The following is a 72,089-nucleotide window of genomic DNA, read 5'->3' as shown; positions in this document are numbered from 1 at the left end:
ATTTTCGAATTATAAAACAAAACACACTAAAACACTCTAAAACAACTTAAAAACACCTTAAAACAGCAAGGAACAACATTTGAAGTTATGGGTGATAAAATCCCACGAATTTAAATTAACAACATTAGTTACCCCCCCCCACACTTAAATCAAACATTGTCCTCAATGTTTTAAGCATAGATTCACACAAAACATAAGTAAACACACAAAAAGCAATTTAAACATACTAAACATGGCAGAATGTAATTAACAAAGAGAAGAGTTTAGGGACGCAAATCTGGTTATGGAGTGTAAATTCCATCTTCTCCTTGGTGATTGTATTGAGGCATGATCTTGGTGATTCCACAGGCTTACTCTTGAACTGGTTTCCGCCCATCATTGATTTTCCTTTGTGCTACTCTTGAACTGGGCAGCAGGATTCCCTTTAGTGTCTCCCCCGAAGGTCTGAGCTTCCTCCTGTTATCTGTTTCTTTGTTCAATCTTTGCAGGAGTGGTCCCTTCTCTGGAAGTGTATCAACCGTTGAAGATGACTACTCGAGAGCAACGCTAGGTAAGCAATCAGGAATAGATTCCAGGCAGTTGGCTCCAGATCGGTAGACTGACTCCAAGTGCCGGCTGATTGCTTCTTTTACTTTGCCATGCAAGTAAGAACAAGGACAAAGAAAAAGACAGGGAAAAAGCATGATATGAGATATTTTTGCTTTTGACCTTGATGATATGAGATACCTTTGCTTTGAAGAAGCGGTGAATGAATCAGCACATGCTTTAATCCGCCGTTTCCTCCTGGGTCATATGTACTCCAGGCATCTGGTATCATCTTTGGGGAAGAAGAAAGAATTGAGTATTTCGAAAGGCTTTGCTGGGAGTGCGCCCTCAGAGGTGAGAGAGAGTTGGGCATTTTCTTCAGGTTTGCCCTGCCATAAAAGACGAAGGTCGACATATATAGAGATAATATCAAGTGGTGGTACCTTTTACCCTTGTCGACAAACGTTTTGATCCCGCAAATCCGACTTTTTGAAATAGTGGCGCCTCTTCGATCTTTGAATACGCCTCTTCGATTTCTGAGCAGGCGCCCCTTCGATTTCTGAACGACGCCCCTTCGCTTTCTGAACGACACGTGGTAGTGCAGATGCGGCTCCTTTTGACAAAGCTGCACACGTCTTCTGAAAAGCAGAGAAAGCGTCGCCGAACTTTGCGCTTTGTCGGCTAAAGATGTGTAGTTGCGATGATGGCCTCCACGTGTTTTCAGCTTTGTCAGAAATCTTTTGACAAAGTTGAACGCGTCTTCTGAAAAGCAGAGAACGCGTCGCCTAAATTACGCCGGAAATTCCGGCTTTTCGAATTGGTGGACGCGTCGCCTTGGCTTCTTATAGAGCTATCGATCACCACAACAAACACACTCTGAAGAATTCCCATTCTTGAAAATCGACTCCAGCACTTTGAGAATTAACTCCATCCACCCCATCTCTTTGAACACTTTTGAAAAATGGCAAACCCATCGAACCTTAGCTTAGAATTGAGTCTCAGCAGTGATACGGCCGCGCCGCGTCAAGGTAACGTATGGCGCCCTTCTTTCTTATCTTCTAACGGTCCTCTCACAAGTGAAGACTCTGTGATGCAGGACGCCACAACAGCTACAATAGTAGCTAGGAACCTCCTCACTCCAAAAGATAGTAGGCTGCTGTCAGGACGGTCCGATGAGTTGGCCGTTCAAGAGTCCCTCGCACTTAGTGTTCAGTGTGCGAGTTCTGTGTCCAACATGGGCCAACGCCTGCTTGCCCGCTCCCGTCAGGTGGAATCATTGATGGCAGAGGTGGAAAATCTTAAGCAGGAGATCAAACTGCTTAAGCATGAGAATAGAAGTTTGCACGTGCTTGCCAACAACTATTCGACGGGCATGAAGAGGAAGCTTGATGAACTGCAAGAGTCTGAAGGTCGGATTCAAAGTGACCGTCAAAGGTTTTCGTCTTTCCTTCAGAGGCACCTTTTTCCTGGATCATCCAGCGTTTGGCCAAGTATTGAGGCCTCGAATGCTCTATCTTCGATGCCTCTAGCTCCGATGCCTTCCGCTCCTATGTCTTCTGCACCGATGCCTTCCGTCTCGATGCCTTCCGCTTCAAGAGTTTTGCCACGTAGTGGGTCTTTAAGTAAACAACCTTTGTGAAGCCTCGCCACTTTTATTATTATTATTTTTTTTTTTTTTTTTTTTTTTTTCAAAATGCATTGGGTTGCCTCCCAAGTAGCGCTTTCTTTTACGTCTTGCAGCCGGACGAAGAACCCAATCACTCCAGGATATGTTTACAAATCGGATGAGAACTCCGAGTCATAAACTAGTACCTAGAACAAGAAACAAAACAACATTAAGAATCTGGAATAAAAACAAACGAAAATAAAACAATCTAAGGGATTAGCAAATTTTCTAGTCCCCGGCAACGGCGCCAAAATTTGATGCGTGATTTTATACGCACACAAATTAAACCCTCTTTTTGTCAATTTGTAGTATAAGTGCAAGTAGGGATCGTTCTAGACCGGGGATTAGGAGGGATTGTTAATCACTTGGATTTGACTCAAAAACATAAAAACACAATATAAAACACTAAACTAGACTCAAAGAATGTAAAACTAAAGTTTAAAACACTTGTGATAAGTGATATGTGATGTATGATATGTGATAGTGTGGAATGTTGGAATGTTATGCACGGCTAAGGATAAAGGAAAGGTTTAAATGTCCTAAAACTAAAGAGAACAAGGTTCCAACACTTTGGCTCCAATTAGGTCTTCAATTTCGTCCAACACTTTGGCTTCAAGCATAAGCTATCCGTCCTTAGCCCAAAAGTGCTCCAAAAGTCTCCAAAATGCATCTTTTTGCTCCTTTAGCCCTTTGGACCTACAAACACACGAAAATAGCTTAAAGTACTAAAATAACTAAAGAAACATAACGTAAATGTACGAGAACAAGCCATTTAAGTCGCATAAATATGCTCCTATCAAGTACTAAAATAACTAAAGAAACATAACGTAAATGTACGAGAACAAGCCATTTAAGTCGCATAAATATGCTCCTATCAGTCACCACATACTAGTTCACAATTAAGCAATTAAAACACATTTCAAATGTAGTAACATGCCTTTAGAGAATTCCCTCAATTTCTTACTAGATGTACTCACGTTTTTCACACAGATTTTCTGACTACACACCCTACACTAGGTATATGTGAGAAGATTGATGTAAACATGTAGACGAACACTCACATATGTTATAATAAGGAAAGCATTTTCTGGAGTTAATAAGCATGTTTAGATATGATCTCATGAATGGAATGCTACTACTTAGACGCGAGAACCAGTGACACCATAAGCCCATACCAAGTTCAAACTCCACAAATTGAAATACACAACACTCAAGATAGAAGTCAAGGGTTGTAACGGGGCTTGGGGTATGTGGATAACAAAGAAGGGATATGGAAAACAAAGGTTTTTAAAGAAATAGTGAGCAAAGCATTTGAATCAACTTAGAATTCACTTTTGAATGAAAACTCAACTTTTGAACAAAAAGGGAGAGTTTAGACAATTTACACCCAGAATTGGTGTTTTGGAACCTTTCTTCAATCACTTATTCTTTCATTTTTTTCTTTTCTCTTTTTTTTTTTTTTTTTTTTTTTTTTTTTCTTTTCTTTTGAATCTCAAAACATCAACACTTAAACATTCTCTCCCCCACACTTATTTTCTTTCATAATGTAACTCAAAAGGAATTCAATTAAGTCATGCTCACTATCTTTTAAGAACAAGGGTGGGGATTGTCCTAAACTAGGCTAGGTGAGGAAAATGTGGGTAAACAAAGAATAAAGGCTAAACAAGGCTCAACGGGGTTAAAACTTACAACATATACGAAGTATGGGAAGTAAGGCTATTTGGCTATGGTGGTGGTCACTACACAACTTCTTCTTGAATATGTGTTATGCAAATCAATAACATGCTTTGAATGAAATGGGCATGAGTTCTAGCATTTGGAACTATATGATGAAACGCCTTCTAAGTAGTAACCAAGCAAAGAATAATGAGATCATGCAACGACTTTAGAAAACAAGAAATCACAGATTAAACTCTCCAAAGAACGTTATAGGCTCAAGTCTCTCAGGGATGTAGCGTTTGTTTGAGTTTCTTCCTTCAAGCATGTTACAAAAACGAATTTTTCTTTTATGATTGCATGTGAAGTCATACATTATAACCATAACCAAGCATATACTGATAGGAGCATTTTTATGCGACTTAATTGGCTTGTTCTCATGCATTTATGTTGTTTTTCCTTAGTTAGTTTAGTGTTTAAAGTCATTTTCGTGCAATTTCAGGTTTTAGTGTCAAACTATGCAAAAAGAAGCAATTTGGAGCATTCTAGAGCATTTTTGGGCCAAGATTGGATAGTGCAAGCATGGAGGCATGAGGATGGACGAATTTGAAGGCTTGAATTCAGTTAGGGAGCTGCAAGGGGGCCTAAAAACCTTATTTCTAGAAGGCTTTATCTATTCACACATGGTGCCTAATTTCTGTATTGGAAGAACAAGCCGTCCTAGCTTGTCACTAGCCGTCCTAGCTTGTCACTAGCCGTCCTACCTTATCTCCTAGCCATCCTAGCTTGTCTCCTAGCCGTCCTACCTTGTCTCCTAGCTTGTCACTAGCCGTCCTAGCTTGTCACTAACCGTCCTACCTTGTCTCCTAGCCGTCCTAGCTTGTCTCCTAGCCGTCCTACCTTGTCTCCTAGCCGTCCTATCTTGTCTCCTACCTTGTCCAAGCTACACACATATATCCTTTAAGTGTTTCATGTATAGAATTTCTGGTACAAAAACCTTTTGGTTTCAACTAAGTTCTAAACCTTTCCTAGCCCTATAAATAAGGCTTTGCAGCAAGGCACTAAGGGGATCACTCATTCATTCAATTTTTGTCCATTCATCTATCCTTCATCCAATTCCATAATCCCTGATCCTAAAACACATCCCAACCATCCCATCCACCTTTGTGCCGTAGCAAGGAGAAAGAAGGAAAGACTCTTGGATGCTCAAGCTTCGTCGTTGGTGCATTCTAGGTGTAATTCGTTTTATGATTTCAATGTTTAATTTATTTTCCTTTCATTTTGCTATGAACATGAGTGGCTAAACCCCTATTGGTTAGGGGTGATTTCGAAGCCATAACTATGTGTGCAAGTTGATTTGATAAATTCCAGTTATGAGTTCTTGAATCGTGAATGCAATTGGCTTAACTGTGCGAGTAATAACGTATTTGTGTTTGTTAATTAGGGGTCGACACTTAATTGGCTTGCATGAATATGATGCTAGAATATAAGTTTGTTTCACATAATTGTCACACACTTATATTCACAAGTAGTGAAGGTTGCTAGTCACAATCGCGTTAAGTTCAATTCCTAGCATAAGTGTCATGATGTCATAGTCACAAGTGCTTTGTCAATGCTTATAGTTTTCATTGAACGTAATGATCTTTGATTGTATCTTTATTATGATGTCATGTAAGGAACTTTTGAAGAATGCTTTGGGTTGTTGTATGATGTCATCCAATTCAATAACACAAGGAAAACTTGAGAATTAACTAGTGATGTCACGGTTAATTTGGGGCATTGTCATTCATAATTCTATGAAGGAATAACTGGAAATCGAGTCATTTGCATACTTGTCATGTGTGGAGAAAGAACCCCTAACTAGTCCATGATCCATTAAAAACCCCAAAAACGTTTCAAAATCAGTTTTACTTTGCAATCTGTTTTCTCAACTTTAATTTCGTCCAAATCAAATCCCCCTTTACTTTGAAGTCTCAATTTAGTTAGAAATTGTTTTGGTTCATGTTTTTAAGTGTTTTGAGTCAAGTTTTCAACCAATTTCGTCCAAATTAGTGTAGGTGCTCAAAACTGCCCAGAAAGTGGTTTTTAGGCAGTTTTGAGTCTTCTAGTTGCTGTTTTGAGTTTTTGTTTTGTTTTAGTGTTTTAACTTTGGTTTTTCATTCTTTGTGTCCAAATTAGTGTTTTTAACTTTGTTTTGGAGTTCTTAGGTCAGTTTTCAAGAGTTTAGCAATCCCTCCTAATCCCCGGTTTTGAACGATCCCTACTTACATACTTTGCTACAATTGTCAGAAGAGGGTTTAATTTGTGTGCTTAATATATTTCGCATCATATACCAAGAGTAAATCAAACTTTTCTCTATGTTTATAACTCTTTCTAACCGTCATGCAATTATAAACCAAATCCTTATCATTGTGTTGGAAGGTACCCTAAGACACAAACACACAAAAACGACTTTTAAAACAACTCTTTTTGGGTTTTTCAAAACAATTTTTCAAATTTTTATGGGATTTTCGAATTATAAAACAAAACACACTAAAACACTCTAAAACAACTTAAAACACCTTAAAACAGCAAGGAACAACATTAGAAGTTATGGTGGATAAAACCTACGAATTTGCATCAAAACACTTTAGTTACCCCCCCACACTTAAATCAAACATTGTCCTCAATGTTTTAAGCATAGATTCACACAAAACATAAGTAAACACACAAAAAGCAACTAAACATATTAAACATGGCATAATGTAATTAACAAAGAGAAGAGTTTAGGGACGCAAATCTGGTTATGGAGTGTAAATTCCCTCTTCTCCTTGGTGATTGCATTGAGGCTTTGATCTTTGTGATTCCACAGGCTTACTCTTGAACTGGTTTCTGCCCATCGTTGATTTTCCTTTGTGCTACTTCTTGAACTGGGCAGCAGGATGGTTCTTTTGGTTTCCCCCGAAGGTCTGAGCTTCCTCCTGTTATCTGTTTCTTTGTTCAATCTTTGCAGGAGTGGTCCCTTCTCTGGAAGTGTAACAACCGTTGAAGATGACTACTCGAGAGCAACGCTAGGTAAGCAATCAGGAATAGATTCCAGGCAGTTGGCTCCAGATCGGAAGACTGACTCCAAGTGCCGGCTGATTGCTTCTTTTACTTTGCCATGCAAGTAAGAACAAGGACAAAGAAAAAGACAGGGAAAGAGCATGATATGAGATACTTTTGCTTTTGACCTTGATGATATGAGATACCTTTGCTTTGAAGAAGCGGTGAATGAATCAGCACATGCTTCAATCCGCCGTTTCCTCCTGGGTCATATGTACTCCAGGTATCTGGTATCATCTTTAGGGAAGAAGAAAGAATTAAGTATTTTGAAAGGCTTTGCTGGGAGTGCGCCCTCAGAGGTGAGGGAGAGTTGGGCATTTTCTTCAGGTTTGCCCTGCCATAAAAGACGAAGGTCGACATATATAGAGATAATATCAAGTGGTGGTACTTTTTACCCTTGTCGACAAACGTTTTGATCCCGCAAATCCGGCTCTTTGAAATAGTGGCGCCTCTTCGATCTTTGAATACGCCTCTTCGATTTCTGAGCAGGCGCCCCTTCGATTTCTGAACGACGCCCCTTCGCTTTCTGAACGACACGTGGTAGTGCAGATGCGGCTCCTTTTGGCAAAGCTGCACGCGTCTTCTGAAAAGCAGAGAAAGCGTCGCCGAACTTTGCGCTTGTCGGCTAAAGATGTGTAGATGCGATGATGGCCTCCACGTGTTTTCAACTTTGTTAGAAATCTTTTGACAAAGTTGAACGCGTTTTCTGAAAAGCCGAGGGAGCGTCGCCTAAATTACGCCGGAAAATCCGGCTCTTCGAATTGGTGGACGCGTCGCCTTGGCTTCTTATAGAGCTATCGATCACCACAACAAACACACTCTGAAGAATTCCCATTCTTGAAAATCGACTCCGGCCCTTTGAGAATTAACTCCATCCACCCCATCTCTTTGAACACTTTTGAAAAATGGCAAACCCATCGAACCTTAGCTTAGAATTGAGTCTCAGCAGTGATACGGCCGCGCCGCGTCAAGGTAACGTATGGCGCCCTTCTTTCTTATCTTCTAACGGTCCTCTTTCAGGTGAAGACTCTGTGATGCAGGACGCCACAACAGCTACAATAGTAGCTAGGAACCTCCTTACTCCAAAAGATAGTAGGCTGCTGTCAGGACGGTCCGATGAGTTGGCCGTTCAAGAATCCCTCGCACTTAGTGTTCAGTGTGCGAGTTCTGTGTCCAACATGGGCCAACGCCTGCTTGCCCGCTCCCGTCAGGTGGAATCTTTGATGGCAGAGGTGGAAAGTCTCAAGCAGGAGATCAAACTGCTTAAGTATGAGAATAGAAGTTTGCACGTGCTTGCCAACAACTATTCGACGGGTATGAAGAGGAAGCTTGATGAGCTACAAGAATCCAATGGTCGGATGCAAAGTGACTGATAGGAGCATATTTATGCGACTTAAATGGCTTGTTCTCGTACATTTACGTTATGTTTCTTTAGTTATTTTAGTACTTTAAGCTATTTTCGTGTGTTTGTAGGTCCAAAGGGCTAAAGGAGCAAAAAGATGCATTTTGGAGACTTTTGGAGCACTTTTGGGCTAAGGACGGATAGCTTATGCTTGAAGCCAAAGTGTTGGACGAAATTGAAGACCTAATTGGAGCCAAAGTGTTGGAACCTTGTTCTCTTTAGTTTTAGGACATTTAAACCTTTCCTAATCCCAATCATGCCATGCATAACACACATCCATTCTAACACATTGTCATTGCACATGCATTTCCTTCATTAGTTAACCCACATGCACTTATCACTTATCATCACCACATATCATATCACTTAATCACTTATCACTTATCATCACCACTTAACCACTTATCATATCATAACCACATATCATATCACTTATCACTTATCACTTAACATATCATCCACCTACTTCACCTACAACATCCACCTACTTCACCTACAACATCCACCTACTTCACCTACAACATCCACTTCACCTACAACATCCACCTACTTCACCTACAACATCCACTTCACCTACAACATCCACCTACTTCACCTACAACATCCACCTACTTCACCTACAAATGACATAGCCATATGTTCCCCCCACTACTCCTATAAATACCCTTGCATTCATTCATTCATGGACATCTCATTTCATACACAACACATTACAAACACATTCTCCCTTCCCTAGCCGTGAGCTTCCCATCTCTCCCCTTATAATCCAAACACCATTTTTCCATTCCCTTTCCACTTCTCCACCACTCCTCTTCCATTCCACACTTCCATCCCCCAAACCAATTATCCCTAGACCTTATGCTACAATAAAGAGGAAGAGAAGAGAGCCTAAACGTTCATACAATTCAAGTTTGAGTTGTTGGAATGTTTAGGCGTTTCTTTGATTTCAATGTTTAATTTCAATTCTCTTTGTTTTGTATGAGGAACTAAACCCCCCTTTAGCTAGGGGGTGATTCGAAATATATGTTTATGCTTGCATTTTGATTTGATTACTTCTAATTACGTTTCATAAGTTGTGAATTCAATTTGTTTAACTGTTTTATTGATAACCTATTTATGTATGTTTATTGAGAGTGCACACTTAATTTTCATGCATGAATTTGACGCTAGAATATAAGTGAATTTCACCTAATCGTTATGAACTTATATTCACAAGTAGTGGAGGTTGCTTATAAACAATCGCGTTAAACGAATTCTTGGCATAAGTTTCATGCAATCATAGTAACGAATGCCTCGTCAACACTTATAGTTTTCAAAGAACTTAATGATTCTTGCTTGTATCTCTATTATGCAATTCATGTAGGGAACTTGTGAGGAATGCTTTGGGTTGTCGTATGCAATCATCCAATTCATTAACTTAAGGAAAACTTGACGGTTAATTTAAGCGGACCTAATTAACTTGGAGTGTTGAGAATTAATGATTTATTGAAATGCAATTGGAAATCGTTTTATTATGCAAGTATAACATGTATGGAGATGAAACCCTTAGCTAGCATTCATCCATTCAATTCCATCACATTCATATTTACATTCTGTCTAGTTTATTAACTTGTTTCGTTATTTCAATTTTCGTAAAACCTAAACCCCCCTTTACTTTCTTGTTCTTTAATGCTTAGAATCTGTTTAGTTTATGTTTTAAAGTATTTTTGAATTCTTTGAGTCTAGTTTAGTGTTTTATATTGTGTTTTTATGTTTTTGAGTCAAATCCAAGTGATTAACAATCCCTCCTAATCCCCGGTCCAGAACGATCCCTACTTGCACCTATACTACAATTGATAAAAAGAGGGTTTAATTTGTGTGCGTATAAATCTCGCATCAAATTTTGGCGCCGTTGCCGGGGACTAGAAAATTTGCTAATCCCTTGGATTATTTGTTTCTGTATTGTCTTTTAGATTTAGTTTTTTTTATTTGTGTTTTGTTTGTTAAGAACAACATGGCACTTGATAACGCTTCTCTTTTGTCACAGCTCATGGAAAGGTCCCAAATGCAAAGAGTTGATATATTTAATCTTCAATCAAGGAATAACGTGTTTTCCAATACTTACAATTCGGATTGGAGTGATCATTCAAACTCTATGTGGTGGGAACCTCAAAATGCTCAACAAGGAGGATATTGGCAGCCACCACAACCTCATATTCAATATGCCCAACCAAATTTAAGTTCGTCAATAGATTATAATCAAAAGCTTAACGAATTAATTTGTTTGGTGCAGGGCTCACAAAATCAAGACAATGAGGCTCGACAAGAAGACAAAAGGTTGGATCACTTGGAAAAGCAAATTGGGCAGATAGCGGAGTTCGTAGGACAATTTTGCGACCAAGGCAAACTCCCTAGTTCAACCATTGTAAATCCGAAGGGAGGATTTGAAGCACCTTTGCCGGAAGCACTTATTGCTCCTACGCCATCTAATTCAAGTAAGGTTGTTCCAATTAGTTCTAACCCCATTCCACCTAATATCCCTATTCCTTGCAGGTTCATGAATTCCAAGGAAGAAGAAAGTGAAAAAGACATCTTGGAAGACCTTCCAAAGGTGCAAAGTAGGGAATTTCATGAATTCATCAAAGGGGATATACTTGAGACAACAATGCCCAAAAAAAGTTGAATTTGATGACATTGGACAAGTCATAACCATCACATGCAATCTGGCCAAGTCCAATATCCCTGAAACTTTCAAAGGAGTGGTGTTTGTCATTGAGTTCTTGTCAGACAAAACAAGTAAGTCATTTTTTTCAAATTCCATTACATTTTATACTAACTTGTTGTTTTTTATGAATCAGGCACCTACATTAGAATTCAAACCAATGCCGGTTCACTTCAAGTATCACCTTCCATTCAAGGACCAATTCCATGCCGTTTGATTTTATTTATGTTAATAAAAAAAAAAAAAAAAAAAAAAAAAAAAAAGAGAGAAAGAAAGATACTAAACATGGAGAAAGGTGGAGCTTCACAAAGGTTGTTTGCGTGAAGCCCCACTACGAGGCGCAGAAGCGGAAGGCATAGAAGCGGGAGGCATAGAAGTGGGAGGCATCGGAGCGGAAGCCATCGGAGCGGGAGGCATCGGAGCTAGAGCATTCCAGGCCTCAATACTTGGCCAAGCGCTGGATGACCCAGGAAAAAGGTGCCTCTGGAGATAAGACGCAAGCCTTTGACGGTCACTGTGAATTCGACCCTCAGATTCTTGCAGCTCATCAAGCTTCCTCTTCATCCCCGACGAATAGTTATTTGCAAGCACATGCAAACTTCTATTCTCGTACTTAAGCTGCTGGATCTCTTGCTTAAGTCTTTCCACCTCTGCCATCAACGATTCCACTTGGCGGGACCGAGCAAGCAGGCGTTGGCCCATGTTGGACACAGAACTCGCACACTGAACACTAAGTGCGAGGGACTCTTGAACGGCCAACTCATCGGACCGTCCTGACAGCAGCCTACTATCTTTTGGAGTGAGGAGGTTTTTAGCTACTATTGTAGCTGTTGTGGCGTCCTGCATCACAGAGTCTTCACCTGAAAGAGGACCGTTAGAAGATAAAAAAGAAGGGCGCCATACATTACCTTGACGGGGCGCAACCGGATCGCTGCTGAGACTCAAATCTAAGCTAAGGTTCGATGAGTTTGCCATTTTTTTTTCAAAAGTGTTCAAAGAGAAGGGGTGGATGGAGTTAAAATTTCACAAAGGGCCGGAGTCGAGTTTCAGGAATGGGAAATCTTCAGAGTGTGTGTGTTGGGGTGATTGATAGCTCTATAAAAAGCCAAGACGACGCGTCCACCGATTCAAAGAGCCGGATTTTCCGGTGTAATTTAGGCAACGCTTTCTCGGCTTTTCAGAAAACGCGTTCAACTTTGTCAAAAGATTTCTGACAAAGCTGAAAACACGTGGAGGCCATCATCGCATCTACACATCTTTAGCCGACAAGCGCAAAGTTCGGCGACGCTTTCTCTACTTTTCAGAAGACGCGTGCAGCTTTGTCAAAAGGAGCCGTATCTGCACTACCACGTGTCGTTCAGAAAGCGAAGGGGCGTCGTTCAGAAATCGAAGGGGCGCCTGCTCAGAAATCGAAGAGGTGTATTCAAAGATCGAAGAGGCGCCACTATTTCAAAGAACCGGATTTGCGGGATCAAAACGTTTGTCGACAAGGGTAAAAAGTACCACCACTTGATATTATCTCTATATATGTCGACCTTCGTCTTTTATGGCAGGGCAAACCTGAAGAAAATGCCCAACTCTCCCTCACCTCTGAGGGCGCACTCCCAACAAAGCCTTTCAAAATACTCAATTCTTTCTTCTTCCCCAAAGATGATACCAGATGCCTGGAGTACATATGACCCAGGAGGAAACGGCGGATTGAAGCATGTGCTGATTCATTCACCGCTTCTTCAAAGCAAAGGTATCTCATATCATCAAGGTCAAAAGCAAAAGTATCTCATATCATGCTCTTTCCCTGTCTTATTCTTTGTCCTTGTTCTTACTTGCATGGCAAAGTAAAAGAAGCAATCAGTCGGCACTTGGAGTCAGTCTTCCGATCTGGAGCCAACTGCCTGGAATCTATTCCTGATTGCTTACCTAGCGTTGCTCTCGAGTAGTCATCTTCAACGGTTGTTACACTTCCAGAGAAGGGACCACTCCTGCAAAGATTGAACAAAGAAACAGATAACAGGAGGAAGCTCAGACCTTCGGGGGAAACCAAAAGAACCATCCTGCTGCCCAGTTCAAGAAGTAGCATAAAGGAAAATCAACGATGGGCAGAAACCAGCTCAAGAGTAAGCCTGTGGAATCACAAAGATCAAAGCCTCAATGCAATCACCAAGGAGAAGAGGGAATTTACACTCCATAACCAGATTTGCGTCCCTAAACTCTTCTCTTTGTTAATTACATTATGCCATGTTCAATATGTTTTAGTTGCTTTTTATGTGTTTACTTATGTTTTGTGTGAATCTATGCTTAAAACATTGAGGACAATGTTTGATTTAAGTGTGGGGGGGTAACTAAAGTGTTTTGATGCAAATTTTTAGGGTTTTATCCACCATAACTTCTAATGTTGTTCCTTGCTGTTTTAAGGTGTTTTTAAGTTGTTTTAGAGTGTTTTAGTGTGTTTTGTTTTATAATTCGAAAATCCCATAAAAATTTGAAAAATTGTTTTGAAAAACCCAAAAAGAGTTGTTTTAAAAGTCGTTTTTGTGTGTTTGTGTCTTAGGGTACCTTCCAACACAATGATAAGGATTTGGTTTATAATTGCATGACGGTTAGAAAGAGTTATAAACATAGAGAAAAGTTTGATTTACTCTTGGTATATGCTTGGTTATGGTTATAATGTATGACTTCACATGCAATCATAAAAGAAAAATTCATTTTTGTAACATGCTTGAAGGAAGAAACTCAAACAAACGCTACATCCCTGTGAGACTCGAGCCATTACTTTCTTTGGAGAGTTATTTTCTGTGATTCTTTATTTTCTAAAGTTGTTGCATGATCTCATTATTCCTTGCTTGGTTGCTACTTAGAATGCAATTGTATCATGATAGAACTAAATGCTAGAACTCATGCCCATTTCATTCAAAGCATGTTATTGATTTGCATAACACATATTCAAGAAGAAGTTGTGTAGTGACCACCACCATAGCCAAATAGCCTTACTTCCCATACTTCGTATATGTTGTAAGTTTTAACCCCGTTGAGCCTTGTTTAGCCTTTATTCTTTGTTTACCCACATTTTCCTCACCTAGCCTAGTTTAGGACAATCCCCACCCTTGTTCTTAAAGTTTAGTGAGCATGACTTAAATGAATTCCTTTTGAGTTACATTATGCAAGAAAATGAGTGTGGGGGAGTAAAAGTTTGTTCTTACGTTTATATGTATGTTTTGAGATTTAAAAAAAAAAAAAAAAAAAAATAAGTAAGAATGAACTCACGAGCGTTGATGGTTGAAGAAAGGGTCCAAAAAGTTGAATATGGCCCTAAGTTTTGTGTGATTTTCCCTTGGGTGTTCAAAGTTGACTTCTGCATTCTTAAGGGAATTCTAAGTGCCTAATTCAATACTTTGCTCACTATTGCTTTAAGAATGTTTGTTTATCCTTCACCTTTCATTGTTAGCCAATACCCTAGCCCCGTTACTACCCTTTGACTTCTATATTGAGTGTTATGTATTTCAATTGTGGAGTTTGAACTTGGTATGAGCTTATGGTGTCACTGGTTCTCGCGTCTAAGTAGTAGCATTCCATTCATGAGATCATATCTAAACATGCTTATTAACTCCAGAAAATGCTTTCCTTATTATAACATATGTGAGTGTTCGTCTACATGTTTACATCAATCTTCTCACATATACCTAGTGTAGGGTGTGTAGTCAGAAAATCTGTGTGAAAAACGAGAGTACATCTAGTAAGAAATTGAGGGAATTCTCTAAAGGCATGTTACTACATTTGAAATGTGTTTTAATTGCTTAATTGTGAACTAGTATGTGGTGACTATGATTAAGAATGTACTTAAGTGTAAAGATGGCTCAAATCTGTGAGAATAATGATTTTTAACTTGTCATGTGCATTGGAAGTCCCTGATACGATTGTTGGAAGGTGTAGGTTGTGTTTTGTTCTTTTTGTTTTGTTTTTCTGTTTTGCTCGAGGACTAGCAAAAGCTAAGTGTGGGGGTATTTGATAGGAGCATATTTATGCGACTTAAATGGCTTGTTCTCGTACATTTACGTTATGTTTCTTTAGTTATTTTAGTACTTTAAGCTATTTTCGTGTGTTTGTAGGTCCAAAGGGCTAAAGGAGCAAAAAGATGCATTTTGGAGACTTTTGGAGCACTTTTGGGCTAAGGACGGATAGCTTATGCTTGAAGCCAAAGTGTTGGACGAAATTGAAGACCTAATTGGAGCCAAAGTGTTGGAACCTTGTTCTCTTTAGTTTTAGGACATTTAAACCTTTCCTAATCCCAATCATGCCATGCATAACACACATCCATTCTAACACATTGTCATTGCACATGCATTTCCTTCATTAGTTAACCCACATGCACTTATCACTTATCATCACCACATATCATATCACTTAATCACTTATCACTTATCATCACCACTTAACCACTTATCATATCATAACCACATATCATATCACTTATCACTTATCACTTAACATATCATCCACCTACTTCACCTACAACATCCACCTACTTCACCTACAACATCCACCTACTTCACCTACAACATCCACTTCACCTACAACATCCACCTACTTCACCTACAACATCCACTTCACCTACAACATCCACCTACTTCACCTACAACATCCACCTACTTCACCTACAAATGACATAGCCATATGTTCCCTCCACTACTCCTATAAATACCCTTGCATTCATTCATTCATGGACATCTCATTTCATACACAACACATTACAAACACATTCTCCCTTCCCTAGCCGTGAGCTTCCCATTTCTCCCCTTATAATCCAAACACCATTTTTCCATTCCCTTTCCACTTCTCCACCACTGCTCTTCCATTCCACACTTCCATCCCCCAAACCAATTATCCCTAGACCTTATGCTACAATAAAGAGGAAGAGAAGAGAGCCTAAACGTTCATACAATTCAAGTTTGAGTTGTTGGAATGTTTAGGCGTTTCTTTGATTTCAATGTTTAATTTCAATTCTCTTTGTTTTGTATGAGGAACTAAACCCCCCTTTAGCTAGGGGGTGATTCGAAATATATGTTTATGCTTGCATTTTGATTTGATTACTTCTAATTACGTTTCATAAGTTGTGAATTCAATTTGTTTAACTGTTTTATTGATAACCTATTTATGTATGTTTATTGAGAGTGCACACTTAATTTTCATGCATGAATTTGACGCTAGAATATAAGTGAATTTCACCTAATCGTTATGAACTTATATTCACAAGTAGTGGAGGTTGCTTATAAACAATCGCGTTAAACGAATTCTTGGCATAAGTTTCATGCAATCATAGTAACGAATGCCTCGTCAACACTTATAGTTTTCAAAGAACTTAATGATTCTTGCTTGTATCTCTATTATGCAATTCATGTAGGGAACTTGTGAGGAATGCTTTGGGTTGTCGTATGCAATCATCCAATTCATTAACTTAAGGAAAACTTGACGGTTAATTTAAGCGGACCTAATTAACTTGGAGTGTTGAGAATTAATGATTTATTGAAATGCAATTGGAAATCGTTTTATTATGCAAGTATAACATGTACGGAGATGAAACCCTTAGCTAGCATTCATCCATTCAATTCCATCACATTCATATTTACATTCTGTCTAGTTTATTAACTTGTTTCGTTATTTCAATTTTCGTAAAACCTAAACCCCCCTTTACTTTCTTGTTCTTTAATGCTTAGAATCTGTTTAGTTTATGTTTTAAAGTATTTTTGAATTCTTTGAGTCTAGTTTAGTGTTTTATATTGTGTTTTTATGTTTTTGAGTCAAATCCAAGTGATTAACAATCCCTCCTAATCCCCGGTCCAGAACGATCCCTACTTGCACCTATACTACAATTGATAAAAAGAGGGTTTAATTTGTGTGCGTATAAATCTCGCATCAGTGACCGTCAAACTGACCGTCAAAGGCTTGCGGCTTACTTCCAGAGGCACATTTTTCCGGGCTCATCCAGCGTTTGGCCAAGTATTGAGGCCTCTTCTTTGATGCCTCCCGCTCCGATACCTTCCGCCCCGATGCCTTCCGCCTCGATGCCTTCTGCTCCGATGCCTTCCGCATCTATGCCTCCTGCTTCTAGAGTTTTGCCCAGTAGTGGGGCTTCAAGTAAACGCCCTTTGTGAAGCTCCATCATTCTGCCATGTTTTTTTTTTTTTTTTTTTTTTTTACATAAATAAAATCAAACGGCATGGAATTGGTCCTTGAATGGAAGGTGATACTTGAAGTGAACCGGCATTGGTTCAAATTCTAAAGTGGGTGCCTGGATCATTAACAACATATTAGTATAAAAGAAAATTGAAATTCGGGGAGGCGGCTTACCTATGTGCTCCAAAATGAACTCCAGAATAAACACCCCTTCGAAAGTTATGACTTGTCCCGTGTCATAAAATCCAACTTCCTTGGGAATTGTGGTTTCAAATATGTCCTCTTTGATGCCTTCTACATCTTCTCCAGCCACTACCTTCTCTTGAATCATTCTTCTTGGTGTACAAAGTCCTTTGAAGAATTCAACACCATCTAAAACTTGCTGTGTTGCACCAAGAATTTGAATAGCATTTTGCACCTTTGGGAAGGCTTCCACGATGTCCTTTTTACTCTCTTCTTGGTTGGGAATCAAAAACCTGCTAGGAAAAGGGACATTGGGTGGAATAACATCAGAATAACATGGAATTGGGACGTCCTTACTGGTGGTGGGTGGTTTAGAGGAGAAGAGGCCTAAACGTTCATACAATTCAAGATTGAGTTGTTGGAATTTTTAGGTGTACTTCGATTCTTGTTTTCAATGTTTACTTTGTTATTACTCTCTAAATTTGTTGTAATCATGAGTGGCTAAACCCCTAATTAGTTAGGGGAAAGTTTGAAGCCATGAACATGTTTGAAATATGAATTGATTTCTTCCAATTGTGATTTGTTAATTTGTGATTGCAATTCAATTATCATGTTTATTAAAGACTTGTTTTTGTATGTTGATTAGGGATGCATACTTAGTCTTCATGCATAAACTCGATGCTAGTTTATAAACGAGTTTCACCTAATCGTCACAAGTTTATAAACATGAGTAGTGAAGGTTGCTAGTCACAACCGCGTTAATTGAATTCTTGGCAAAAGTATCATGCATTCATAGTTACAATTGCCTCGTCAACACTTATAATTTTCATAGAGCATAATGATCTCTCATTGTATCTCTTCTATGCATTCATGTTGAGAACCATTGGAGAATGATTTGAATTGTCGCATGCATCATCCAATTCAATAACTTAAGGAAAATTTGAGAGTTAATTAGTGCATCACGGTTAACTTGGGGTGTTGAGCATCATAGTTAATGAAAAACAATTGGAGAATCGATTCATATATAAATGTGTCATGTGTGGAGAATGGACCTCTAACTAATCCATCCATCATCTTGTTTCTCAAATCCGTTTATACAATCTGCCTAGTTTATTAATCTGTGCATTTAATTTAATTTCGTCAAAACCTTAATCCCCCTTTACTTTAGTGTCCAACTTAGTTAGAAAGTGTCTTAGTTTGTGTTTTTAAGTGTTTTGATTCAATTTGTTACACAAATTCGTCCAAATTCACCAAAGTGCTCAAAACTGCCCAGAAAGTGTTTTTAAGGCAGTTTTGAGTGTTTTGGGTGATGTTTGAGTCTTTTGGTTTGTTTTAGTGTTTTAAAGTTTAGTTTTGCATTCTTTGAGTCTAGTAAGTGTTTTATATTGTGTTCTTACGTTTTTGAGTCAATTTCACATTGATTAGCATCCCTAGTTAATCCCCGGTCTAGAACGATCCCTATTTGCTCATTTACTACAATTGTCATCCATAGGGTTTAATTTGTGTGTTTAACTATTTTCGCATCACTAGCCTAGTTTAGGACAATCCCCACCCTTGTTCTTAAAAGATAGTGAGCATGACTTAATTGAATTCCTTTTGAGTTACATTATCAAAGAAAATAAGTGTGGGGGAGAGAATGTTTAAGTGTTGATGTTTTGAGATTCAAAAGAAAAAAAAAAAAAAAAAAAAAAAAAAAAAAAAGAGAAAAGAAAAAAATGAAAGAATAAGTGATTGAAGAAAGGTTCCAAAACACCAATTCTGGGTGTAAATTGTCTAAATTCTCCCTTTTTGTTCAAAAGTTGAGTTTTCATTCAAAAGTGAATTCTAAGTTGATTCAAATGCTTTGCTCACTATTTCTTTAAAAACCTTTGTTTTCCATATCCCTTCTTTGTTATCCACATACCCCAAGCCCCGTTACAACCCTTGACTTCTATCTTGAGTGTTGTGTATTTCAATTTGTGGAGTTTGAACTTGGTATGAGCTTATGGTATCACTGGTTCTCGCGTCTAAATAGTAGCATTCCATTCATGAGATCATATCTAAACATGCTTATTAACTCCAGAAATTGCTTCCTTTGAAATACATATATGTGAGTGTTTGTTTTTATGATTACATCAATCTTCTCACATATAACTAGTTTAGGTGTGTAGTCAGAAAATCTGTGTGAAAAACGAGAGCATATCTTGTAAGGATTTGAGCAAATTCTCTAAGGCATGTTACTACATTCAAAACATGGTTTTAAATGCTTAATTGTGAAATAGTATGTGGTGACTATGATTAAGAATGTATTCAAGTGTGAAGATGACTAAAATCTATGGGAATAATGATTTTTAACTTGTCTTGTGCATTGGAAATCCGTGAGACGATTGTTGGAAGGTGTAGGTTGTGTTTTGTTCGTTTTGTCTAGTTTCGTGTTCTTTTGTTTTGTTTTGCTCGAGGACTAGCAAAAGATAAGTGTGGGGGTATTTGATAGGAGCCTATTCATGCGACTTAAATAGCTTGTTCTCGTGCATTTACGTTATGTTTCTTTAGTTATTTTAGTACTTTAAGCTATTTTCGTGTGTTTGTAGGTCCAAAGGGCTAAAGGAGCAAAAAGATGCATTTTGGAGACTTTTGGAGCACTTTTGGGCTAAGGACGGATAGCTTATGCTTGAAGCCAAAGTGTTGGACGAAATTGAAGACCTAATTAAAGACCAAAGTGTTGGAACCTTGTTCCCTTTAGTTTTAGGACATTTAAACCTTTCCTTTATCCTTAGCCGTGCATAACATTCCAACATTCCACACTATCACATATCATACATCACATATCACTTATCACATATCATTCACCACTTATCATATCATACACTCAATCACTTATCACATATCACTTATCACACACCACATATCACTTATCACATATCACTTACCACTTATCATTCACCACATATCATTCACCACTTATCATATCATACATTCATTTATCACTTATCATAATCATTCACTTATCACTTAACATATCATAAACTTATCACTTATCACTCATAATCACCTACAACATCCACCTACTTCACCCACAACATCCACCTACTTCACCTACAACCTCCACTTACTTCACCAACCTCACACACTTACTTCACCTACAAATGACATAGCCATATGTTCCCTCCACTACTCCTATAAATACCCTTGCATTCATTCATTCATGGACATCTCAATTCATACACATTTCATTCTCATTCACTCATCCATTGCAGAAATGTAGACATCAAACCACCCTTGTGCCGTGCCTTCCCCTACAAATCCAAACACCATCCTTCCATCTCCACAACTCCTCTTCCATTCCTCCACCACTCCCCAAACCATTCACACCATCAAACTATCCCTAGACCTTGTGCTACAACGAAGAGGAAGAGAAGAGTGCCTAAACGTTCATACAATTCAAGTTTGAGTTGTTAGAATGTTTAGGTGCTTCTTTGATTTCTATGTTTAATTTCAATACTCTTTGTTTTGTACGAATGAGGCATGGAAGAGAAGAGGGCCTAAACGTTCATACAATTCAAGTTTGAGTTGTTGGAATGTTTAGGTGTTTCTTTGATTCTCTTTGTTTTGTACCATGAGGAACTAAACCCCCCTTGGCTAGGGGGGGATTCGAAATAAATGTTTATGCTTGCATTTTGATTTGATTACTTCTAATTACGTTTCATAAGTTGTGGATTCAATTTGTTTAACCGTTTGATTGATAACTTATTTATGTATGTTTATTGAGAGTGCACGCTTAATTTTCATGCATGAATATGACGCTAGAATATAAGTGAGTTTCACCTAATCGTTATGAACTTATATTCACAAGTAGTGGAGGTTGCTTATAAACAATCGCGTTAAATGAATTCTTGGCACGAGTTTCATGCTCATCATAGTAACGAATGCCTCGTCAACACTTATAGTTTTCATAATGCTTAATGATCTTTGATTGTATCTTTATTGTGCTGTTCACGTAAAGGACTTTTGGAGAATGTTGTGAATTGCGTTGCGCTAACCCATCCAATTCATTAACTTAAGGAAAACTTGACGGTTAATTTAAGCGTACCTAATTGACCCGGGGTGATGAGTTTAATAATTTATTGAAATGCAATTGGAAATCTTTTTATTATGTAAGTGTAACATGTGTGGAGAAGAACCCCTTAGCTATTCTATCATCCATTCATTCCATTTCATCAATTTCGTTTTTATAATCTGTTTTAATTAGAATCTGTCCATTTAGTTTATTTTCGTCCAAACCTCAATCCCCATTTATTTTAAAGTGTTAGATTAGTTAGAAATATTTTTAGTTTGTGTTTATAAGTGTTTTGATTCAATTTGTTAAACAAATTCGTCCAAATTTGTGTTTGTGCTCAAATCTGCCCAGAAAGTGGTTTTTAGGCAGATTTGAGTGTGTTTGTGTTGTTTTGAATCTTTTAGTTTGTTTGAGTATTTTAAAGTTTAGTTTTGCATTCTTTGAGTCTAGTATAGTGTTTTATATTGTGTTTTTACGTTTTTGAGTCAAATCCAAGTGATTAACAATCCCTCCTAATCCCCGGTCCAGAACGATCCCTACTTATACTTATACTACAATTGTCAAAAAGAGGGTTTAATTTGTGCGCGTATAAATCTCGCATCAAATTTTGGCGCCGTTGCCGGGGATTAGAAAATTTGCTAATCCCTTGGATTGTTTTATTTTCGTTTGTTTTTATTCCAGATTCTTAATGTTGTTTTGTTTCTTGTTCTAGGTACTAGTTTATGACTCGGAGTTCTCATCCGATTCGTAAACATATCCTGGAGTGATTGGGTTCTTCGTCCGGCTGCAAGACGTAAAAGAAAGCGCTACTTGGGAGGCAACCCAATGCATTTTGAAAAAAAAAAAAAAAAAAAAAAAAAAAAAAAAATAATAATAATAATAAAAGTGGCGAGGCTTCACAAAGGTTGTTTACTTAAAGACCCACTACGTGGCAAAACTCTTGAAGCGGAAGGCATCGAGACGGAAGGCATCGGGGCAGAAGACATAGGAGCGGAAGGCATCGGAGCTAGAGGCATCGAAGATAGAGCATTCGAGGCCTCAATACTTGGCCAAACGCTGGATGATCCAGGAAAAAGGTGCCTCTGGAGGAAAGACGAAAACCTTTGACGGTCACTTTGAATCCGACCTTCAGACTCTTGCAGTTCATCAAGCTTCCTCTTCATGCCCGTCGAATAGTTGTTGGCAAGCACGTGCAAACTTCTATTCTCATGCTTAAGCAGTTTGATCTCCTGCTTAAGACTTTCCACCTCTGCCATCAATGATTCCACCTGACGGGAGCGGGCAAGCAGGCGTTGGCCCATGTTGGACACAGAACTCGCACACTGAACACTAAATGCGAGGGACTCTTGAACGGCCAACTCATCGGACCGTCCTGACAGCAGCCTACTATCTTTTGGAGTGAGGAGGTTCCTAGCTACTATTGTAGCTGTTGTGGCGTCCTGCATCACGGAGTCTTCACCTGTGAGAGGACCGTTAGAAGATAAGAAAGAAGGGCGCCATACGTTACCTTGACGCGGCGCGCCCGTATCACTGCTAAGGCTCAATTCCAAGCTAAGGTTCGATGGGTTTGCCATTTTTCAAAAGTGTTCAAAGAGAGGGGCGGATGGAGTTAATTCTCAAAGGGCCGGAGTCGATTTTCAAGAATGGGAATTCTTCAGAGTGTGTTTGTTGTGGTGATCGATAGCTCTATAAAAGCCAAGGCGACGCGTCCACCGATTCAAGAAGCCGGAATTTCCGGCGTAATTTAGGCGACGCGTTCTCTGCTTTTCAGAAGACGCGTTCAACTTTGTCAAAAGATTTCTGACAAAGCTGAAAACACGTGGAGGCCATCATCGCAACTACACATCTTTAGCCGACAAAGCGCAAAGTTCGGCGACGCTTTCTCTGCTTTTCAGAAGACGTGTGCAGCTTTGTCAAAAGGAGCCGCATCTGCACTACCACGTGTCGTTCAGAAAGCGAAGGGGCGTCGTTCAGAAATCGAAGGGGCGCCTGCTCAGAAATCGAAGAGGCGTATTCAAAGATCGAAGAGGCGCCACTATTTCAAAAAGCCGGATTTGCAGGATCAAAACGTTTGTCGACAAGGGTAAAAGGTACCACCACTTGATATTATCTCTATATATGTCGACCTTCGTCTTTTATGGCAGGGCAAACCTGAAGAAAATGCCCAACTCTCTCTCACCTCTGAGGGCGCACTCCCAGCAAAGCCTTTCGAAATACTCAATTCTTTCTTCTTCCCCAAAGATGATACCAGATGCCTGGAGTACATATGACCCAGGAGGAAACGGCGGATTGAAGCATGTGCTGATTCATTCACCGCTTCTTCAAAGCAAAGGTATCTCATATCATCAAGGTCAAAAGCAAAAATATCTCATATCATGCTTTTTCCCTGTCTTTTTCTTTGTCCTTGTTCTTACTTGCATGGCAAAGTAAAAGAAGCAATCAGCCGGCACTTGGAGTCAGTCTACCGATCTGGAGCCAACTGCCTGGAATCTATTCCTGATTGCTTACCTAGCGTTGCTCTCGAGTAGTCATCTTCAACGGTTGATACACTTCCAGAGAAGGGACCACTCCTGCAAAGATTGAACAAAGAAACAGATAACAGGAGGAAGCTCAGACCTTCGGGGGAGACCCTAAAAGGAATCCTGCTGCCCAGTTCAAGAGTAGCACAAAGGAAAATCAACGATGGGCGGAAACCAGTTCAAGAGTAAACCTGTGGAATCATAAAGATCAAAGCCTCAATGCAATCACCAAGGAGAAGAGGGAATTTACACTCCATAACCAGATTTGCGTCCCTAAACTCTTCTCTTTGTTAATTACATTCTGCCATGTTTAGTATGTTTAAATGTTTTTTGTGTGTTTACTTATGTATTGTGTGAACCATATGCTTAAAACATTGAGGACAATGTTTGATTTAAGTGTGGGGGGGGGTAACTAAGTTTATTTAATGCAAATTCGTGGGATTTTATCACCCATAACTTCAAATGTTGTTCCTTGCTGTTTTAAGGTGTTTTTAAGTTGTTTTAGAGTGTTTTAGTGTGTTTTCTTTTATAACTCCGAAAATCACATAAAAATTTGAAAAACTTGTTTTAAAAACCCTAAAAAGAGTGTTTTGAGTCGTTTTTGTGTGTTTGTGTCTTAGGGTACCTTCCAACACAATGATAAGGATTTGGTTTATAATTGCATGACGGTTAGAAAGAGTTATAAACATAGAGAAAAGTTTGATTTACTCTTGGTATATGCTTGGTTATGGTTATAATGTATGACTTCACATGCAATCATAAAAGAAAAATTCGTTTTTGTAACATGCTTGAAGGAAGGAACTCAAACAAACGCTACAACCCTGAGAGACTTGAGCCTATAACGTTCGTTGGAGAGTATAATCTGTGATTTCTTGTTTTCTAAAGTCGTTGCATGATCTCATTATTCTTTGCTTGGTTACCACTTAGAAGGCGTTTTATCATATAGTTCCAAATGCTAGAACTCATGCCCATTTCATTCAAAGCATGTTATTGATTTGCATAACACATATTCAAGAAGAAGTTGTGTAGTGACCACCACCATAGCCAAATAGCCTTACTTCCCATACTTCGTATATGTTGTAAGTTTTAACCCCGTTGAGCCTTGTTTAGCCTTTATTCTTTGTTTACCCACATTTTCCTCACCTAGCTGATAGAAGCATATTTATGCGCCTTAGTTAGCTAGTTCTTATGCATTTATGTTGTGTTTTCTTACTTAATTTAGTGTTTAAAGTCATTTTCGTGTGTTTATAGGTTCATATGGCTAAGGATGCAAAAGGATGCCTTTCGGAGCCTTTTGGAGCAAATTAGAGATTGGAATGGATTGCATATGCTTAAAGCCAAGAAGATGGACGAAATTGAAGACCAAAGGAATGAAAATGAAGAACAAAGAGTTCACATTCATCACCAACACAACCATGCATCCACACATTCTTTCACCATCATTGCAGCCACATGCACTTGTTCCCCTTTCATCATTCCCTTTATTCTTTCATCATTCCATCCACTCATTCATCAAACCACTCCCATCCATTTCATCATTGCAAACATTCAAACAAACACCACACAATGCCGTGGCTCCTATCCCATTTCCAGATTTCCCCTTTGCATTTCCCCTTCATAAATCAGCCACATGCACTTTAATCATTCAATCACACCAACACACATTCAATCTCCAACCTTTCACATGCATTCCATCTTTTAATTTAATCACATGCACATTCACCTTGCCTTTGCAGAAAATCCACTTCATAACACATGCATCTTGGCAGATTTCACATGCACTCATGCACATTCACCTTAATCATTCACATAGCTTTAATCCACATGCATTTCCACCTAGATTTCCACCTCACAACCACCAGAAATCAACCAAAACCGTGCATTCCCTTTCATTTCTGTCAAAGCACATGCATTTCCACCCTTTAATCACATGCACAAACAGCCACATGCATCTCCCATCACCATTTCAGCTTTCCACCTAATTCCTAGTCATCATGTTCCCCCCATTTCACCTATAAATAAGCATGCATTGCAGCCACAAACAACACACTCTTCCATTTCAGAAAACCATCTCTCATACACATTCATTCACGCCAGAAATTCCTCCCCTCTCTCTAGCACTACCATACTTCACCATTCTTCATATTTTCTGCCCAAAAACACTCCTTACCTTCCCCTACATCCATCCCTACCCTAAACACATCCTTCTACATCATCCATAACCCCCAAAACTCACCAAAACCCCTTGTGCCGCAGCAACTAGAGGAGAAGAGGCCTAAACGTTCATACAATTCAAGATTGAGTTGTTGGAATTTTTAGGTGTACTTCGATTCTTGTTTTCAATGTTTACTTTGTTATTACTCTCTAAATTTGTTGTAATCATGAGTGGCTAAACCCCTAATTAGTTAGGGGAAAGTTTGAAGCCATGAACATGTTTGAAATATGAATTGATTTCTTCCAATTGTGATTTGTTAATTTGTGATTGCAATTCAATTATCATGTTTATTAAAGACTTGTTTTTGTATGTTGATTAGGGATGCATACTTAGTCTTCATGCATAAACTCGATGCTAGTTTATAAACGAGTTTCACCTAATCGTCACAAGTTTATAAACATGAGTAGTGAAGGTTGCTAGTCACAACCGCGTTAATTGAATTCTTGGCAAAAGTATCATGCATTCATAGTTACAATTGCCTCGTCAACACTTATAATTTTCATAGAGCATAATGATCTCTCATTGTATCTCTTCTATGCATTCATGTTGAGAACCATTGGAGAATGATTTGAATTGTCGCATGCATCATCCAATTCAATAACTTAAGGAAAATTTGAGAGTTAATTAGTGCATCACGGTTAACTTGGGGTGTTGAGCATCATAGTTAATGAAAAACAATTGGAGAATCGATTCATATATAAATGTGTCATGTGTGGAGAATGGACCTCTAACTAATCCATCCATCATCTTGTTTCTCAAATCCGTTTATACAATCTGCCTAGTTTATTAATCTGTGCATTTAATTTAATTTCGTCAAAACCTTAATCCCCCTTTACTTTAGTGTCCAACTTAGTTAGAAAGTGTCTTAGTTTGTGTTTTTAAGTGTTTTGATTCAATTTGTTACACAAATTCGTCCAAATTCACCAAAGTGCTCAAAACTGCCCAGAAAGTGTTTTTAAGGCAGTTTTGAGTGTTTTGGGTGATGTTTGAGTCTTTTGGTTTGTTTTAGTGTTTTAAAGTTTAGTTTTGCATTCTTTGAGTCTAGTAAGTGTTTTATATTGTGTTCTTACGTTTTTGAGTCAATTTCACATTGATTAGCATCCCTAGTTAATCCCCGGTCTAGAACGATCCCTATTTGCTCATTTACTACAATTGTCATCCATAGGGTTTAATTTGTGTGTTTAACTATTTTCGCATCACTAGCCTAGTTTAGGACAATCCCCACCCTTGTTCTTAAAAGATAGTGAGCATGACTTAATTGAATTCCTTTTGAGTTACATTATCAAAGAAAATAAGTGTGGGGGAGAGAATGTTTAAGTGTTGATGTTTTGAGATTCAAAAGAAAAAAAAAAAAAAAAAAAAAAAAAAAAAAAAGAGAAAAGAAAAAAATGAAAGAATAAGTGATTGAAGAAAGGTTCCAAAACACCAATTCTGGGTGTAAATTGTCTAAATTCTCCCTTTTTGTTCAAAAGTTGAGTTTTCATTCAAAAGTGAATTCTAAGTTGATTCAAATGCTTTGCTCACTATTTCTTTAAAAACCTTTGTTTTCCATATCCCTTCTTTGTTATCCACATACCCCAAGCCCCGTTACAACCCTTGACTTCTATCTTGAGTGTTGTGTATTTCAATTTGTGGAGTTTGAACTTGGTATGAGCTTATGGTATCACTGGTTCTCGCGTCTAAATAGTAGCATTCCATTCATGAGATCATATCTAAACATGCTTATTAACTCCAGAAATTGCTTCCTTTGAAATACATATATGTGAGTGTTTGTTTTTATGATTACATCAATCTTCTCACATATAACTAGTTTAGGTGTGTAGTCAGAAAATCTGTGTGAAAAACGAGAGCATATCTTGTAAGGATTTGAGCAAATTCTCTAAGGCATGTTACTACATTCAAAACATGGTTTTAAATGCTTAATTGTGAAATAGTATGTGGTGACTATGATTAAGAATGTATTCAAGTGTGAAGATGACTAAAATCTATGGGAATAATGATTTTTAACTTGTCTTGTGCATTGGAAATCCGTGAGACGATTGTTGGAAGGTGTAGGTTGTGTTTTGTTCGTTTTGTCTAGTTTCGTGTTCTTTTGTTTTGTTTTGCTCGAGGACTAGCAAAAGATAAGTGTGGGGGTATTTGATAGGAGCCTATTCATGCGACTTAAATAGCTTGTTCTCGTGCATTTACGTTATGTTTCTTTAGTTATTTTAGTACTTTAAGCTATTTTCGTGTGTTTGTAGGTCCAAAGGGCTAAAGGAGCAAAAAGATGCATTTTGGAGACTTTTGGAGCACTTTTGGGCTAAGGACGGATAGCTTATGCTTGAAGCCAAAGTGTTGGATGAAATTGAAGACCTAATTAAAGACCAAAGTGTTGGAACCTTGTTCCCTTTAGTTTTAGGACATTTAAACCTTTCCTTTATCCTTAGCCGTGCATAACATTCCAACATTCCACACTATCACATATCATACATCACATATCACTTATCACATATCATTCACCACTTATCATATCATACACTCAATCACTTATCACATATCACTTATCACACACCACATATCACTTATCACATATCACTTACCACTTATCATTCACCACATATCATTCACCACTTATCATATCATACATTCATTTATCACTTATCATAATCATTCACTTATCACTTAACATATCATAAACTTATCACTTATCACTCATAATCACCTACAACATCCACCTACTTCACCCACAACATCCACCTACTTCACCTACAACCTCCACTTACTTCACCAACCTCACACACTTACTTCACCTACAAATGACATAGCCATATGTTCCCTCCACTACTCCTATAAATACCCTTGCATTCATTCATTCATGGACATCTCAATTCATACACATTTCATTCTCATTCACTCATCCATTGCAGAAATGTAGACATCAAACCACCCTTGTGCCGTGCCTTCCCCTACAAATCCAAACACCATCCTTCCATCTCCACAACTCCTCTTCCATTCCTCCACCACTCCCCAAACCATTCACACCATCAAACTATCCCTAGACCTTGTGCTACAACGAAGAGGAAGAGAAGAGTGCCTAAACGTTCATACAATTCAAGTTTGAGTTGTTAGAATGTTTAGGTGCTTCTTTGATTTCTATGTTTAATTTCAATACTCTTTGTTTTGTACGAATGAGGCATGGAAGAGAAGAGGGCCTAAACGTTCATACAATTCAAGTTTGAGTTGTTGGAATGTTTAGGTGTTTCTTTGATTCTCTTTGTTTTGTACCATGAGGAACTAAACCCCCCTTGGCTAGGGGGGGATTCGAAATAAATGTTTATGCTTGCATTTTGATTTGATTACTTCTAATTACGTTTCATAAGTTGTGGATTCAATTTGTTTAACCGTTTGATTGATAACTTATTTATGTATGTTTATTGAGAGTGCACGCTTAATTTTCATGCATGAATATGACGCTAGAATATAAGTGAGTTTCACCTAATCGTTATGAACTTATATTCACAAGTAGTGGAGGTTGCTTATAAACAATCGCGTTAAATGAATTCTTGGCACGAGTTTCATGCTCATCATAGTAACGAATGCCTCGTCAACACTTATAGTTTTCATAATGCTTAATGATCTTTGATTGTATCTTTATTGTGCTGTTCACGTAAAGGACTTTTGGAGAATGTTGTGAATTGCGTTGCGCTAACCCATCCAATTCATTAACTTAAGGAAAACTTGACGGTTAATTTAAGCGTACCTAATTGACCCGGGGTGATGAGTTTAATAATTTATTGAAATGCAATTGGAAATCTTTTTATTATGTAAGTGTAACATGTGTGGAGAAGAACCCCTTAGCTATTCTATCATCCATTCATTCCATTTCATCAATTTCGTTTTTATAATCTGTTTTAATTAGAATCTGTCCATTTAGTTTATTTTCGTCCAAACCTCAATCCCCATTTATTTTAAAGTGTTAGATTAGTTAGAAATATTTTTAGTTTGTGTTTATAAGTGTTTTGATTCAATTTGTTAAACAAATTCGTCCAAATTTGTGTTTGTGCTCAAATCTGCCCAGAAAGTGGTTTTTAGGCAGATTTGAGTGTGTTTGTGTTGTTTTGAATCTTTTAGTTTGTTTGAGTATTTTAAAGTTTAGTTTTGCATTCTTTGAGTCTAGTATAGTGTTTTATATTGTGTTTTTACGTTTTTGAGTCAAATCCAAGTGATTAACAATCCCTCCTAATCCCCGGTCCAGAACGATCCCTACTTATACTTATACTACAATTGTCAAAAAGAGGGTTTAATTTGTGCGCGTATAAATCTCGCATCAAATTTTGGCGCCGTTGCCGGGGATTAGAAAATTTGCTAATCCCTTGGATTGTTTTATTTTCGTTTGTTTTTATTCCAGATTCTTAATGTTGTTTTGTTTCTTGTTCTAGGTACTAGTTTATGACTCGGAGTTCTCATCCGATTCGTAAACATATCCTGGAGTGATTGGGTTCTTCGTCCGGCTGCAAGACGTAAAAGAAAGCGCTACTTGGGAGGCAACCCAATGCATTTTGAAAAAAAAAAAAAAAAAAAAAAAAAAAAAATAATAATAATAATAATAAAAGTGGCGAGGCTTCACAAAGGTTGTTTACTTAAAGACCCACTACGTGGCAAAACTCTTGAAGCGGAAGGCATCGAGACGGAAGGCATCGGGGCAGAAGACATAGGAGCGGAAGGCATCGGAGCTAGAGGCATCGAAGATAGAGCATTCGAGGCCTCAATACTTGGCCAAACGCTGGATGATCCAGGAAAAAGGTGCCTCTGGAGGAAAGACGAAAACCTTTGACGGTCACTTTGAATCCGACCTTCAGACTCTTGCAGTTCATCAAGCTTCCTCTTCATGCCCGTCGAATAGTTGTTGGCAAGCACGTGCAAACTTCTATTCTCATGCTTAAGCAGTTTGATCTCCTGCTTAAGACTTTCCACCTCTGCCATCAATGATTCCACCTGACGGGAGCGGGCAAGCAGGCGTTGGCCCATGTTGGACACAGAACTCGCACACTGAACACTAAATGCGAGGGACTCTTGAACGGCCAACTCATCGGACCGTCCTGACAGCAGCCTACTATCTTTTGGAGTGAGGAGGTTCCTAGCTACTATTGTAGCTGTTGTGGCGTCCTGCATCACGGAGTCTTCACCTGTGAGAGGACCGTTAGAAGATAAGAAAGAAGGGCGCCATACGTTACCTTGACGCGGCGCGCCCGTATCACTGCTAAGGCTCAATTCCAAGCTAAGGTTCGATGGGTTTGCCATTTTTCAAAAGTGTTCAAAGAGAGGGGCGGATGGAGTTAATTCTCAAAGGGCCGGAGTCGATTTTCAAGAATGGGAATTCTTCAGAGTGTGTTTGTTGTGGTGATCGATAGCTCTATAAAAGCCAAGGCGACGCGTCCACCGATTCAAGAAGCCGGAATTTCCGGCGTAATTTAGGCGACGCGTTCTCTGCTTTTCAGAAGACGCGTTCAACTTTGTCAAAAGATTTCTGACAAAGCTGAAAACACGTGGAGGCCATCATCGCAACTACACATCTTTAGCCGACAAAGCGCAAAGTTCGGCGACGCTTTCTCTGCTTTTCAGAAGACGTGTGCAGCTTTGTCAAAAGGAGCCGCATCTGCACTACCACGTGTCGTTCAGAAAGCGAAGGGGCGTCGTTCAGAAATCGAAGGGGCGCCTGCTCAGAAATCGAAGAGGCGTATTCAAAGATCGAAGAGGCGCCACTATTTCAAAAAGCCGGATTTGCAGGATCAAAACGTTTGTCGACAAGGGTAAAAGGTACCACCACTTGATATTATCTCTATATATGTCGACCTTCGTCTTTTATGGCAGGGCAAACCTGAAGAAAATGCCCAACTCTCTCTCACCTCTGAGGGCGCACTCCCAGCAAAGCCTTTCGAAATACTCAATTCTTTCTTCTTCCCCAAAGATGATACCAGATGCCTGGAGTACATATGACCCAGGAGGAAACGGCGGATTGAAGCATGTGCTGATTCATTCACCGCTTCTTCAAAGCAAAGGTATCTCATATCATCAAGGTCAAAAGCAAAAATATCTCATATCATGCTTTTTCCCTGTCTTTTTCTTTGTCCTTGTTCTTACTTGCATGGCAAAGTAAAAGAAGCAATCAGCCGGCACTTGGAGTCAGTCTACCGATCTGGAGCCAACTGCCTGGAATCTATTCCTGATTGCTTACCTAGCGTTGCTCTCGAGTAGTCATCTTCAACGGTTGATACACTTCCAGAGAAGGGACCACTCCTGCAAAGATTGAACAAAGAAACAGATAACAGGAGGAAGCTCAGACCTTCGGGGGAGACCCTAAAAGGAATCCTGCTGCCCAGTTCAAGAGTAGCACAAAGGAAAATCAACGATGGGCGGAAACCAGTTCAAGAGTAAACCTGTGGAATCACAAAGATCAAAGCCTCAATGCAATCACCAAGGAGAAGAGGGAATTTACACTCCATAACCAGATTTGCGTCCCTAAACTCTTCTCTTTGTTAATTACATTCTGCCATGTTTAGTATGTTTAAATGTTTTTTGTGTGTTTACTTATGTATTGTGTGAACCATATGCTTAAAACATTGAGGACAATGTTTGATTTAAGTGTGGGGGGGGGGTAACTAAGTTTATTTAATGCAAATTCGTGGGATTTTATCACCCATAACTTCAAATGTTGTTCCTTGCTGTTTTAAGGTGTTTTTAAGTTGTTTTAGAGTGTTTTAGTGTGTTTTCTTTTATAACTCCGAAAATCACATAAAAATTTGAAAAACTTGTTTTAAAAACCCTAAAAAGAGTGTTTTGAGTCGTTTTTGTGTGTTTGTGTCTTAGGGTACCTTCCAACACAATGATAAGGATTTGGTTTATAATTGCATGACGGTTAGAAAGAGTTATAAACATAGAGAAAAGTTTGATTTACTCTTGGTATATGCTTGGTTATGGTTATAATGTATGACTTCACATGCAATCATAAAAGAAAAATTCGTTTTTGTAACATGCTTGAAGGAAGGAACTCAAACAAACGCTACAACCCTGAGAGACTTGAGCCTATAACGTTCGTTGGAGAGTATAATCTGTGATTTCTTGTTTTCTAAAGTCGTTGCATGATCTCATTATTCTTTGCTTGGTTACCACTTAGAAGGCGTTTTATCATATAGTTCCAAATGCTAGAACTCATGCCCATTTCATTCAAAGCATGTTATTGATTTGCATAACACATATTCAAGAAGAAGTTGTGTAGTGACCACCACCATAGCCAAATAGCCTTACTTCCCATACTTCGTATATGTTGTAAGTTTTAACCCCGTTGAGCCTTGTTTAGCCTTTATTCTTTGTTTACCCACATTTTCCTCACCTAGCTGATAGAAGCATATTTATGCGCCTTAGTTAGCTAGTTCTTATGCATTTATGTTGTGTTTTCTTACTTAATTTAGTGTTTAAAGTCATTTTCGTGTGTTTATAGGTTCATATGGCTAAGGATGCAAAAGGATGCCTTTCGGAGCCTTTTGGAGCAAATTAGAGATTGGAATGGATTGCATATGCTTAAAGCCAAGAAGATGGACGAAATTGAAGACCAAAGGAATGAAAATGAAGAACAAAGAGTTCACATTCATCACCAACACAACCATGCATCCACACATTCTTTCACCATCATTGCAGCCACATGCACTTGTTCCCCTTTCATCATTCCCTTTATTCTTTCATCATTCCATCCACTCATTCATCAAACCACTCCCATCCATTTCATCATTGCAAACATTCAAACAAACACCACACAATGCCGTGGCTCCTATCCCATTTCCAGATTTCCCCTTTGCATTTCCCCTTCATAAATCAGCCACATGCACTTTAATCATTCAATCACACCAACACACATTCAATCTCCAACCTTTCACATGCATTCCATCTTTTAATTTAATCACATGCACATTCACCTTGCCTTTGCAGAAAATCCACTTCATAACACATGCATCTTGGCAGATTTCACATGCACTCATGCACATTCACCTTAATCATTCACATAGCTTTAATCCACATGCATTTCCACCTAGATTTCCACCTCACAACCACCAGAAATCAACCAAAACCGTGCATTCCCTTTCATTTCTGTCAAAGCACATGCATTTCCACCCTTTAATCACATGCACAAACAGCCACATGCATCTCCCATCACCATTTCAGCTTTCCACCTAATTCCTAGTCATCATGTTCCCCCCATTTCACCTATAAATAAGCATGCATTGCAGCCACAAACAACACACTCTTCCATTTCAGAAAACCATCTCTCATACACATTCATTCACGCCAGAAATTCCTCCCCTCTCTCTAGCACTACCATACTTCACCATTCTTCATATTTTCTGCCCAAAAACACTCCTTACCTTCCCCTACATCCATCCCTACCCTAAACACATCCTTCTACATCATCCATAACCCCCAAAACTCACCAAAACCCCTTGTGCCGCAGCAACTAGAGGAGAAGAGGCCTAAACGTTCATACAATTCAAGATTGAGTTGTTGGAATTTTTAGGTGTACTTCGATTCTTGTTTTCAATGTTTACTTTGTTATTACTCTCTAAATTTGTTGTAATCATGAGTGGCTAAACCCCTAATTAGTTAGGGGAAAGTTTGAAGCCATGAACATGTTTGAAATATGAATTGATTTCTTCCAATTGTGATTTGTTAATTTGTGATTGCAATTCAATTATCATGTTTATTAAAGACTTGTTTTTGTATGTTGATTAGGGATGCATACTTAGTCTTCATGCATAAACTCGATGCTAGTTTATAAACGAGTTTCACCTAATCGTCACAAGTTTATAAACATGAGTAGTGAAGGTTGCTAGTCACAACCGCGTTAATTGAATTCTTGGCAAAAGTATCATGCATTCATAGTTACAATTGCCTCGTCAACACTTATAATTTTCATAGAGCATAATGATCTCTCATTGTATCTCTTCTATGCATTCATGTTGAGAACCATTGGAGAATGATTTGAATTGTCGCATGCATCATCCAATTCAATAACTTAAGGAAAATTTGAGAGTTAATTAGTGCATCACGGTTAACTTGGGGTGTTGAGCATCATAGTTAATGAAAAACAATTGGAGAATCGATTCATATATAAATGTGTCATGTGTGGAGAATGGACCTCTAACTAATCCATCCATCATCTTGTTTCTCAAATCCGTTTATACAATCTGCCTAGTTTATTAATCTGTGCATTTAATTTAATTTCGTCAAAACCTTAATCCCCCTTTACTTTAGTGTCCAACTTAGTTAGAAAGTGTCTTAGTTTGTGTTTTTAAGTGTTTTGATTCAATTTGTTACACAAATTCGTCCAAATTCACCAAAGTGCTCAAAACTGCCCAGAAAGTGTTTTTAAGGCAGTTTTGAGTGTTTTGGGTGATGTTTGAGTCTTTTGGTTTGTTTTAGTGTTTTAAAGTTTAGTTTTGCATTCTTTGAGTCTAGTAAGTGTTTTATATTGTGTTCTTACGTTTTTGAGTCAATTTCACATTGATTAGCATCCCTAGTTAATCCCCGGTCTAGAACGATCCCTATTTGCTCATTTACTACAATTGTCATCCATAGGGTTTAATTTGTGTGTTTAACTATTTTCGCATCAAATTTTGGCGCCGTTGCCGGGGATTAGCAAAATTGCTAATCCCTTGTGTTTTTGCCGTATGTTTTTAGTGTAATTTACCTAGTTTTCTCATTTTGTTTTGTTTTCTTGGTTTAGGTACTAGTGCATGACGCGGAGTTCTCAAACTGTGCATGCACATATCTTAGACTTTAACGACGATTTTGAACGTGATTTGAGAAGAAAGAGGAGGCATCCCGAACCTAGTGAACCTAGTTCAAGTTCAGAGGCCGAATCTGAGTTTGAAAGTGTGGAAGAAGAAGTTATGGCAGCAGACAATCGGACCATTAAAGAGCTTTCGGCCTCGGGGTTGGCCAATGCCGCACCATTATGCATTCAATACCCCGCGGCTGCCCAAGGCAAGACCGATGAATTCGAGTTGAAGTCAAGCTTGTTGCACCACATTCCGAAATACCATGGGCTTTCCATGGAAGATCCCAACAAGCATCTCAAGGAGTTCGAGGTTGTTTGTTCGAGCATGACACCCATAAATGTCGATGGGAACATTCTAATGATGAAAGCTTTTCCATTCTCTCTTGTGGAAAAGGCTAAGGATTGGCTTTATGAATTGGCACCCGGGACCGTTACTTCTTGGGAGAGCATGAAGAGAGCGTTCTTGGAGAAGTTCTTCCCTACTTCAAGAGTCATTCTCTTGAGGAAGAAAATTAGCGGAATCCAACAAAGTCAAGGAGAAACTTTTCCGGCATACTACGAGCGTTTTAAAGCCCTTGTTGCATCATGTCCTCAACATCAAATGAAGGAGGAGCTTCTCCTTCAATATTTCTATGAGGGCCTTCTTCCCATTGAAAGGCAAATGCTCGATGCTTCGGCGGGAGGTGCATTGGTGGACAAAACTCCTATGGCAGCCAAGACCCTAATCGCAAACCGTGCTCTAAATGCACAACAATATGAAGGACTTGGGCAAAGGGACCCCCCACGGCAACAAGTGAATGAGGTAAGTTCTCAATCCGACCTTCAAACTCAATTAGCTAATCTTACTTCTATTGTGTCTCAGATGGCCGAAGGAATGAAGATACAAGGACCGATTGTATGTGGTGTATGTTCTATCCAAGGACACCCTTCGGAAAAATGCCCACAATTGATTGAGAATGGGGGATGGGAGAGTGCAAATGCTATTGGATTTCCGAGCCACAATCAACCAAGGAATGATCCATATTCCAACACATACAATCCGGGTTGGAGAGACCATCCAAACTTCAAGTGGAGGGAACCTCAACAACCTCAACAACAAGGAGGCTTTAGACAACAACCCCCGGGGTTCTACACCAAGCCATTCGGCCCCAATCCAAACCAAGCACAACCTGCCCAAAACAATCAAGGTACGTCGTTGGGAAATGAAACACTTCTTAAATTACTTACCAATTTGTCTCAGGGGCAAGAGGATCAAACCAAAGCCATGCAAAACCAAGACAAAAGGGTGGATCACTTGGAGAAACAAATTGGGCAGATTGCGGAATTTGTAGGACAATTCCGAGACAAAGGCAAGCTCCCTAGCTCAACCATTGTCAATCCAAGGGGAGGATTCGAATCTGCCAAGGCAATCATGTTGAGAAGTGGTAAGGAGGTCGGAACCACCCCAAGCACGTCCAAAACAAGTCAAGAAGAGGACGTGTTGCTGCAAGAAGAGGAGGAACAAGGAATAAAGGCCACGGCAAGGGTGAAAGAATCTTTGCCGCAGCCCCCTATTGTGCCAAAACCGTCCAACATGCCTAAGGTAAGTCCAAATTCGACCTTGTCAAGTTCTATTCCACTAAACGTGCCCTTTCCTAGCAGGTTTAGGCAATCAAAGAAGGAGGAGAGTGAAAAGGACATTTTGGAAACCTTTAGGAAAGTTCAAGTCAACATTCCGCTCCTTGATGCAATCAAGCAAGTCCCTAAGTATGCCAAGTTCTTAAAAGAGCTTTGCATCACTAGGAAGAGGATTTCGACCAAGGAAGTGGTGAAGGTAGGTGAGAATGTGTCCGCCATCTTGCAACGCAAACTACCTCCCAAATGCAAAGATCCGGGTAGTTTTACCATTCCTTGTGTCATTGGTAACACTAGATTTGAATCTGCCATGCTTGATTTAGGTGCTTCTATAAATGTTATGCCATATTCCATTTATGCATCTATGAACCTAGGAGTGTTGAAAAATGATGGTGTTATCATACAATTGGCCGATAGATCTAATGCTTATCCAAAAGGAGTTTTGGAAGATGTTTTAGTGCAGGTTAATCATTTGATCTTTCCGGTGGATTTCTATGTTCTTGAGATGGATGAATCGGATCATGCACCCTCGCTGCCCATTCTACTTGGAAGGCCATTCATGAAGACGGCCCGTACTAAGATTGACGTGTTTAATGGAACTTTGTCCATGGAATTTGATGGGGAAGTGGTTAATTTCAATCTTTCTGATTCCATTAAGTATCCTAGTGAAGATCATTCATGTTTCTCTATTGATATTGTTGACTCTTTGGCGCAGGGATATCTTGAAGATTTGAATGACGATGCACTTGAAAAGGTCATTACAAGAGGTGTAGAAGTCAAAACCAAGGAGGCAAGCTATATGCAAACCCACGGCACACTTGAACAAACCTATGCCGTGCCTCCTAGTGAGGAATTCCTTGAAGTAGTTGCTGCCCTTGAGTCATTACCTAAACATGAGGGAAAGTTTCCTAACCGTGAGTCCATTCCCATTTCGACTAACAAATTGCTTCCATCCATAATTCAGGGACCTATTCTTGAACTCAAACCTTTACCAAGTCATTTGAAGTACATTTTCTTGGGGGAAAACGAGACACTACCTGCCATCATCTCTTCCTCCCTCACGGCACAAGAGGAGGAGAAATTAGTTCGTGTATTGAAGGAGTACAAATCTGCCCTAGGTTGGACATTGGCCGATATTAAAGGTATAAGCCCTACAACTTGTATGCATCACATATTTCTTGAGGAGGGGGCCAAACCAACTAGAGAGGCTCAACGCCGTCTTAACCCTCCGATGATGGAAGTTGTGAAAAAGGAGATAATTAAACTTCTAGATTGTGGAGTTATTTATCCTATCTCCGATAGTCGTTGGGTTTCACCTATCCAATGTGTGCCTAAGAAATCTGGGGTAACGGTTGTGGAGAATTCCGAGAATGAGCTTGTGCCTATGAGAATTCAAACCGGTTGGCGGGTATGCATTGATTATAGGAAGATAAATTCCACCACAAGGAAGGACCACTTCCCATTGCCGTTCCTAGATCAAATGTTGGAAAGGTTAGCAGGTCATTCCTTTTATTGTTTTCTTGATGGTTATTCCGGTTATAACCAAATTGTCATTGCTCCGGATGATCAAGAAAAGACCACTTTTACTTGTCCCTTTGGAACGTTTGCATATCGACGCATGCCATTTGGCTTGTGTAATGCTCCTGCCACGTTTCAAAGGTGTATGGTAAGCATATTTTCTGATTATGTTGAGAAGATTATTGAGATATTCATGGACGACTTTAGTGTTTTTGGTGATTCATTTGATCATTGTTTGGATAATCTCACTTTAATCTTGAAACGTTGTGTTGAAACAAATCTTGTTTTAAATTGGGAAAAATGTCACTTTATGGTTAAACAAGGTATTGTTTTGGGTCATATAATCTCTGAAAAAGGAATTGAAGTTGATAAGTCTAAAGTAGATCTTGTACGCTACTTACCCTCTCCTACTTCGGTTAGAGAGGTTCGTTCTTTTCTTGGTCATGCAGGATTCTATAGACGATTTATCAAGGACTTTTCCAAGATTGCACAACCCCTATGCCGCCTCCTCCAAAAAGATGTGTCTTTTGAGTTCAACGAGGCATGCGAGAAGTCATTCAAGCATCTCAAAGAGCTCCTAACCACGGCACCCATCATAACTCCCCCGGATTGGTCCATTCCATTTGAATTGATGTGTGATGCCTCGGATTATGCACTTGGGGCTGTTTTGGGTCAAAGGAAAAATAAACAGTCACATGTTATTTATTATGCTTCCCGCACTTTAAATGATGCTCAATTGAATTATTCTACAACCGAAAAAGAACTCTTGGCGGTTGTATTTGCTTTAGATAAGTTTAGATCATATCTTCTTGGTACTAAAGTAATTGTTTTCACTGACCATGCAGCCTTGAAGTATCTTCTCACCAAAAAGGAGGCTAAGCCAAGACTCATTCGTTGGATGCTCCTACTTCAAGAGTTCGATCTTGAAATCCGAGACAAGAAAGGGTGTGAAAACGTGGTGGCTGACCACCTAAGTAGAATGGTGCGTGAGGAAGAGTCCACCCCCATTTTAGAAACGTTTCCGGATGAGCAACTTCTGTCCATTGAGGTAAGAACCCCTTGGTATGCCGATTTGGTCAATTTCTTGGTGTCTAAGCAAGTTCCTAGTACCCTAAACAAGTTCCAACGTGATAAACTTGTTCATGATGCACGTTTTTATGTTTGGGATGATCCATATTTATGGAAATTCTGCCCAGATCAGATTGTGCGTAGATGTGTGCCCGAATCTGAATTTAATTCCATTCTTACATTCTGCCATACTTATGCATGTGGGGGACATTTTGGCACCCAAAGGACAGCCCTAAAGGTGTTACAATCTGGATTTTATTGGCCTAATCTCTTTAAAGATGCTAAAATGTTTTGTTTAACATGCGATAAGTGTCAAAGAACAGGTAACATAGGGCCTAAGGACCAAATGCCACAACAATCTCTCTCATTTGTGGAAATTTTTGATGTGTGGGGTATTGATTTCATGGGCCCCTTCCCTCCATCTTTTGGTTTCACTTATATCTTGCTAGCTGTCGATTATGTTTCCAAATGGGTGGAAGCCAAAGCCACCCGTACTAACGATTCTAAGGTTGTTGCAGATTTTGTGAAATCTAATATTTTTGCTAGGTTTGGGATGCCACGAGTTTTAATTAGTGATGGGGGTTCTCACTTTCGTAACCGCACCATTGAAGCTTTGCTCAAGAAGTACAACGTTACTCATAAGGTTTCCACACCTTATCACCCTCAAACTAATGGGCAAGCGGAGGTTTCAAATAGGGAGATCAAACAAGTCCTAGAGAAAACCGTGGGACCCTCAAGAAGAGATTGGAGTTTGCGCTTGGACGATGCATTGTGGGCCTATCGTACGGCTTACAAAACTCCCCTTGGCATGTCACCTTTTCGGCTTATATATGGTAAGCCATGTCATTTGCCCGTTGAGTTAGAGCACAAGGCACATTGGGCTGTGAAAACCTTCAATTTGGACATAGACGCTGCTGGAGTTCATAGGAAGCTCCAATTAGATGAACTTGAGGAGATTAGGAACGAGGCTTACGAGAATGCTCGCATCTACAAGGACAAGACGAAGGCTTATCATGATAAGATGCTTCGTACCAAAACGTTCTCCAAGGGGCAGAAAGTGTTGCTTTTTGATTCAAGACTTCGGTTATTCCCTGGTAAGTTACGTTCTAAATGGATTGGACCTCTTGTTGTTACTAATGTTTTTTCTCATGGTGCAGTCCAAGTCCAAAGCTTAAAAAGTGGCCACGAGTTCAAGGTGAACGGACATAGATTGAAGCCATACTATGAGAACTTTGTGGAGCATGTCGTGGAGGAGATCCCACTCCATGCCGTGGGCTCCAATGGAGCATGAACGTGTCTTCGTCCGGCTGCAAGACGTTAAAGAAAGCGCTACTTGGGAGGCAACCCATGCAATTCAACAAAGGAAGCTCAAGGAATCACTCCAATTCCAGATTTGCGTTCCTAAACCCTTCACTTTGTTGTTTATTTCGAATCTGCCTATTTAGTTGTTTTACTTGCTGTTTGTGTGTTTCTTTGTGTTTTGTGTGATTTTATGCTTGAAACATTGAGGACAATGTTTGATTTAAGTGTGGGGGGGTAACTAAGTGTTTTTGATGCAAATTCATGGGATTTTATCACCCTTTACTTATAGACTTATTCCTTGCTGTTTTTAAGTGTTTTTAAGCAGTTTTGGTGTGTTTTAGTGTGTTTTGAAGTAAAAATCCGAAAATCACATAAAAATTTGAAAAATTTGTTTTAAAAACCCAAAAAGAGTTGTTTTCAAAGTGTTTTTGTGTGTTTGTTTTTGTTTTAGGGTACCTTCCAACACAATGATGAGGATTCGGTTTGTAATTACATGGCTGTTAAAGAGAGTGATTAACATGGATGAAAGTTTGATTTACTCTTTGTGTATGCTTGGTTGTGGTTATAACTTATGACTTCACATGCAATCATAAAAAAAAAAAATAAAAAAATAAAAAAATAAAAAATCAGTTTTTGTAACATGCTTGAAGGAAGGAACTCAAATTAACGCTACAACCTTGTGAGACTTGAGCCTAAACGTTTATTTGGAGAGTTAGAATCTGTGCATTTTTGTTTTCTAAGTCGTTGCATGATCTCATTATTCTTTGCTTGGTTACTACTTAGAGGCGTTTCATCATTTAGTTCCAAATGCTAGAACTCATGCCCATTTCATTCAAAGCATGTTATTGATTTGCATAACACAGATTCAAGATGAAGTTGTGTAGTGACCACCACCTTAGCCATATTGCCGTGTATCCCATGTCATTTTATGTTTAAGTTAACCCACATTATCCTCACCTAGCCTAGATTAGGACCATCCACACCCTTGTTCTTAAAGCTTAGTAAAGCATGATTCAAATTGAATTTCTTTCGATTTATGTTGGCAGAAAACAAGTGTGGGGGAAGTGTTCTTGTGTGAGAATTTGTGTGCCATAGGCACGGCATGAAAGAAAAGAAAAAGAAAAAAAAAAAGGCGTGAAAAGTATGAAAAAGAGTTGAAAAGTTGTGAAAAAGAATTCCAAAGTATTGTTTGTTGAAGTAAGGGTCCAAAACAATGAATTCGGCCCTAAGGAGTTGTCTAAGTCTTCCCCTTGTGTTTTAAAGTTAATTTCTGCAATCTAAATGAATTCTAAGTCTTAAGTACACTACTTTGCTTACTATTACTTAAAGAACGCTTGTTCTCCTTATCTTTTCTTTGTTAACCACTACCCCAAGCCCCGTTACAACCCTTGACTTCATTCTTGAGTGTTATGTGTTTCAATTTGTGGAGTTTGAATTTGGTATGAGCATATGGTCATTGGTTCTCGCATCTAAGTAGTAGCATTCCATTCATGAGATCATTTCTAAACATGCTTATTAACTCCATAAATTGCGTTCTTTGTTATACGTATATGTGAGCATTCGTTTTCATATTTACATCAATCTTCTCACATATAACTAGTATAGGGTGTGTAGTTAGAAAATCTGAGTGAAAATTGAGTGCATATCTTGTAAGGATTGAGCAAATTCTCTAAGGCATGTTACTACATTCAAAACATTCTTTTAATCGATTAATTGTGAACTAGTAAGTGGTGACTATGATTAAGTATGTTCTCAATTGTAAAGATGACTCAAATCTGTGGGGATGATGATTTTTAACATGTCATGTACCATTGGAAATCCCTGAGGTGAACGTTGGAAGGTTTAGGTTATGTTTTGTTTCTTTGTTTTGCTCGAGGACTAGCAAAAGCTAAGTGTGGGGGAATTTGATAGAAGCATATTTATGCGCCTTAGTTAGCTAGTTCTTATGCATTTATGTTGTGTTTTCTTACTTAATTTAGTGTTTAAAGTCATTTTCGTGTGTTTATAGGTTCATATGGCTAAGGATGCAAAAGGATGCCTTTCGGAGCCTTTTGGAGCAAATTAGAGATTGGAATGGATTGCATATGCTTAAAGCCAAGAAGATGGACGAAATTGAAGACCAAAGGAATGAAAATGAAGAACAAAGAGTTCACATTCATCACCAACACAACCATGCATCCACACATTCTTTCACCATCATTGCAGCCACATGCACTTGTTCCCCTTTCATCATTCCCTTTATTCTTTCATCATTCCATCCACTCATTCATCAAACCACTCCCATCCATTTCATCATTGCAAACATTCAAACAAACACCACACAATGCCGTGGCTCCTATCCCATTTCCAGATTTCCCCTTTGCATTTCCCCTTCATAAATCAGCCACATGCACTTTAATCATTCAATCACACCAACACACATTCAATCTCCAACCTTTCACATGCATTCCATCTTTTAATTTAATCACATGCACATTCACCTTGCCTTTGCAGAAAATCCACTTCATAACACATGCATCTTGGCAGATTTCACATGCACTCATGCACATTCACCTTAATCATTCACATAGCTTTAATCCACATGCATTTCCACCTAGATTTCCACCTCACAACCACCAGAAATCAACCAAAACCGTGCATTCCCTTTCATTTCTGTCAAAGCACATGCATTTCCACCCTTTAATCACATGCACAAACAGCCACATGCATCTCCCATCACCATTTCAGCTTTCCACCTAATTCCTAGTCATCATGTTCCCCCCATTTCACCTATAAATAAGCATGCATTGCAGCCACAAACAACACACTCTTCCATTTCAGAAAACCATCTCTCATACACATTCATTCACGCCAGAAATTCCTCCCCTCTCTCTAGCACTACCATACTTCACCATTCTTCATATTTTCTGCCCAAAAACACTCCTTACCTTCCCCTACATCCATCCCTACCCTAAACACATCCTTCTACATCATCCATAACCCCCAAAACTCACCAAAACCCCTTGTGCCGCAGCAACTAGAGGAGAAGAGGCCTAAACGTTCATACAATTCAAGATTGAGTTGTTGGAATTTTTAGGTGTACTTCGATTCTTGTTTTCAATGTTTACTTTGTTATTACTCTCTAAATTTGTTGTAATCATGAGTGGCTAAACCCCTAATTAGTTAGGGGAAAGTTTGAAGCCATGAACATGTTTGAAATATGAATTGATTTCTTCCAATTGTGATTTGTTAATTTGTGATTGCAATTCAATTATCATGTTTATTAAAGACTTGTTTTTGTATGTTGATTAGGGATGCATACTTAGTCTTCATGCATAAACTCGATGCTAGTTTATAAACGAGTTTCACCTAATCGTCACAAGTTTATAAACATGAGTAGTGAAGGTTGCTAGTCACAACCGCGTTAATTGAATTCTTGGCAAAAGTATCATGCATTCATAGTTACAATTGCCTCGTCAACACTTATAATTTTCATAGAGCATAATGATCTCTCATTGTATCTCTTCTATGCATTCATGTTGAGAACCATTGGAGAATGATTTGAATTGTCGCATGCATCATCCAATTCAATAACTTAAGGAAAATTTGAGAGTTAATTAGTGCATCACGGTTAACTTGGGGTGTTGAGCATCATAGTTAATGAAAAACAATTGGAGAATCGATTCATATATAAATGTGTCATGTGTGGAGAATGGACCTCTAACTAATCCATCCATCATCTTGTTTCTCAAATCCGTTTATACAATCTGCCTAGTTTATTAATCTGTGCATTTAATTTAATTTCGTCAAAACCTTAATCCCCCTTTACTTTAGTGTCCAACTTAGTTAGAAAGTGTCTTAGTTTGTGTTTTTAAGTGTTTTGATTCAATTTGTTACACAAATTCGTCCAAATTCACCAAAGTGCTCAAAACTGCCCAGAAAGTGTTTTTAAGGCAGTTTTGAGTGTTTTGGGTGATGTTTGAGTCTTTTGGTTTGTTTTAGTGTTTTAAAGTTTAGTTTTGCATTCTTTGAGTCTAGTAAGTGTTTTATATTGTGTTCTTACGTTTTTGAGTCAATTTCACATTGATTAGCATCCCTAGTTAATCCCCGGTCTAGAACGATCCCTATTTGCTCATTTACTACAATTGTCATCCATAGGGTTTAATTTGTGTGTTTAACTATTTTCGCATCACTAGCCTAGTTTAGGACAATCCCCACCCTTGTTCTTAAAAGATAGTGAGCATGACTTAATTGAATTCCTTTTGAGTTACATTATCAAAGAAAATAAGTGTGGGGGAGAGAATGTTTAAGTGTTGATGTTTTGAGATTCAAAAGAAAAAAAAAAAAAAAAAAAAAAAAAAAAAAAAAAGAGAAAAGAAAAAAATGAAAGAATAAGTGATTGAAGAAAGGTTCCAAAACACCAATTCTGGGTGTAAATTGTCTAAATTCTCCCTTTTTGTTCAAAAGTTGAGTTTTCATTCAAAAGTGAATTCTAAGTTGATTCAAATGCTTTGCTCACTATTTCTTTAAAAACCTTTGTTTTCCATATCCCTTCTTTGTTATCCACATACCCCAAGCCCCGTTACAACCCTTGACTTCTATCTTGAGTGTTGTGTATTTCAATTTGTGGAGTTTGAACTTGGTATGAGCTTATGGTATCACTGGTTCTCGCGTCTAAATAGTAGCATTCCATTCATGAGATCATATCTAAACATGCTTATTAACTCCAGAAATTGCTTCCTTTGAAATACATATATGTGAGTGTTTGTTTTTATGATTACATCAATCTTCTCACATATAACTAGTTTAGGTGTGTAGTCAGAAAATCTGTGTGAAAAACGAGAGCATATCTTGTAAGGATTTGAGCAAATTCTCTAAGGCATGTTACTACATTCAAAACATGGTTTTAAATGCTTAATTGTGAAATAGTATGTGGTGACTATGATTAAGAATGTATTCAAGTGTGAAGATGACTAAAATCTATGGGAATAATGATTTTTAACTTGTCTTGTGCATTGGAAATCCGTGAGACGATTGTTGGAAGGTGTAGGTTGTGTTTTGTTCGTTTTGTCTAGTTTCGTGTTCTTTTGTTTTGTTTTGCTCGAGGACTAGCAAAAGATAAGTGTGGGGGTATTTGATAGGAGCCTATTCATGCGACTTAAATAGCTTGTTCTCGTGCATTTACGTTATGTTTCTTTAGTTATTTTAGTACTTTAAGCTATTTTCGTGTGTTTGTAGGTCCAAAGGGCTAAAGGAGCAAAAAGATGCATTTTGGAGACTTTTGGAGCACTTTTGGGCTAAGGACGGATAGCTTATGCTTGAAGCCAAAGTGTTGGACGAAATTGAAGACCTAATTAAAGACCAAAGTGTTGGAACCTTGTTCCCTTTAGTTTTAGGACATTTAAACCTTTCCTTTATCCTTAGCCGTGCATAACATTCCAACATTCCACACTATCACATATCATACATCACATATCACTTATCACATATCATTCACCACTTATCATATCATACACTCAATCACTTATCACATATCACTTATCACACACCACATATCACTTATCACATATCACTTACCACTTATCATTCACCACATATCATTCACCACTTATCATATCATACATTCATTTATCACTTATCATAATCATTCACTTATCACTTAACATATCATAAACTTATCACTTATCACTCATAATCACCTACAACATCCACCTACTTCACCCACAACATCCACCTACTTCACCTACAACCTCCACTTACTTCACCAACCTCACACACTTACTTCACCTACAAATGACATAGCCATATGTTCCCTCCACTACTCCTATAAATACCCTTGCATTCATTCATTCATGGACATCTCAATTCATACACATTTCATTCTCATTCACTCATCCATTGCAGAAATGTAGACATCAAACCACCCTTGTGCCGTGCCTTCCCCTACAAATCCAAACACCATCCTTCCATCTCCACAACTCCTCTTCCATTCCTCCACCACTCCCCAAACCATTCACACCATCAAACTATCCCTAGACCTTGTGCTACAACGAAGAGGAAGAGAAGAGTGCCTAAACGTTCATACAATTCAAGTTTGAGTTGTTAGAATGTTTAGGTGCTTCTTTGATTTCTATGTTTAATTTCAATACTCTTTGTTTTGTACGAATGAGGCATGGAAGAGAAGAGGGCCTAAACGTTCATACAATTCAAGTTTGAGTTGTTGGAATGTTTAGGTGTTTCTTTGATTCTCTTTGTTTTGTACCATGAGGAACTAAACCCCCCTTGGCTAGGGGGGGATTCGAAATAAATGTTTATGCTTGCATTTTGATTTGATTACTTCTAATTACGTTTCATAAGTTGTGGATTCAATTTGTTTAACCGTTTGATTGATAACTTATTTATGTATGTTTATTGAGAGTGCACGCTTAATTTTCATGCATGAATATGACGCTAGAATATAAGTGAGTTTCACCTAATCGTTATGAACTTATATTCACAAGTAGTGGAGGTTGCTTATAAACAATCGCGTTAAATGAATTCTTGGCACGAGTTTCATGCTCATCATAGTAACGAATGCCTCGTCAACACTTATAGTTTTCATAATGCTTAATGATCTTTGATTGTATCTTTATTGTGCTGTTCACGTAAAGGACTTTTGGAGAATGTTGTGAATTGCGTTGCGCTAACCCATCCAATTCATTAACTTAAGGAAAACTTGACGGTTAATTTAAGCGTACCTAATTGACCCGGGGTGATGAGTTTAATAATTTATTGAAATGCAATTGGAAATCTTTTTATTATGTAAGTGTAACATGTGTGGAGAAGAACCCCTTAGCTATTCTATCATCCATTCATTCCATTTCATCAATTTCGTTTTTATAATCTGTTTTAATTAGAATCTGTCCATTTAGTTTATTTTCGTCCAAACCTCAATCCCCATTTATTTTAAAGTGTTAGATTAGTTAGAAATATTTTTAGTTTGTGTTTATAAGTGTTTTGATTCAATTTGTTAAACAAATTCGTCCAAATTTGTGTTTGTGCTCAAATCTGCCCAGAAAGTGGTTTTTAGGCAGATTTGAGTGTGTTTGTGTTGTTTTGAATCTTTTAGTTTGTTTGAGTATTTTAAAGTTTAGTTTTGCATTCTTTGAGTCTAGTATAGTGTTTTATATTGTGTTTTTACGTTTTTGAGTCAAATCCAAGTGATTAACAATCCCTCCTAATCCCCGGTCCAGAACGATCCCTACTTATACTTATACTACAATTGTCAAAAAGAGGGTTTAATTTGTGCGCGTATAAATCTCGCATCATTGAGCATATTGCATATGAAGTTGTGGTGGCTGCATAGGTCTTGAATAGAACTCCTCATATGGTTGCCAATATGCTTCACGTTGAACTTGTTGATCTTCCCACCATATAGAGTTTGAATGATCCCTCCAATCTCTTTGTGGACATTGATTGGCTTGAAATCCTTGCCTATATGAAGCACCAAATGTAGGGACACTCTGCATTGTGGTCCTTTCGGCATACGGCGACAATTTAGAAGTAAGATTTGCCAATTGAGCTTGAATGCTAGCAAAATCCATATCTTACTTCTCTAGTACCTAAAATCAAAGAAAGAGAACTAAATCAAATATCAAAAGTAACAACAAACAAAGAAAACAACATTAAGTTAGAAACTAAAACGAAAACAACTAAACCAAAAAAAAAAAAGAAAAGAACCAAGGGATTAGCAAAGTTGCTAATCCCCGGCAACGGCGCCAAAATTTGATGCGAGATTTATACGCACACAAATTAAACCCTCTTTTTGACAATTGTAGTATAAGTATAAGTAGGGATCGTTCTGGACCGGGGATTAGGAGGGATTGCAAATCTCTTGGAAACTGACTCAAAAACGTAAAATAAAGTTTAAAACACTATACTAGACTCAAAGAATGCAAAACTAAACTTTAAATCACTAAGACAAACCAAAGACTCAAAATGCTTTAAAACATAAACTAAATTGAATTCTAACTAAAATGAACATTAAAGCAAAAGGGGGATTTAGGTTTGACGAAAATTGAAATAATGAATAAATTAAAACAGAATGTAAATATGAAATTGATGAAATAGAATGGATGAATGCTAGCTAAGGGGGTCATCTCCACATATGTTACACTTGCATAATAAAAAGATTTCCAATTACATTTCAATAAATTATGAAACTCATCACCCCGGGTTAATTAGGTCCGCTTAAATTAACCGTCAAGTTTTCCTTAAGTTAATGAATTGGATGGGTTAGCGCAACGCAATTCACAACATTCTCCAAAAGTCCTTTATGTGAACAGCACAATAAAGATACAATCAAAGATCATTAAGCATTATGAAACTATAAGTGTTGACGAGGCATTCGTTACTATGATGAGCATGAAACTCGTGCCAAGAATTCATTTAACGCGATTGTTTATAAGCAACCTCCACTACTTGTGAATATAAGTTCATAACGATTAGGTGAAAATCACTTATATTCTAGCGTCATATTCATGCATGAAAATTAAGCGCGCATTCTTAATAAACATACATAAATAAGTTATCAATCAAACGGTTAAACAAATTGAATCAACAACTTATGAAATGCAATTAGAAGTAATCAAATCAAAATGCAAGCATAAACATATATTTCGAATCACCCCCTAGCTAAGGGCGGGGGGGGTTAGTTCCTCATACAAAACAAAGAGAATTAAATTTAAACATTGAAATCAAAGAAACACCTAAACATTCCAACAACTCAAACTTGAATTGTATGAATGTTTAGGCCCTCTTCTCTTCCTTTTTATTGTAGCATAAGTGTAGGTGCTCAAAACTGCCCAGAAAGTGGTTTTTAGGCAGTTTTGAGTCTTCTAGTTGCTGTTTTGAGTTTTTGTTTTGTTTTAGTGTTTTAACTTTGGTTTTTCATTCTTTGTGTCCAAATTAGTGTTTTTAACTTTGTTTTGGAGTTCTTAGGTCAGTTTTCAAGAGTTTAGCAATCCCTCCTAATCCCCGGTTTTGAACGATCCCTACTTACATACTTTGCTACAATTGTCAGAAGAGGGTTTAATTTGTGTGCCTAATATATTTCGCAACAAATTTTTGGCGCCGTTGCCGGGGATTAGCAACTTTGCTAATCCCTTGGATTGTTTTATTTTCGTTTATTTTATTTTATTCCAGATTCTTCATCTTGTGTTGTTTCTTGTTTCAGGTACTAGAGAAGCAAGGCATGGCAATTGCTAATCTTCAAGCTCAAATAGCGAATCTTATGTGTCAGTTATCACTGTATGCTAAAGGGTCCACAATGCAAAGTGTCCCTACATTTGGTGCTCCTTATAGGCAAGAATATCAAGCAAATCTATGTCCACAAAGAAGTTGGGAGAATGTCAATACTTGGGGTTATCAAGATCATAATCAATCAAGGAACAATTGGTTTTCCAACATGTACAATTCAGATTGGAGTGATCATTCAAACTCTATATGGTGGGAATCTCAAAAAGTTCAACAAGAAGGATATTGGCAGCCATATGAGGAGTTATATTCAAGCCCTATGCAGCCACCACAACCTCATATACAACCTGCCCAAACAAATTCAGGTGCGTCTTTGTATAATGATACGCTTATTAAGTTACTCACCAATTTGTCTCAGGGGCAAGAAAATCAAAAGAAAGCAATGCAAAATCGAGACAAAAGGTTGGATCACTTGGAAAAGCAAATTGGGCAGATAGCGGAGTTCGTAGGACAATTTCAATACCAAGGCAAACTCCCTATTTCAACCATTGCAAATTCGAAGGGAGGATTTGAAACCACCAATGCTATCACGTTAGGAAGTGGCAAAGAGGTTGGAACGGACCCTCAACCATCACAATCAAATCACAAGGAAGACGAAAGATTGCAATTTGAGGAAGAGGAGTTGGACAAAGCCACGGAAAGGGTGGAAACACCTTTGCCGCAGCCACCTCAAGACCCCAATTCGCCCACCATAGGTAAGGTTGTTCCAAATTTAATTCTTTCTAACCCTATTCCACCCAATGTCCCTATTCCTTGCAGGTTCATGAATTCCAAGGAAGAAGAAAGTGAAAAAGTGGTGCGAGAATTATACGCGCACAAATTAAACCCTCTTTTTTTTTTGACAATTGTAGTATAAGTATAAGTAGGGATCGTTCTGGACCGGGGATTAGGAGGGATTGCAAATCTCTTGGAAACTGACTCAAAAACGTAAAATAAAGTTTAAAACACTAAACTAGACTCAAAGAATGTAAAACTAGACTTTAAAACACTAAGACAAACCAAAGACTCAAAATGCTTTTAAAAACACAAACTAAAATGATTTCTAACTAAATTGACATTAAAGTAAAGGGGGATTTAAGTTTATACGAAATTAAATTAAATGAACAAATTAAAACAGAATGTAAATATGAAATTGATGAAATAGAATGGATGAATGCTAGCTAAGGGGGTCATCTCCACATATGTTACACTTGCATAATAAAAAGATTTCCAATTACATTTCAATAAATTATTAATTCTCATCACCCCAGGTTAATTAGGTCCGCTTAAATTAACCGTCAAGTTTTCCTTAAGTTAATGAATTGGATGGGTTAGCGCAACGCAATTCACAACATTCTCCAAAAGTCCTTTACGTGAAAAGCACAATAAAGATACAATCAAAGATCATTAAGCATCATGAAAACTATAAGTGTTGACGAGGCATTCGTTACTATGGAATACGCATGAAACTTATGCCAAGAATTCGTTTAACGCGATTGTTTATAAGCAACCTCCACTACTTGTGAATATAAGTTCGTAACTATTAGGTGAAACTCACTTATATTCTAGCGTCATATTCATGCATGAAAATTAAGCGCGCATTCTCAATAAACATACATAAATAAGTTATCAATCAAACGGTTAAACAAATTGAATCCACAACTTATGAAACGCAATTAGAAGTAATCAAATCAAAATGCAAGCATAAACATATATTTCGAATCACCCCCTAGCTAAAGGGGGTTTAGTTCCTCATAACTTTGAAATCAAAGAAACACCTAAACATTCCAACAACTCAAACTTGAATTGTATGAACGTTTAGGCACTCTTCTCTTCCATTCCTCATACGTACAAAACAAAGAGAATTGAATTTAAACTTTGAAATCAAAGAAACACCTAAACATTCCAACAACTCACACTTGAATTGTATGAACGTTTAGGCCCTCTTATCTTCCTCGTTGTTGTAGCACAAGGTCTAAGGTGAGGTTTGGGGGATTATGGAAATGGATGAGGAGTGGTGTTTGGATTATAAGGGAATGGATGGGAAGCTCACGGCTAGGGAAGGGAGAATGTGTTCGTAATGTGTTGTGTATGAAATGAGATGTCCATGAATGAATGAATGCAAGGGTATTTATAGGAGTAGTGGAGGGAACATATGGCTATGTCATTTGTATGTGAAGTAGGTGGATGTTGTAGGTGAAGTAGGTGGATGTTGTAGGTGAAGTGGATGTTGTAGGTGAAGTAGGTGGATGTTGTAGGTGAAGTGGATGTTGTAGGTGAAGTGATAAGTGATAAGTGATATGATAAGTGGTTAAGTGGTGATGATAAGTGATAAGTGATTAAGTGATATGATATGTGGTGATGATAAGTGATAAGTGCATGTGGGTTAACTAATGAAGGAAATGCATGTGCAATGACAATGTGTTAGAATGGATGTGTGTTATGCATGGCATGATTGGGATTAGGAAAGGTTTAAATGTCCTAAAACTAAAGAGAACAAGGTTCCAACACTTTGGCTCCAATTAGGTCTTCAATTTCGTCCAACACTTTGGCTTCAAGCATAAGCTATCCGTCCTTAGCCCAAAAGTGCTCCAAAAGTCTCCAAAATGCATCTTTTTGCTCCTTTAGCCCTTTGGACCTACAAACACACGAAAATAGCTTAAAGTACTAAAATAACTAAAGAAACATAACGTAAATGTACGAGAACAAGCCATTTAAGTCGCATAAATATGCTCCTATCAAATACCCCCACACTTAGCTTTTGCTAGTCCTCGAGCAAAACAGAAAAACAAAACAAAAAGAACAAAACACAACCTACACCTTCCAACAATCGTATCAGGGACTTCCAATGCACATGACAAGTTAAAAATCATTATTCTCACAGATTTGAGCCATCTTTACACTTAAGTACATTCTTAATCATAGTCACCACATACTAGTTCACAATTAAGCATTTAAAACCATGTTTTGAATGTAGTAACATGCCTTAGAGAATTCCCTCAATTTCTTACTAGATGTACTCTCGTTTTTCACACAGATTTTCTGACTACACACCCTACACTAGGTATATGTGAGAAGATTGATGTAAACATGTAGACGAACACTCACATATGTTATAATAAGGAAAGCATTTTCTGGAGTTAATAAGCATGTTTAGATATGATCTCATGAATGGAATGCTACTACTTAGACGCGAGAACCAGTGACACCATAAGCTCATACCAAGTTCAAACTCCACAATTGAAATACATAACACTCAATATAGAAGTCAAGGGTTGTAACGGGGCTTGGGGTAATTGGCTAAAAATGAAAGGTAAGGATAACAAACGTTCTTCAAGCAATAGTGAGCAAAGTATTGAATTAGGCACTTAGAATTTCCTTTAGAATGTAGAAGTCAACTTTGATCACCCAAGGGGGAATTACACAGAACTTAGGGTCATATTCATTTTTTTTTTTTTTTTGACCCTTTCTTCAACCATCAACGCTCGTGAGTTCATTTTCACTTATTTTCATTTTTTTTTTTAAGCTCTTTTTTCTTTCTTTCTTTCTTTTTTCTTTTTTTTTTTTTTTTTTTTTTTTCTTTTCTTTTTCTTTTCTTTTGAATCTCAAAATATAAACACTTAAACATTCTCTCCCCCACACTTATTTTCTTTCATAATGTAACTCAAAAGGAATTCAATTAAGTCATGCTCACTATCTTTTAAGAACAATGGTGGGGATTGTCCTAAACTAGGCTAGGTGAGGAAAATGTGGGTAAACAAAGAATAAAGGCTAAACAAGGCTCAACGGGGTTAAAACTTACAACATATACGAAGTATGGGAAGTAAGGCTATTTGGCTATGGTGGTGGTCACTACACAACTTCTTCTTGAATATGTGTTATGCAAATCAATAACATGCTTTGAATGAAATGGGCATGAGTTCTAGCATTTAGTTCTATCATGATACAATTGCATTCTAAGTAGCAACCAAGCAAGGAATAATGAGATCATGCAACAACTTTAGAAAATAAAGAATCACAGAAAATAACTCTCCAAAGAAAGTAATGGCTCGAGTCTCACAGGGATGTAGCGTTTGTTTGAGTTTCTTCCTTCAAGCATGTTACAAAAACGAATTTTTCTTTTATGATTGCATGTGAAGTCATACATTATAACCATAACCAAGCATATACCAAGAGTAAATCAAACTTTTCTCTATGTTTATAACTCTTTCTAACCGTCATGCAATTATAAACCAAATCCTTATCATTGTGTTGGAAGGTACCCTAAGACACAAACACACACACAAAAACAACTTTAAAACAACTCTTTTTGGGTTTTTCAAAACAATTTTTCAAATTTTTATGGGATTTTCGAATTATAAAACAAAACACACTAAAACACTCTAAAACAACTTAAAAACACCTTAAAATAGCAAGGAACAACATTAGAAGTTATGGTGGATAAAACCCTACGAATTTGCATCAAAACACTTTAGTTACCCCCCCACACTTAAATCAAACATTGTCCTCAATGTTTTAAGCATAGATTCACACAAAACATAAGTAAACACACAAAAAGCAACTAAACATATTAAACATGGCATAATGTAATTAACAAAGAGAAGAGTTTAGGGACGCAAATCTGGTTATGGAATGTAAATTCCCTCTTCTCCTTGGTGATTGCATTGAGGCTTTGATCTTTGTGATTCCACAGGCTTACTCTTGAACTGGTTTCTGCCCATCGTTGATTTTCCTTTGTGCTACTTCTTGAACTGGGCAGCAGGATGGTTCTTTTGGTTTCCCCCGAAGGTCTGAGCTTCCTCCTGTTATCTGTTTCTTTGTTCAATCTTTGCAGGAGTGGTCCCTTCTCTGGAAGTGTAACAACCGTTGAAGATGACTACTCGAGAGCAACGCTAGGTAAGCAATCAGGAATAGATTCCAGGCAGTTGGCTCCAGATCGGAAGACTGACTCCAAGTGCCGGCTGATTGCTTCTTTTACTTTGCCATGCAAGTAAGAACAAGGACAAAGAAAAAGACAGGGAAAGAGCATGATATGAGATACTTTTGCTTTTGACCTTGATGATATGAGATACCTTTGCTTTGAAGAAGCGGTGAATGAATCAGCACATGCTTCAATCCGCCGTTTCCTCCTGGGTCATATGTACTCCAGGCATCTGGTATCATCTTTGGGGAAGAAGAAAGAATTGAGTATTTTGAAAGGCTTTGCTGGGAGTGCGCCCTCAGAGGTGAGGGAGAGTTGGGCATTTTCTTCAGGTTTGCCCTGCCATAAAAGACGAAGGTCGACATATATAGAGATAATATCAAGTGGTGGTACTTTTTACCCTTGTCGACAAACGTTTTGATCCCGCAAATCCGGCTCTTTGAAATAGTGGCGCCTCTTCGATCTTTGAATATGCCTCTTCGATTTCTGAGCAGGCGCCCCTTCGATTTCTGAACGACGCCCCTTCGCTTTCTGAACGACACGTGGTAGTGCAGATGCGGCTCCTTTTGACAAAGCTGCACGCGTCTTCTGAAAAGCAGAGAAAGCGTCGCCGAACTTTGCGCTTGTCGGCTAAAGATGTGTAGATGCGATGATGGCCTCCACGTGTTTTCAGCTTTGTCAGAAATCTTTTGACAAAGTGGAACGCGTTTTCTGAAAAGCCGAGGGAGCGTCGCCTAAATTACGCCGGAAATTCCGGCTTCTTGAATCGGTGGACGCGTCGCCTTGGCTTTTATAGAGCTATCGATCACCACAACAAACACACTCTGAAGAATTCCCATTCTTGAAAATCGACTCCAGCCCTTTGAGAATTAACTCCATCCGCCCCTCTCTTTGAACACTTTTGAAAAATGGCAAACCCATCGAACCTTAGCTTAGATTTGAGTCTCAGCAGCGATCCGGTTGCGCCCCGTCAAGGTAATGTATGGCGCCCTTCTTTTTTATCTTCTAACGGTCCTCTTTCAGGTGAAGACTCTGTGATGCAGGACGCCACAACAGCTACAATAGTAGCTAAAAACCTCCTCACTCCAAAAGATAGTAGGCTGCTGTCAGGACGGTCCGATGAGTTGGCCGTTCAAGAGTCCCTCGCACTTAGTGTTCAGTGTGCGAGTTCTGTGTCCAACATGGGCCAACGCCTGCTTGCTCGGTCCCGCCAAGTGGAATCGTTGATGGCAGAGGTGGAAAGACTTAAGCAAGAGATCCAGCAGCTTAAGTACGAGAATAGAAGTTTGCATGTGCTTGCAAATAACTATTCGTCGGGGATGAAGAGAAAGCTTGATGAGCTGCAAGAATCTGAGGGTCGAATTCACAGTGACCGTCAAAGGCTTGCGTCTTATCTCCAGAGGCACCTTTTTCCTGGGTCATCCAGCGCTTGGCCAAGTATTGAGGCCTGGAATGCTCTAGCTCCGATGCCTCCCGCTCCGATGGCTTCCGCTCCGATGCCTCCTGCTTCTATGCCTCCCGCTTCTATGCCTTCCGCTTCTGCGCCTCGTAGTGGGGCTTCACGCAAACAACCTTTGTGAAGCTCCACCTTTCTCCATGTTTAGTATCTTTCTTTTTTTTTTTTTTTTTTTATTTTTTTTTTATTTTTTTTTTTATTAACATAAATAAAATCAAACGGCATGAAATTGGTCCTTGAATGGAAGGTGATACTTGAAGTGAACCGGCAGTGGTTTGAATTCTAGTGTAGGTGCCTGATTCAAAAAAAATAGCAAGTTAGTATAAAATCTAATGGAATTTGGAAAAAAAAACTTACTTGTTTTGTCCGATAAGAACTCAATGACAAACACCACTCCTTTGAAAGTTTCAGGGATATTGGATTTGGCCAGATTGCAAGTGATGGTTATGACTTGTTCAATGTCATCAAATTTAACTTCTTTGGATTTTGTGGTTTCAAGAACGTCCTCTTTGATGAATTCATGACATTCCTTACTTGTCACCTTTGGAAGGGCTTCCAAGATGTCTTTTTCACCTTCTTCTTCCTTGGAAGTCATGAATCTTGGAACAGGGTTAAAAATAATGAAATTTGGAACAACCATACCTGTATTAGATGGCATAGGAGCAATAGGTGCCTCCGGTAAAGGTGTTTCCACCCTTTCCGTGGGTTGGGTGTATTCCTCTTCCTTGTGATTTGATTTTGATGGTTGAGGGTCCGTTCCAACCTCCTTGTCACTTCTCAACATGATTTCCTTGGCAGTTTCAAATTCTCCCTTCGGATTTGCAATGGTTGAACTAGGGAGTTCGCCTTGGTCTCGAAACTGTCCTACGAACTCCGCGATCTGCCCAATTTGCTTATCTAAGTGGTCCAACCTTTGTGGTGGCTGCATAGGCGTTGAATAGAACTCCTCATATGGCTGCCAATATCCTTCTTGTTGAGCCTCATTGTCTTGAATTTGTGAGCCCTGCACCAAACAAATTAATTCATTAAGCTTTTGATTATAATCTATTGACGAACTTGAGTTTGGTTGGGCATATTGAATATGAGGTTGTGGTGGCTGCCAATATCCTCCTTGTTGAGCATTTTGAGGTTCCCACCACATAGAGTTTGAATGATCACTCCAATCCGAATTGTAAGTATTGGAAAACACGTTATTCCTTGATTGAAGATTAGATATATCAACTCTTTGCATTTGGGACATTTCCATGAGCTGTGACAAAAGAGAAGCGTTATCAAGTGCCATGTTGTTCTTAACAAACAAAACACAAATAAAAACTAAATCTAAAAGACAATACAGAAACAAACAATCCAAGGGATTAGCAAATTTTCTAATCCCCGGCAACGGCGCCAAAATTTGGTGCGAGAATTATACGCGCACAAATTAAACCCTCTTTTTTTTTTGACAATTGTAGTATAAGTATAAGTAGGGATCGTTCTGGACCGGGGATTAGGAGGGATTGCAAATCTCTTGGAAACTGACTCAAAAACGTAAAATAAAGTTTAAAACACTAAACTAGACTCAAAGAATGTAAAACTAGACTTTAAAACACTAAGACAAACCAAAGACTCAAAATGCTTTTAAAAACACAAACTAAAATGATTTCTAACTAAATTGACATTAAAGTAAAGGGGGATTTAAGTTTATACGAAATTAAATTAAATGAACAAATTAAAACAGAATGTAAATATGAAATTGATGAAATAGAATGGATGAATGCTAGCTAAGGGGGTCATCTCCACATATGTTACACTTGCATAATAAAAAGATTTCCAATTACATTTCAATAAATTATTAATTCTCATCACCCCAGGTTAATTAGGTCCGCTTAAATTAACCGTCAAGTTTTCCTTAAGTTAATGAATTGGATGGGTTAGCGCAACGCAATTCACAACATTCTCCAAAAGTCCTTTACGTGAAAAGCACAATAAAGATACAATCAAAGATCATTAAGCATCATGAAAACTATAAGTGTTGACGAGGCATTCGTTACTATGGAATACGCATGAAACTTATGCCAAGAATTCGTTTAACGCGATTGTTTATAAGCAACCTCCACTACTTGTGAATATAAGTTCGTAACTATTAGGTGAAACTCACTTATATTCTAGCGTCATATTCATGCATGAAAATTAAGCGCGCATTCTCAATAAACATACATAAATAAGTTATCAATCAAACGGTTAAACAAATTGAATCCACAACTTATGAAACGCAATTAGAAGTAATCAAATCAAAATGCAAGCATAAACATATATTTCGAATCACCCCCTAGCTAAAGGGGGTTTAGTTCCTCATAACTTTGAAATCAAAGAAACACCTAAACATTCCAACAACTCAAACTTGAATTGTATGAACGTTTAGGCACTCTTCTCTTCCATTCCTCATACGTACAAAACAAAGAGAATTGAATTTAAACTTTGAAATCAAAGAAACACCTAAACATTCCAACAACTCACACTTGAATTGTATGAACGTTTAGGCCCTCTTATCTTCCTCGTTGTTGTAGCACAAGGTCTAAGGTGAGGTTTGGGGGATTATGGAAATGGATGAGGAGTGGTGTTTGGATTATAAGGGAATGGATGGGAAGCTCACGGCTAGGGAAGGGAGAATGTGTTCGTAATGTGTTGTGTATGAAATGAGATGTCCATGAATGAATGAATGCAAGGGTATTTATAGGAGTAGTGGAGGGAACATATGGCTATGTCATTTGTATGTGAAGTAGGTGGATGTTGTAGGTGAAGTAGGTGGATGTTGTAGGTGAAGTGGATGTTGTAGGTGAAGTAGGTGGATGTTGTAGGTGAAGTGGATGTTGTAGGTGAAGTGATAAGTGATAAGTGATATGATAAGTGGTTAAGTGGTGATGATAAGTGATAAGTGATTAAGTGATATGATATGTGGTGATGATAAGTGATAAGTGCATGTGGGTTAACTAATGAAGGAAATGCATGTGCAATGACAATGTGTTAGAATGGATGTGTGTTATGCATGGCATGATTGGGATTAGGAAAGGTTTAAATGTCCTAAAACTAAAGAGAACAAGGTTCCAACACTTTGGCTCCAATTAGGTCTTCAATTTCGTCCAACACTTTGGCTTCAAGCATAAGCTATCCGTCCTTAGCCCAAAAGTGCTCCAAAAGTCTCCAAAATGCATCTTTTTGCTCCTTTAGCCCTTTGGACCTACAAACACACGAAAATAGCTTAAAGTACTAAAATAACTAAAGAAACATAACGTAAATGTACGAGAACAAGCCATTTAAGTCGCATAAATATGCTCCTATCAAAAAGACATCTTGGAAGCCCTTCCAAAGGTGCAAAGTATGGAATATCAAGAATTCGTCAAAGAGGATGTTCTTGAGGCAAACAACCCCAAAGAAGTTGAATTTTATGACATAGGACAAGGAACAATCCTCACACCAAATCTGTCCAAGTGCAAAGTTCCTGAAACGTTCAAAGAAGATGTGTTTATCCTTGAGTTCTTGTTGGAGGACATAGGTAAGCCACCTCCTCCAATTTCAATTTCCTTTTATACTAATAGGTTGTTGATGATTCAGGCACCCAATCTTGAATTTAAACCATTACCGGATCATTTCAAGTATCACCTTCCATTCAAAGATCAACTCCATGCCGTGGGCACCAATGGTGCCTGAACGTGTTCTTCGTCCGGCTGCAAGACGTTAAAGAAAGCGCTACTTGGGAGGCAACCCATGCCATTCAACAAAGGAAGACCTAGAAAGCACTCCAATTCCAGATTTGCGTTCCTAAACCCTTCTCTTTGTTGATTCTTTCTAATCTGCCTATTTAGTTGTTTTACTTGCTGTTTGTGTGTTTCTTTGTGTGATTCTATGCTTAAAACATTGAGGACAATGTTTGATTTAAGTGTGGGGGGGTAACTAAGTGTTTTTCATGCAAATTCGTGGGATTTTATCACCCATTATTTCAAAACTTGTTCCTTGCTGTTTTTAAGTGTTTTTAAGCAGTTTTGGTGTGTTTTAGTATGTTTTGAAGTAAAAATCCGAAAATCAAAGAAAAATTTGAAAAATTTGTTTTAAAAACCCCAAAAAAGAGTTGTTTTTGTGTGTTTGTTTGTGTCTTAGGGTACCTTCCAACACAATGATGAGGATTTGGTTTTTAAATACATGGCTGTTAAAGAGAGTGATTAACATGGATGAAAGTTTGATTTACTCTATGTTTATGCTTGGTTGTGGTTATAACTTATGAATTCACATGCAATCATAAAAGAAAAAAAATCAGTTTTTGTAACATGCTTGAAGGAAGGAACTCAAATTAACGCTATGATGCGAGAATTATACGCACACAAATTAAACCCTCTTTTTATCAATTGTAGTGAAGAATGTAAGTAGGGATCGTTCTGGACCGGGGATTAGGAGGGATTGTTAATCACTTGGAAACTGACTCAAATACGTAAAAACACAATATAAAACACTATACTAGACTCAAGGAATGCAAAACTAAACTTTAAAACACCAAAACAAACCAAAAGACTCAAAACAGCACCAAAACACTCAAAACTGCCTTAAAAACACAATCTGGGCAGTTTTGAACACTAGACACAACTTTGGACGAAAATTGGTTTTACTTTGACCTAAGACACTTAAAAACACAAACTAAAGTGATTTCTAACTAATATGACTCAACAAAGTAAAGGGGGATTGGTTTTGGACGAATTTAAAAACAAAACAAACTTTTTAAATTAGAACAGATTGTAGAACGAATTTGATGGAATTGAATAGATGGGAAGCTAGCTAAGGGGTTCATCTCCACACATGTTATACTTGCATATAAAACGATTTCCAATTGCTTTTCAATAACCCATGAATTCTCAACGCCCCAAGTTAATTAGGTTCGCTTAAATTAACCTTCAGATTTTCCTAACGTTATTGAATTGGATGATTGCATACGACAACCCAAAACATTCCCCACAAGTCCCCTACATGATTGCATAATAGAGATACAAGCAAGAATCATTAAGTTCTATGAAAACCATAAGCATTGACGAAGCACTTGTTACTATGATTGCATGAAACTTATGCCAAGAATTTACTTAACGCGATTGAGATCATCAACCTTTACTACTTGTGAATATAATTCCATAACGATTAGGTGAAATTTCCTTATATCCTAGCATCCAATTTATGCATGATAATTAAGCGTGCACTCTCAACCAACACACACAAATCAATGTAATTCACATAGATAAGTAAATTGAATTCACAACTTATGAAACGCAATTAGAAGTAATCAAATCATATAGCAAGTATGTACATGGTTTCGAATCCCCCCTAGCCAAAAGGGGGTTTAGTTCCTCATACGCACAAAACAAAGAGAATTGAAATTAAACATTGAAACCAAAGGAAAAGAAACACCTAGAAATTCCAGCGACGCGAACTCGAATTGCATGAACTCCCGAGCTTCCTTCTCCTCCTCCTTGGTGCGGCAAGGGTCTAGGGACAGGTTTAGGGCCTTAGGTGTATGGATGCATGGTTATGGAGGGATGTAGTAGTGTTTAGGGGAAAGGGATGGTGCGGCAAAGCTTAAAACTAAGGAGAAAGGTGTTTAGTGGCTGCGGCAAGGGTGTGGAGAGGGTTGGACGAATTTCTGGAATTAATGAATGTGTATGAGAGGTGGTGATCTGATCTAGGGGTTAATATGAGTATATATAGGCACTTAAAACCCTAGGGTAATCAGATATGGACTTGAATAACCCAAATCCACAAGGAAATAGGCCATCTAGAAGGTAGGAAACCCCAAAGGAAAAGGAATAGAGGCGCCAGATTTTTAGGGTTCTAGAAACAAAGTGTTTTGTGGCAGAAATTGGCACTTCTAGAAGGATTTGGGGCGCCACTTTTGTAGGAGATAAGATAAGGTTCCTAGAATCATGTTTTAAGGGCCAAATTTATAGGGAAAAAGAGATAAGGGTGCAGCACCTTTGTAGGGATAATGTTAGGGCTTCTAGAAAGCCTAAAAACTAAGGGGATTTGGATAAAACCCACGGTAAAGATAGGATAGGGCATCTAAGGCTTCTAGAAACCCTCCAAGATAAGGTAAAGTGCATGGCATCCTTATAGGATTAGGATAAGGTGTCCTAAAGTGTTTAGGACTCCTCTTTGTGGCTGAAAACCTTGTGCATTAGGATTAGGAAAGCTAATCCTTCTTCATCTTGGAATTCTTCTCCTTCTTGGACTTGGAAAGCTTCTTTGTTGCTTCACTTGAGACCATTTGGATTTTGACTTTCCTACTTCAACTAGGAAACCTTGTTCAAGTAGGAATCTTCATTCTTCTAGGAATCCTAATTCAACTAGGAAACCCATTTTAACTAGGAATCCTAATTCAACTAGGAAACCATCTTCCATTTAGGGACTTTCCTACTTCAACTAGGAAACCTTGCTCAAGTAGGAATCATCATCTTCAAGTCTTCAATTTCGTCCATCCTCTTGGCTCCAAGTATATGATATCCATTCCAAGCTCTAATTTGCTCCAAAAGGTTCCAAAATGCATCCTTTTGCATACTTTGCCCTTAAAACCTGAAAACAGATAGAACTAGCTTAAAAGACTACTTTACTAAGGAAAAACACTATAAATGCACAAAAACAAGCTAAACTAAGGTGCGTAAATATGCTCCTATCAAATTCCCCCACACTTAGCTTTTGCTAGTCCTCGAGCAAAACAAAATGAAACAAAGTAAATAAACGAAGTAAAACGAGTAAAACACAACCTACACCTTCCAACAATCGCCTCAGGGATTTCCAATGCACATGACATGTTAAAAATCATCATTCCCACATATTTTAGCCATCTTTACGCTTAAGCCTTTACTTAATCATAGTCACTACTCATTAGTTCACAAATAACCACATAAAACATGATTTTGAATGTAGTAACATGCCTTAGAGAATTTCCTCAATTCCTTACTAGATATGCACTCAATTTTCACACAGATTTTCTGACTACACACCCTATACTAGTTATATGTGAGAAGATAGATGTAAATATGAAAACGAATGCTCACACATATGTATGACAAAGAAAGCACTTTTCGGAGTTAATAACATGTTTAGATATGATCTCATGAATGGAACGTTACTACTTAGATGCGAGAACCAGTGACACCATATGCTCGTACCAATTTTAAACTCCACAAATTGAAACACATAACACTCAAGATTAAAGTCAAGGGTTGTAATGGGGCTAGGGGTATTGGCTAACAAAGAAAGGTAAAGGATAAAACAAACGTTCTTTAAACAATAGTAAGCAAAGCAATGAACTTGATACTTAGAATTCACTTTAGAGTGCAGAAAATAACTTTAAACACAGAGGGGAATACACGTGTATACTTAGGGTCAAATGCAACGTTTTGGACCCTTTCTTCAATAACCAACAACTTAGAGCTCATTTTATGCTCTTCCAACTCCTTTTCATACTTTTCACAACTTTTTCTTTTTTTCTTCTTATTTTCCACGAATTTTTTTTCTCTTTTTTTTTTTTTTTTTTTTTTTTTTTTTTTTTTTTTATTGCCGTGCCTCATTCAAGACTTTGGCACACCCATATATCAAGAATCCTTCCCCCACACTTGTTTTCTGCAATGCAATGATCAAAAGGAATTCATCTTTGAGTTATGCTTTTATTATGCTTCAAGAACAAAGGTATGGGTGGTCCTACTCTAGGCTAGGTGAGGATAATTGTGGGTTAACAAAGAAACTAGGCTACACAAGGCTCAACGGGGTTAAACCTACAAAAACACATGCATGGAATGATGGCTTTTTGGCTATGGTGGTAACTACTAACTTCATCTTGAATATGTGTTATACAATTCAATAACATGTTTTGAATGAAATTGGCATGAGTTCTAGTATTTGGAACTAAATGATGAAACGCCTTCTAAGTAGTAACCAAGCAAAGAATAATGAGATCATGCAACGACTTTAGAAAACAAGAATGCACAGATTTTAACTCTCCAAATAAACGTTTAGGCTCAAGTCTCACAAGGTTGTAGCATTAGTTTGAGTTCCTACCTTCAAGCATGTTACAAAAACTAATTTTTTTTCTTTTTGATTACATGTGAAGTCATAAGTTATAACCACAACCAAGCATAAACAAAGAGTAAATCAAACTTTCATCCATGTTAATCATTCTTTTTAACAGTCATGCAATTACAAACCGAATCCTCATCATTGTGTTGGAAGGTACCCTAAGACACAAACAAACACACAAAAACAACTTAAAAACAACTCTTTTTGGGTTTTCAAAACGATTTTTTTTTTTTCAATTTTTTCTGGGATTTTCGGATTTTTGGAACAACAACTCTAAAACACTCTAAAACGGCTTAAAAACACTTAAAAACAGCAAGAAACAACATTTGAAATTATGGGTGACAAAACCCTACGAATTTGCATCAAAACACTTTGGTTACCCCCTCACACTTAAATCAAACATTGTCCTCAATGTTTCAAGCATAGACTCACACAAATAACAAACAACAAACAAAACAACATCTAACAACCTAACATGGCAGAAACAAAATCAACAACAAAGAGAAGAGTTTAGGAACGCAAATCTGGAATTGGAGTGCTTTCTCGGTCTTCCTTTGTTGAATGCATGGGTTGCCTCCCAAGTAGCGCTTGCTTTAACGTCGTACAGCCGGACGAGCATGCTTCTTATCCTCACTTGGAGCCCACGGCATGAAGTGGGATGTCCTCCACAACTCGCCCTTCAACACTTTCGTAATATGGCTCTATGAATGGGAGGGGATAGTGATCCTCCCTAATGGTGGTATTTTGGTTCCTATAGTTCATGTAGACGCTCCCACCACCTTTAAATCGATTGGTCACCTGCACCAAAGAAGGTAACAACCTATTAGTTGAAATGGGAATTGGAATTGGGATTGGAGACTTACTAGGATGTTGTGGCAATGCCCCTAGGGCAGCCACCATCTCGCCAATTTTATCCTTAGGTACGGCCAGATTGGGTATTTTTAGGGCAGTGGCGTGCTCCTTGTGCTTTCTTCCAATTCCTTCCTCGATGGTGGTTCTAGACGCATCCTTCTTGATTGGTGTTGAACATTCCTGCCCTATATTTTTAGTTGTACCAATGGCAAAACAAGAACGAACATCATTTGTATTCTCAATGGATTCAGAAACTTTAAAGTTAATCGTATCACCACCAAACTCCATAGTTAAGGCTCCCCTGGCCACGTCAATCTTGGTGTGGGCTGTTTTCATGAAAGGTCGTCCAAGTAAGAGTGGCGATGGTGGAGAGTGGGTTGAATCCTCCATGTCAAGCACATAGAAATCTGCAGGAAAAATCAAGTGGTCTACCTGCACCAAAACATCTTCCAAAACTCCTCTCGGGTATGCATTAGATCGATCGGCTAATTGAATAATAACACCATCATTTTTAAGCTCTCCTAGATTCATAGATGCATAAACAGAGTATGGCATGACATTAATTGATGCACCTAAATCTAGCATAGCATGTTCGAACCTTGTATTACCAATTACACAAGGGATAGTGAAACTACCTGGATCTTTGCATTTAGGTGGTAGCTTTCTTTGCAATATTGCAGAGACATTCTCACTTACATGTACCACCTCTTTCTCCCGAATCCGTTTCCTTGTTGTACAAATCTTCCTCAAAAACTTAGCGTACTTCGGAATTTGCTTTATTGCATCAAGGAGCGGGATATTGACATGCACCTTCCTAAACGTCTCTAGGATGTCTTTTTCATCCTCCTCTGTCTTAGATTGCGTAAACCTGCTAGGAAAGGGCACATTTAGTGGAATAGAACTAGACAAATTCGAATTTGGACTCACCTTGGTGGTTTGGGATGCATTGGATGAAGTAGTGTTTCTAGGTGCTTGCGGCAAAGGGGATTGTGTCCTTGCCGTGGGCTTGCTTGCAGCCTCCTCTTCATGTTGCAACGTCTCGTCTTCATTAGGACTTGTTTTGGGTGGTGTGGATGTGGTGCCAACTTCTTTTCCACTCCTCAAAGTGATTGCTTTGGCAGATTCGAATCCACCTTTCGGATTGACCACGGTTGAACTTGGCAACCTACCTTGCTCTCGGAATTGTCCCACAAACTCCGCAATCTGCCCTATTTGTTTCTCTAAGTGGTCCACCCTTTTGTCTTGGTTTTGCAATGCTTTGTTTTGATTCTCTAGCCCCTGAGACAAATTGGTAAGTAACTTAAGAATTGTATCATTGTCCAAAGACATACCTTGATGGTTTTGGGCAGATTGGGATTGTGATGCTTCTTGGTCGTGGGTTTTGGTGTAAAATCCCGGGGGTTGCTGCCTAAAGCCTCCTTGTTGGTAAGGTTGTTGAGGCTCCCGCCATTTGAAATTTGGATGATCAAGCCAACCGGGATTGTAGGTAGTGGAGAAGGGGTCACCACGATTTTGGTATTGATTCCCATATCCCACGGCATTGAGTGTCTCCCACCCTCCATTCTCGATCAATTGTGGGCACTTATCCGTGGGATGTCCTTGCATGGAGCACACACCACAAGAAGCTACGGTTTGGACTTTTGGACCGTCCATCACCTGAGAAAGCAAAGTAGCGAGGTTAGCCATTTGATTTTGAAGTTCGGTTATGGTACTTACCTCATTGACTTGGTGTTGCCGTGGGGTACTCCTTTGTCCAATGCCTTCGTATTGTTGAGCGTTCAATGCTCGATTAGCAATCAACATCTTTGCAGCCGTAGGGGTCTTGTCCACCAATGCTCCTCCCGCTGAGGCATCTAGCATTTGACGTTCAATAGGTAGAAGTCCCTCGTAAAAGTATTGTAGAAGTAGTTCCTCCTTCATTTGATGCTGTGGACATGAAGCAACAAGAGATTTAAAACGTTCATAATAAGTAGGAAAGGATTCACCTTCATCTTGTTGAATTCCACTTATCCTTTTTCGTAGGAGGATGACTCGAGAAGTTGGGAAAAACTTCTCCAAGTAAGCTCGTTTCATGCTCTCCCATGATGTGACAGTTCCGGGAGCCAATTCGTACAACCAATCTTTCGCTTTCTCTTGGAGAGAAAAGGGAAAGGCCTTCATCTTCAAGATGCTCTCATCTACGTTCACCGGAGTCATGCTTGAGCAAACGACTTCAAACTCCTTCAAATGCTTGTTCGGATCTTCCATGGATAGCCCATGGTACTTCGGAATGTGATGTAACAGGCTTGACTTCAATTCGAACTCGGCAGTCTTGTCTTGAGCCGCCCTTGGGTATTGGATGCACAAGGGTGCGGCATTGGCCAATCCCGAAGCTGAAAGCTCCTTGATTGTTCGGTTGTCAGCTGCCATGTCTTCCACTTCTTCTTCAAATTCAGAAACGGACTCGGAACTTGCACTTGATTCACTAGGTTTTGGGTTCTTCCTCTTCCGTCTCAACTCACGCTCAAAATCGTCGTCAAAGTCTAAAATATGTTCGTGAACCGGATTCGAACTCCGAGTCATAAACAAGTACACAAAACAAGAAACAAAATAACATAAGAATCTGATCTAATAAGAAAAACGAAAATAACAATCCAAGGGATTAGCAAAGTTGCTAATCCCCGGCAACGGCGCCAAAATTTGATGCGAGAATTATACGCACACAAATTAAACCCTCTTTTTATCAATTGTAGTGAAGAATGTAAGTAGGGATCGTTCTGGACCGGGGATTAGGAGGGATTGTTAATCACTTGGAAACTGACTCAAATACGTAAAAACACAATATAAAACACTATACTAGACTCAAGGAATGCAAAACTAAACTTTAAAACACCAAAACAAACCAAAAGACTCAAAACAGCACCAAAACACTCAAAACTGCCTTAAAAACACAATCTGGGCAGTTTTGAACACTAGACACAACTTTGGACGAAAATTGGTTTTACTTTGACCTAAGACACTTAAAAACACAAACTAAAGTGATTTCTAACTAATATGACTCAACAAAGTAAAGGGGGATTGGTTTTGGACGAATTTAAAAACAAAACAAACTTTTTAAATTAGAACAGATTGTAGAACGAATTTGATGGAATTGAATAGATGGGAAGCTAGCTAAGGGGTTCATCTCCACACATGTTATACTTGCATATAAAACGATTTCCAATTGCTTTTCAATAACCCATGAATTCTCAACGCCCCAAGTTAATTAGGTTCGCTTAAATTAACCTTCAGATTTTCCTAACGTTATTGAATTGGATGATTGCATACGACAACCCAAAACATTCCCCACAAGTCCCCTACATGATTGCATAATAGAGATACAAGCAAGAATCATTAAGTTCTATGAAAACCATAAGCATTGACGAAGCACTTGTTACTATGATTGCATGAAACTTATGCCAAGAATTTACTTAACGCGATTGAGATCATCAACCTTTACTACTTGTGAATATAATTCCATAACGATTAGGTGAAATTTCCTTATATCCTAGCATCCAATTTATGCATGATAATTAAGCGTGCACTCTCAACCAACACACACAAATCAATGTAATTCACATAGATAAGTAAATTGAATTCACAACTTATGAAACGCAATTAGAAGTAATCAAATCATATAGCAAGTATGTACATGGTTTCGAATCCCCCCTAGCCAAAGGGGGGTTTAGTTCCTCATACGCACAAAACAAAGAGAATTGAAATTAAACATTGAAACCAAAGGAAAAGAAACACCTAGAAATTCCAGCGACGCGAACTCGAATTGCATGAACTCCCGAGCTTCCTTCTCCTCCTCCTTGGTGCGGCAAGGGTCTAGGGACAGGTTTAGGGCCTTAGGTGTATGGATGCATGGTTATGGAGGGATGTAGTAGTGTTTAGGGGAAAGGGATGGTGCGGCAAAGCTTAAAACTAAGGAGAAAGGTGTTTAGTGGCTGCGGCAAGGGTGTGGAGAGGGTTGGACGAATTTCTGGAATTAATGAATGTGTATGAGAGGTGGTGATCTGATCTAGGGGTTAATATGAGTATATATAGGCACTTAAAACCCTAGGGTAATCAGATATGGACTTGAATAACCCAAATCCACAAGGAAATAGGCCATCTAGAAGGTAGGAAACCCCAAAGGAAAAGGAATAGAGGCGCCAGATTTTTAGGGTTCTAGAAACAAAGTGTTTTGTGGCAGAAATTGGCACTTCTAGAAGGATTTGGGGCGCCACTTTTGTAGGAGATAAGATAAGGTTCCTAGAATCATGTTTTAAGGGCCAAATTTGTAGGGAAAAAGAGATAAGGGTGCAGCACTTTTGTAGGGATAATGTTAGGGCTTCTAGAAAGCCTAAAAACTAAGGGGATTTGGATAAAACCCACGGTAAAGATAGGATAGGGCATCTAAGGCTTCTAGAAACCCTCCAAGATAAGGTAAAGTGCATGGCATCCCTATAGGATTAGGATAAGGTGTCCTAAAGTGTTTAGGACTCCTCTTTGTGGCTGAAAACCTTGTGCATTAGGATTAGGAAAGCTAATCCTTCTTCATCTTGGAATTCTTCTCCTTCTTGGACTTGGAAAGCTTCTTTGTTGCTTCACTTGAGACCATTTGGATTTTGACTTTCCTACTTCAACTAGGAAACCTTGTTCAAGTAGGAATCTTCATTCTTCTAGGAATCCTAATTCAACTAGGAAACCCATTTTAACTAGGAATCCTAATTCAACTAGGAAACCATCTTCCATTTAGGGACTTTCCTACTTCAACTAGGAAACCTTGCTCAAGTAGGAATCATCATCTTCAAGTCTTCAATTTCGTCCATCCTCTTGGCTCCAAGTATATGATATCCATTCCAAGCTCTAATTTGCTCCAAAAGGTTCCAAAATGCATCCTTTTGCATACTTTGCCCTTAAAACCTGAAAACAGATAGAACTAGCTTAAAAGACTACTTTACTAAGGAAAAACACTATAAATGCACAAAAACAAGCTAAACTAAGGTGCGTAAATATGCTCCTATCACGCTACAACCTTGTGAGACTTGAACCTAAACGTTTATTTGGAGAGTTAAAATCTGTGCATTCTTTGTTTTCTAAAATCGTTGCATGATCTCATTATTCTTTGCTTGGTTGCTACATAGAAGGCGTTTCATCATTTAGTTCCAAACACTAGAAGTCATGCCCATTTCATTCAAAGCATGGTATTGATTAGCATAACACATATTCAAGATGAAGTTGTGTAGTGACCACCACTTTAGCCAAAAAGCCGTGTGCCCTACTCCATTATATGTTTAGGTGTTAACCCCATTGAGCCTTGTTTAGCCTTTTCTTTGTTAACCCACATTACCCTCACCTAGCCTAGATTAGGACTATCCATACCCTCGTTCTTAAAGTATAGTAAGCATGATTCAAATGGAATTCCTTTATGGCAGAAACCAAGTGTGGGGGAAGTAGAAAGAAAAGAAAAGAAAAATTCGTAAAAAAAAAAAAAAAAAAAAAAAAGTATGAAAAGAGTTGAACAACATGAGAAAAAGAGTTCCAAGGTGTTGTTTGTTGAAGAAAGGGTCCAAAAAGTTGAATTCGGCCCCAAGAAGTTGTTTAAAGTCTTCCCCTTGTGTTTTTAAGTTAATTTCTGCAAACTAAGTGAATTCTAAGTCTTAATTTCATTACTTTGCTTACTAATGCTTGAAGTAACGTTTGCTTTCCCTATCCTTTCTTTGTTAACCAATACCCCAAGCCCCGTTGCTGCAACCCTTAAACTTCTATCTTGAGTGTTATGTGTTTCAATTTGTTGAGTTTGAATTTGGTATGAGCATATGGTGTCACTGGTTCTCGCATCTAAGTAGTAGCATTCCATTCATGAGATCATATCTAAACATGCCTATTAACTCCGGAAATTGCGTTCTTTGTGATACATATATGTGAGCATTCGTTTTTATATCTACATCAATTCTCTCACATATAACTAGTATAGGGTGTGTAGTTAGAAAATCTGAGTGAAAATATAGTGCAAATCTATTAAGGATAGAAGGAATTCTCTAAG

This window comes from Pyrus communis, chromosome 4 (genome assembly GCF_963583255.1).
Source record: "Pyrus communis chromosome 4, drPyrComm1.1, whole genome shotgun sequence".
NCBI lineage: Eukaryota > Viridiplantae > Streptophyta > Magnoliopsida > Rosales > Rosaceae > Pyrus > Pyrus communis.
The sequence above is the reverse complement of the archived record's forward strand: the minus strand, read 5'-3'. Positions refer to the sequence as shown.